At 42.8% G+C, this 72,089-nt stretch overlaps 1 long non-coding RNA gene across 1 annotated transcript; it reads right to left on the reverse strand.

The window, feature by feature from the left end:
- Nucleotides 1–23,369: 23,369 nt before the first annotated feature.
- On the reverse strand, nucleotides 23,370–42,757 carry LOC132421934 (uncharacterized). The gene is made up of 3 exons (XR_009518787.1): nucleotides 42,589–42,757; nucleotides 41,974–42,071; nucleotides 23,370–23,437 (listed from the first exon to the last, which is right to left on the reverse strand). It is a non-coding gene; the product is annotated as an uncharacterized lncRNA (long non-coding RNA).
- Nucleotides 42,758–72,089: the final 29,332 nt, after the last annotated feature.

Raw genomic sequence — 72,089 nt, forward strand, 5'->3', positions numbered from 1 at the left:
GGACTTCTTATGTGCTAGACGCTTTAAAAGATGGTTTTAGTGATGTTTCCCATTTTACAGATGAGGCACCTGAGGCTAGTGATGATGAGGTTAGTGATGAATCTCAGGGCATCTTGGGAGTTTCCAGATTGGGTGGATTCAAAACTTGCATTCTTAATTCCTGTGGCCCTGGGGAGGGCAGAGAAGAAAGAGGCATTCTGAAGGATTCACCCCATCTCCCAACATCTTGAGAAGGATGCTGAACATTTTACCTCTAAATTGGTCACTGTAATTGCTTGGCAGGGAGACATTCGGAGACGCGTCAGTGGGGACGTGCTAATGGCAGGAGGCCTCGGGCTGTCCCCCAAACTGAGAAGTACTGGAGTTCGGGGGAGCTATAGAAGAGGGAACGGTAGCCGTTGAATGCAAACATCAGGAATAAGAATCATCAAGGCAGGTCTACTATTGCTTAAATTACCCAAAGATTTGAAAGATACTTGCTTGAAACATCACTGTCTCAGTTAAGGATTCCGCGCAAATGTTTTCAGATGCTCTACATTTGGGAACAGGACACTATTTTCTAAACAAATCCACAGAGGACATTGTAAATACAAAAATGTGTGTGTTGGGTGTGACAGCGATCGCTCTTTTTCCTGATTCCCTTCTTTTGGCACTTAGGAGGTCACCATGCATCCCAGTTTGCTGAGTCTGGTTTCTGCCTGTTGTCCTGGCTTAATTATGAAGACATCCCCTTTCACTCCTCAGAGAATCCCAGTTTGGAGGATAAATTACATACTCATCCGAGGTTGCAGTGAGAAGGGTAGACCCATGTCCTAGGTAAGACCCAAGTTCACTTGGACACAAGCATGGGTCCCAGGACTGTGGCCATTCCCAAGCAGGGTCAATCCATAACCTCCCCAGGATGGATTTTTGAATGTTGAGAGAGAGAAGTACTTCATGTTTGTGTTGCTATTTTGTAAAATGTATGCTTGGACCCAGAGGTGGCTGCATAGAGTAGGCCTGCCCAGAAAGTGAGTGAGAGTGGGCCAGCATACAGAAGATGACAGAGCTGAGAGGTCCAGAGACAGAGAGAGAATAAGAGAGAGAGAGAAGGAACCAACTAACCTTGGGGACATGAGGATGCCCTCCATCCTCGCAGCCATGCTGAACCCTAAAGCAGCAGTCCCCAACCTTTTTGGCACCAGGGACCAGTTTCATGGAAGACAATTTTTCCATGGACGGGGTGTTGGGGGGAATGGTTCAGGCAGTAATGCGAGCGCTGGGGAGCGGCAGATGAACCTTTGCTGGCTTGCGCGCCACTCACCTCCTGCTGTGCGGCCCGGGGGTTGGGGACCACTGCCCTAAAGCACCTAGTTACATGAGTCAATAAATTTGCTTTTATTTTTAGTTGGTTTAAATTGGATTTCTGCTGTTTGCAACAGAGAACAAAAATCTGAGCAATCTGAAAGGGAACAGACATCTCTCATGCTCCTATCGAAGGAAATTTGTACTGAGTACTTTATATGATCTATGTCATTAATTCTTGGCAAAAAGCATGTCACGTATGACTCAGTAACCCCCTTGCGTAACTGAAAAAAATCCAAAATTCTGACATCAGTGACTTGTTCAAGGTCAAGCATAGCCAGGGAGAGCCTGGCCGGGATGTGCCTCCTTATCATACCATGTGAACCGGTTTGGCAGGTGGGAGGACACACTGCTGCTCCCCGGTGTCCTTTCTGGGGCTCTGAATCCCCACTCCACTGCCCGAAATCCACGCGCCTGCACCATCATTTTCGTTAATGATCTTCTCTATTTCCCTGAAAAATGCCATGCCTGGTGTTTACCCATAAGTTAACCTTGAACATATCAATGAACACCTTTGATCTCAGTTACCATGGGATACCATGGAAGCCTAAAACACCTGACCCTGTGAACACTGAAATGATGGATAGGGAAATGCTTGGTGGGCTGCAAAGTACCATACCTGTTGGTTATGTGTTCATCATTCTCTTAAATCTGAGTCAGTCTTTCCTGAACCGATCCTTATTTTACTTTCCAGCAGGCAAGAAGATCTTGTATACCAGGCAGACCAACCCATCTGGTTTGCCCAGGTCCGAGGGGTTTTCCAGGATGCAGGACTTTCAGTGCTACACCTGGACAAGTCCCAGGAAAACTGGGACAGCTGGTTACCCTGCTGTGCACTGACCTTCTTATACTGCCTTCCTTGGTACATGAGGAATAGGCTCACCTGGAATTTTCCTCCCTCTCCACTTAATTGCTGTCTGGTCTTGGGCAAGTCATTTCATCCATTCATTCATTTATTTACTCATAACTATTTATTGGACGCCTATGTGGTAAAGCACAGCTGCCTCAATTTCTTCATTTGTAGAAGGGAATATTAACAACTACCTTACAGGGTAAGGTAATTCCTTATAGGAATTAAGTGAAGCCACATTTGTTTGGGGCCCATAGTAGCTATTAAGGTGATGACGGTGATGATATCTGGTACCTACAACCCCCGATCTTGAAAAAGCATCCAGCCACCCCAGCAAGCCTTTAATTGGAAAGCAGCCTTCTTTGCATCTCCTTTCAACATTGCCAACATCTCCTCTAAGAGCTCGTATGAGGCAGAAATTCGGCTTCCAGAGCCTGCAATGAGAGAAGGGTGGGGGGAGTCTGACCTCAAAATCTCTGGCTATTACAATTGCATGGCTCACATTGTCACCCTGAGAGGGAAGAAGGAACCTGCCCTTCTCTCAGCCTGCCCTAACTGACTGTGAAAGATCCAGTCCAGACTTCTGTTTGGATCACATCTCTTCATCCACCCATCGAAATGGGACGGGACAGACCTGGAGAGGCAGAGGCCTCCACTAGCCAACAAGCCATCATTTTATATGGACATCACTCAAGCATTTGGATTCTGAACCCAGACACACTCAAAACAGAGGCAAAGGGGCTTCCCTGGTGGCACAGTGGTTGCGAGTCCGCCTGCCGATGCAGGGGACACAGGTTCGTGCCCCGGTCCGGGAAGATGCCACATGCCGCGGAGCGGCTGGGCCCGTGAGCCATGGCCACTGAGCCTGCGCGTCTGGAGCCTGTGCTCCGCAACGGGAGAGGCCACAGCAGTGAGAGGCCCGCGTACCGCAAAAAAAAAAAAATCAGGCAAAGCCTGTGACTGTCTCAGGGAAAATAAGTAGCTGGGGACAACGATACTGATGTTAAAGCTGCCCTCCACGGGTGAACGTCCAGAGCCTAAATGAAATGGGTTGTGTACCTTTTAAGGAAGGGATAAATGATCAGGAATGTGAGTTCTATGGTGTCTGGTTTACGCATTTCTGAAGTCCACCTGGTAAACATCGGGAAAAGAAAGTTGAGGATCACTTTCTCAACCACTGGACCAATATGGCAACGTCAGAGACCCATGCGTTGATTTCTCCACTCCTTCCAAATTCCCAGCAAAATTACCAAAAGGATACAATAATACGGGAAATCTATGCAATAAGAAAAAGAAGAATTCTTGTTCTTAGCTGATGAGCATCCCTTGACTCGTGGAAATTGTATGGTTTGGGAGGATGGATACCTTGATGAGCAGCTCAGCTGAGGTGCAGGGAATGAGGCCTGCCTACGTCGAGTGTTTAAGCAAGGAGGGCTGACTTCTGAACTACCACTCCAGGATATAGAATTTGGAACAAGTGCCAACCCGCTTGAGATGCTATAGGATTCTTAGGCAAAGGCTATTGGGAGGAAGTAATTCAAACTGACTGGGCTACGGGGAGGATGGCAGTGGGCAACCTCCATCCTGCTGCTGCTACAGGCTGGCACTGAAAACTGAAACTGGTCAGGAGCAGGGATGTTGCCTGTGCTCCGTCCGTGCGCTCACTGGGCATCTATAGCATGCAAGGGCACTAGTCAGAGAAGGGGGTCGGCAGGGATGTGAATGCCTCCTACTAACACGGAGCCACGACAGCGAAGTCAGAAAAGACACCCTTACACATGAGCAAGTGCCTTCCTTTCTCCTCCCCAAAGGCTGCCTCTGCTCTGACCCCAGGATATTACTCAGCCTGAGTAGCATTCGTGGGAGGGAAGGAGAGGAAGTTTTCAGCAAAGCAAACATTCAGAAAGAATGTGACCAACATACATTTCCATGCAAAGAAAAGCACTTGTTATAATCTGGCTAACCTAAAAATAAATCGAGATATAAAGCTCAGTTATAAAAATATGAAAGAAATGGCTATGAGCCGTGACACCAACAGAAAATGGAGTCTCTTCTCATAGTTGATATTTTCTCTATGCAATGAAAACTAAAGCGTGGAAAGAGTGCCAGGAGAGCTCAGAAGAACACGTGACAACTCTGCTTAGGGAGCTGAGATGTCATTTGATTCGGGTCTCGATAGATGCACGCCGGTGACTTGCTGGGTAGCCGAGAGAGGAGAGCCTATTCCAGGCAGGTGGGAGGAAAACAGACTTTCAAGCACATCCTGGGTTCAGGATACACAGAAAACACCAGTGTGAGGACTTCTGCTTAGACTGGAATTTGAACACGGTTTTCCTGCTGCTTTCTCCAGAAAGCCCACACAAATGTCAGTAAAAAAGATTTAAAAACAGACATAAACACACAAGGACAGAGATGGGGTGAAGAGACAAGAACAACAAAATTGTGGAAGTCTGACGACTGAAAATCAAGAGATCACTGACCTGGCAGAAGAGAAAGCTGAACCTTCCACTAAAAGTGGAGAATGGTTAAACGTAACCTGAGTCGCACCGCAGCACCTCAGAAGATTTGGTTCTGTCTTGGTTTTTCTCTCTTGTATTAGCAGAGCACACCTTCCAGTTAATTCCTGTAAAGGGATGCATGGTTAGGACAGATGAGGTTGAAAGCTAAAGATGTAGCTTACATTTTGCATAAAAAGCAGTTCAACCTGGACCCCGATCCACCCCATGCTGCCCGAGATGACACTCCTTCACCTTTGCAAAAGACTGAGGTTTTATTCCCTGGTGGTGTTGAACCAGATGATGACTGGATTCTGGGATTCCAGATTCATCTGAGGCTAGAGCTGTCATATTGATCGTGGAGATTAGATGAAAATCCATATGCTAAATGGTGAGTGTGATGCCTCCTCCGCCAGCCACCTTTCCTATCTCAGGGCTAAGAATACTGTCATCCAGCCTTCTACAAACTCCAAGTAAGAAATAGGATTAATGTGCAGGAAACAGGCTACTCTAAGAGAAAAAGACTACAGGAAACTATAGTTGTGGGGAGCTGGTCCCCGATGAATTAACTTGACCAAATCACCCCACAGTGAAGGCCATCAGTCAACTAGTCAACCAGTCCTGTCCATGTACACGGAGCTTCTAATCTTCCTTCTAGTGTAATGCAAATGGACTGCTAAGTATCACTAGATATTTGAGCAATTCAAGAGAGAAACCAAACCAACCAACTAACCAGCCAACCAAACAACCAACCAACCAACAAACCAACCAACCAAAAACCCAACTAGGAGTGAGAAATAGAAAGAAATATTTTGTAAAAAGCAAAAAATATATACAAAAGGCAAAATAAGAGAGAGAGAGCATTTATGAAACAAAAAGAGAAAGGCTACAAAATAGAAGTGTTCAGAGAAAAATAAAGACTTCTTGGAAATTAAAAATATTACAGAAGAAATTAAAAACTCACAAGAAGGTTTAGGAAGATAAAGTAAAGATCATATCTCAGAATAGAGAACAGGAAGAAAAAGAAATGGAAAAAAAGAGAAGAATTAATAAAAATTTACGGACCCTACTGTATAGCACAGGGAAGTATATTCAATATCCTGTGATAAACCTAATGGAAAAGAATATAAAAAAGAATGCATACACATGTATAACTGAATCACTTTGCTGTACAGCAGAAATTAACACATTATAAATCAACTATACTTAAATAAAATAAATTTTAAAAAATTATAGAACCAGTCTGGGAGCCCAATATTAAGAAAAAATAAGAGATTCAGAGTAAAGAAAACTAAATACAGAGGAGAAGAATTTACCATAGAAATGACACAAGAAAGTTTCCTAAAACTGGATTCCAAGTTGATGGGGCCCACTAAGTATGCAGGATAAAAATGAAAAAAAAAGGACAAATCACCTCATTAGAAAATTTAATAGTACTGGGAAAAATTAAAGCCTTGAAATCAGGGGATGGGGTGAGTGAAATGTATAGGTTATATACAGAGAATCAGAAATTAGAATGGCATTGGACTCTCAAGAACAAGACGAAAAATGGAGTCGTGCTCTCAAAACTCTACAGGAATATGGTGTCCACTCTAGAATCCCATACCTATCCAACAATTAAATATGAAGGTGGGGGAAAAAACAGAACTACCCATCCCTTTTCAGGAATTAATTGGGAGGTGTGCTCTGTTAAAACAAGAGAGAGAAACCAAGACAGAGGAAGATGTGGGATACAGAAAACATGGGATCCAGAACAAGAAGAAGAGGGAGTCCCCAAGAGGGTGGTGAAAGCACCTCCTAGAGAAATGTCGCCATGAAAAGATGAAGCCAGTAAAATCCCTGATGAATGTATTGAGAGGAGATTGGCACTTCTGTTAGAGAATTCTAGAATGAATTAATGGCAGGCATTATTAAAAACTGAACACATGAGAAAAAGAGACCATTCCAGAGACGTCAAATAGTTGCAAAAGAAAGAAAATACGGTCATACAAGACTCAGCTCTGAATAGTATATACATGGGCATAATGTGTACACAGAATATTTGCTCTAACTAAACATTATGACACCACCTCGTTGGGAAGATGCGTGGAGAGAAAGCATATGTTGAAGTGGAGGATGTAGAAGAGATCTAAATCCTCATCATCTTCCATAGGACGAAGTCCATGGACAGTGTCTAAAACTGGAACATCAAGAGACAGTACGAGAGATGCATTGCTTAGAACACAGAGATAAGAGCCAGAAGGAAGAGCTGACACCATTGAAAAATCTTTCCCCTGGGGAGCAGAAATCTGGAGTAAAGAGGGGAGAGCCATTCTATGTATTTTATGTTTTTGTACATTAAGCCTCGTGGTGCTATTTGACTGTTGAACTAGGCACAAATTGTAACTTTGATGAAAACAGAAATTAAATTTATTTATTTTAACTTTGTTGAGGTCTAATTGATATATCAAATGCTGCACACATGTCATGTACACGTCTTGATGAATTGGGACATATGCAGTAAGTTTGGTATGGCTAAACTTAAGGTTGAGGTTAGTGGAGGAGTGAGGTTCTAGAAACAAATGAATGGTTTGCTGTTGACTTTGGAAATCTGCTTCAATTCTACTTCTGGGATACCATAATTTCTTTTCTTTTTTTTTAAAGATTTAATTTTATTTATTTTTGGCTGCATTGGGTCTTCCTTGCTGCGCGTGGGCTTTCTCTAGTTGTGGTGAGCAAGGGCTACTCTTTTTTGTGGTATGTGGGCTTCTCCTTGAGGTGGCTTCTCTTGTTGCTGAGCATGGGCTCTAGGTGTGCAGCCTTCTGTAGTTGTGGCACGTGGGCTTCAGTAGTTGTGGTTTGTGGGCTCAGTAGTTGTGGCTCACGGGCTCCAGAGCGTGGGCTCAGTTCTTGTGGTTCATGGGCTTAGCTGGTCTGAGGCATATGGGATCTTCCTGGACCAGGGGTCGAACCCATGTCCCCTGCACTGGCAGGTGGATTCTTATCCATTGTGCCCCCAGGGAAGTCCCTGCACTACCATAATTTCTTCGAGATTCCAGATAACAAAGGTGAAACAGGGTTGAACAGTTGAAATGGATAAAAAGTAGCACACGTAGGTGGCCAACTCAGGGTGCATTCAATAATAGTGAACCCTTCTTCTTTAGTTAATTATAGAAGAAACTCAGGACCACTGTTGGAAAAAAATTCAAATACTACAAAACAAAAATGAATGCCCCCCTGCCCTGGATACACACTGTCTTCCCCAGGTATCACATAGTTAACAATTTGTTATCTTATCACTTTTCTCCTTCTTTTTCTCCTTTCTTCCGCCCTCCCTCCCTCCCTTCCTCCCTTCCTTCCTTCCTTTCTTTTTTCCAATCAGATGCCATTATTTAGAATGCACAGATTCTGTGCTCCCGATTATCCTATTGCACTAAGATGTGGAAATATGACAAAGGTGTGAAAATGAGAAGAGTGAGATGAAGAGCTGTTTATAAAGCTAGTTCTGCCATGAACTATCCCAAACCACACTGACCCATTCTTCCCAGAGCAGGACTGAGGACCAAGGACCAGGCTGGGCTTGTTTCATACACCAAAACTCGGATCCTGTGTCAGTGGCAGAGAGGAAATGGCACAGACGCTCCTCCTCGTTTCTGGGGCTGGCACTCAAAGCGCGAGAACGTTTCCATGGGGACCGGGACACTAGAGATGTTCTCTGGAATTACTCCTTGGGGCTCAGCGACAAACAGAAACATTTGCAGGCAGAGGCCTAAATATAGCTGCATTCAGGTCGATTCATCAAGCCCAGGACTTGGCTGGAATGTGGCTTTGGAACAAATGCACTGACTGTGACCCGATGATGTTTTCAATATTTTACAGTGTTTACATTACCGTCAGAGGAAGTATCTCATGAAAATGTAGAAATGTGAGGGACACTTGGTTTTGTCCTCCTGGATGAGTCACCATCAGAGTACTGCCTGGGGATGGCAGGACTCAACTAAGAGATGCTTTCTTGGTCAGAAAGACCCCTGACTACATAGATATTCTTTAAGAGGACCCAACGGAAAAATTTTCTCTCCCCATTGAGAGACAGACTATTGCCTGTGATTAGAAAAAAATATATAGGCATGCCCCCTACTTCCTCCTCCAGGATTCCTGGGGCTGAAAATTCTTGTCTACATTATTACACAGAATATTCTGCACTGTCCCAGCTCCAAAGTTGCACCTGCAAATTTGCATTCCATCACAACACTGTCAATTCACAGCACAGCCAGGTCCCCTGCTGCCTACAAGGATGTACCTTCCTAAATCTATTCATTCAATAATTCACTGTGCCACTACTGAGTTCCAAGCAGAAGGCAGACAGATGCAGAAGAAAATGACAACAAAGGTTGCAAGGAGCTTCCATGCCAGTGGGGAGACAGATGACAAACAATCAGCCCACCAACAGGCAATTTCAGATGGCAATAAATATCACAGACGAAATAAAACAAGGCAAGACCGGAATGAGAGGATGATGTGGGGGAGACCTCAGCGGGGAGGTCAGAGGAGGCCCTTTGGAAGATTTGACCTTGGAATTGAGATCTGAAGGAGCAGCAGATCAAGGGGAAGAGCTTTTCAGGTAGAGGGAACTACAAGTACAAAGGCTCAGAATCTCAACCATGCTCAGTAATGCTGAGGGCAGGAGCACAGAGTGAGAGATGAGGTCAGAGAGACAGATGGGGATCAGGTCATCTAGGGCCTCACAGGCTGTGCTAAGAAGTTGGATGAGATTCCTCAGAAGGAAGGTAAGCCATTGCCTTCCGTCCCCAGAGACAATGGTCTGTCCAAGTATCCGCATAAGAGATTTTCCCTAAGCACTGTGTTTTAATGTCTACACATTGTGCCTCTTGTAAGAGAATAGAATGCTCTCTTCTTTTTGGCTGCCAGGAAGCTCATCTTAGCTCTTTAGCTTTTTCTGTTCCATTGCTTTTTGAAATTCTAAGGCTTTTTGAAATCCATCTTGGAATGAGGGTCACAGATGGTTAAGCACAAGTCTGATTCTCCTCCACACATGACTGCCATCTTCCTCCTGTGACAATAATTCTAAAAAGCATTTTTCTTCAGGGTTCATAGAGATTGGCTGCACTGTGACGTTCATGGGCCCTGGGCATCTTTGCCTTTGTGGGTCCCCTTCTTTATTAAAAATAATGTTAAAAGTGGCATTTAATGACTGCATCGGTATAAAGACAAATATATTAGTATCCTATATTAAAACATTTTCTTTGACCTACAAGTTCATTTTTTTCCCATCTGATTAAGAAATTCAAACTTTTTTGTGCATTCTACTGTGTCTATTGGATAAGTTGGCCTTCAACAGAGGTGAGGCTAGTTAAGAAAGTGGGGCAGAGACTGAAAATCACTCTCTGGCTTAGAAACTCACCACTCTCCAAGGTAAGAAGCTGTTTTTTGAGTTTGCGAAGAGGGCATTTGCTGTGTTGGGTGCGGTGGAAGTGTGGAGGGAGCACCTGTGTGAGGGTCTAGGGGGCCCAGGCTAGTCTTACCTCCTCCACCAAGCCCTGGAATGGTTGGAAGTTACTGGCCCATGGAAGACTTCAGACAAGTCCAATCTGTCAAATGTGTGTCCTGGGGAGGCTGGGGAGATGGGGAAGGGGTCAGTTAGCACTGGCCAGTGTCTCTAAGGAGCAAATCTCAACTCCTTGCAGGGGGTGTTCTTTAGGGCTCCCCTTCCCACCATCATGAAAGGTTTCTCAAAATACAACTTAATATTTTTTCATGATTTTTTTTTTCCAACCAAAACAGCTATCATGTAAAAACCTCTAATATTTACATATAATGAAAGAATCCTCATATTTGGAAAGGTTGAAAAATCTATTTCAAAGTGTTACATGTTATTATTTAATTACGACCTTTTGAAACATAATAAGGCCATGGGAAGATGCTTTGGGAAGGGGCCACCTTCTCCTTCAACAGATTAAGCTTCCTAAACCGTTAGGGGTGGGTAGAGTTGCCAGATTTAGGAAGTCAAAATACAGGACACCCAGTTAAATTTGAGTTTTCGATAAACGATGAACAATGTTTTAGAGTATGCCTTATGCAATATTTGCAATATCTGGCAACCTTCTTTGGGTCCAAAGGGGATTTGTGAGTGAAGGTCAAAATGATCTGGTCATGGATGTGGAAGGGTTGAGTCTCAGGGTACCTACACAGAACAAGTGTAATGAAAGAAGATGAGAGTTAGATGAGCTAATATTTGTAAAGCCAACTTTTGAATAACATCAACCTATAGTAAAGTCAATGATTTCTAAACTTATCACACCCAGGGGACCGTGTTCAATTTTTCTCTGTTGATAGCCCATGGCTATCTGAATGTCAGCCCTTTAATCGGCACCCAGCTCTACGACTTCATCAACATCTTATCAGAGTTTCTGATTGGCATGAGTCAACTGCTGATGATAAAGCCATTATTGACAGGGTCCCCTTAAATTGGTGTGAATCCAGCCAGAGACAGATTGAGGCAGCCTGTGTGGACTCACTGTGGGTATATAGACAGTCCCCGCTGGGACATTCTCAAACACTGAAGCTAGCTCTAGGACTCTGAGTGACCCCACTGAGGATCCCAGTTTCATACTAGTGATTGGAGTCGTTAATGACATAGAGCACTTAATATACTATAAATTAGATTACCCAACACCATGTGTTGGAATTATTTCCTTCCTACCTTTGAATGACAAAGTAATAAAGCCAAGCTTGCTTTCTTGTGGCTCCACAGAATTGACTAATTCTCTGTCCCCGCTTTGGGATGCCCCGTCAGAGCAGACGTGATGTGCTCAGGTACACAGGCTGGCACTTAGACAAACGTGCGGGCAGAGTCAGAAACGCTCTTAATTAAATAACAATTATAACCAAGAAATAAGAACTAATTAGATAGAGAAAAATCTAGTGTCAGCATAAATAGCTTTAAACTGCAAAATAATCTTACTCCCAATTTAATTGCTTATGTAATTAGAGTTAATTGCAGAGTAGAGGTTTGGTTAACATAATAAAATGTTCTTTTTTTTTTTAAATAGTGATTAGGTAGTTAGCCAGAGCAGTTAAAATAGTTTAGATTTTGGGGGATGGTGAAAGGCCATCTTGTAGTGGTTTGGCATGTGGGATCCGGCAGCAGGCAGACCTCACTAGTTGGGTGATCTGGGGCAAGTCCTTGCATCCCCGAGTCCTGCTCTTCTCAGGAGCAAAAACTGAAGTGAAACTGCTCTCTTCTGCAAAGGATTTTTTCCTGGGAGTTAAATGAGGCCTGATGGGCAAAGGGCCTACTTGGTGCCTGGTGCATCGGAGGGAGTCTGTAAATGGTACCTATGACAAAAGTCCTTTCTACTACAGTTCTGCCCTTACGCTTCACGCTTCCCTGTCTAACTTCCACACCACGGTGGAGACCAGCAATATGGATGGATGGCTGAAACCATGTTGGCATTGGGAATTGTCCTTTGCCATCTCCTTTTCTTTGCACACTTCCTCCTCTGGGTAAATAAGTCGTCTGTTGGTGGCTGTTTTTGTCATTGTTATGTTTGGTGAACTGCCCCATTCATTAGGAATCTAATGTCACATTTCATTGGACTTTCTCAGGAGATGGGGTCCAAACACAGAACCAGGTAGGGACCTCAAGCAGAATTTCCTGCAGAGCTAAAGAGCTGAAAGAGGAAGCTGAGAATTCCCCATCACCTGAGGTCCAAACCGTGGGACACCAGCTGGCAGGTGGGTATGGAAGGCCTTCAGTATCCACTGGGCCAGCCAGCTAACTGTTGGTGGACATCATAATTATTCCCCTCTAATAGCACGGGAGGCACACTCCACATCTTCCTGACCTCTTCTTCACTCCTCCCTTGATTAGTGACTTTGAGATGTCAACTGATGTCTTGAAGTCAAAGACCACCAGGAATACACCTGTAGTTAAACAACTGGGGTTGGTTACTCGTGAAGCAAGGGAGAGTGTATATCATGGGGGTACATGGGGCATCTCAGTAAGCGGATGTTATAAAGGACTTATTAAAGGATTTGCGCTTGTGTTAGGTGGTTTGGGGGAGAGTTTAGGAAACGGGGTTTTACTCTGAATTGGATGCTTCATGGAAGTGAGGGTACTTCTATGATTGGGCATATCCATAAATCTTATCCCTAGGGAAGGCAGACCAGAGCGAGGCTGATGCTGTCGTTGGTAAAGAAGTAGCAGCCGCTCTTGTTAGCAAGGAGAGAGGGATGTTTGGGGTTTTATGGTTTTGACTATGTTCATGTAATTGTCCTTGTTCAGGCATGATTACAGAGGGGTCTTGTTTTTGTTTTGATAGTCATTGTGGTCACAGAGTGGCCTTGTCTGATGGTGATGTTCTGAGAAATTGTTTTCACATTGGACAGGAGAACACCAAGGCCCAGCTATGAGTACATGGCCAGATACCAGATGCCAGAGGCTTTTCTTGCCCAGGGAGAAAAAAACGACCAAGTTCTGGGCTCTATATTTGAAGCTACCTCCCATCTCCAGAGAGAATCCATTCTCATTTACTCTCCACTACGTGGTGAGCTTTAACAGCAAGACCAAGGCCAACATTTTGGGTGGTTAAGTTTCAATTCGGAAGCAACTCTTTAGGAAACCTCTGGTGACCACATATCTAAAACCTTGTTTTTCAATCAGCTTTATCAGTAAGAAAGCAGATAAATGTTTCTCTTCCACCCATGCCTCATTTCTCAATTGGTTCCAAACTCCAGAAGAAAGAGAAAAGTGTTATATATTGATTCCCTCCAAAAACTCAGCTGTGACCACTACAGATCCCTGATGGTAGCGTGTTGCCCAAAAGGCAAGGACCATCTTGGAAACTTCCATTGGCTAGAGGACCAGGGAACTTTGGTAACTGTTGCTCAAAGTGTGTGGGGCCTCTGGACCAGAGCGTCAGCATCTCCTGGGAACTCTTTAGAAAAGCAGATTTTCTGACTCCACCCCAGACCTGCTGAATCAGAAATTCTGGGGTGGGGCTCAGCAGTCTGCATGAAGCAAACCCTCCAAGTGATGCTTATGCATGCTCAAGTTTGAGAACAACTGGTATACAGGAAAGAGCATGGCATTGAGGGCCAGAAAACAGAGTCCCCAGCCCCGCCTCTGCCATTATTAGCTGTGTGACCTTCCTTCAGAGAAGCCTCCATATTTTCACCTGTAAGATGGAGATAATCCCTAAGTCCCAGGCTTCTGATGGAGGTGAGAATGGAAAAGTCCCGTTCAGGAGCTATAGTCATGTAAATATCACCAGCATTTTGCTTTGATCCTGCGTGGCTCAGTCAGTCTCACTCTGCTTATAAGAATGTACCAAAAGTGCTTTTTTTTTTAAGCAACAATCAGAGCAATTGATAGAAAGACAACTTAGCACTCTTGTTCCCCAGTAAGATTCTCAACTCATCCCTCCAACATGTGTCTTTTGAAAATGGGCACAAAAGTTCATTTAGTCCACAAAACAGTGCATTTGGTTTGTCCAGTGAGGGCAGTGCAGCTGGACAGGGTCTGGGGGAAAGCAGAGGCCATCAGGGTGGATGGGGTCAGATTGCCAAGAGCCTTGCCCACTATTCCCAATAGCATGGGCTTTAACCTGATGAAAGTTAGGTAGGCAGGGCAGTCAATACCTGGCTCTGGGCACTGTTCAGTATGCAATAACAGAGCACTATCTGGTGTGGAGGTTTCGTTTCATTTTGTTTTAATTGTGGTAAAATATATGTCAACATAAAAATTACTATCTTCATTTCTAAGTGTATGGTCCACTAACATTGTTGTCCACTCAGTCTCCAGAGAAATTAGAACATTTGTACACTGCTGATGAAAATGTAACTAAAGGTCTATACTCATTAAATAATAACTCTCCATTCCTCCCTCACCCAGCCCCTAGCAACCACTGTTCTACTTTCTGTCTCTATGATTTTGACTATTTTAAAGGGGGATCTACATAAGTAGAATTATAGTGTTTGTCTTTTATTATTGGCTTATTTCACTCAGTATAATGTTCTCAAGGTTCATCCATGTTGAAGGATATGACAGGATTTCATATGCTGAAATATGGAAGGCTGAATATTATTCCATTGAATGTACATCCCACATTTTGTTTATCTATTCATCCATCAATAGACCCTTAGGTTGTTCCCACCTTTTGGCTGTTGTGAATAATGCCGCTGTGAACATGGGTATACAAATATCTCTTTGAGCCTCTTCTTTCAATTCTTTTGGATATATATTCAGAAGTAGAATTGCAGGTTCACAGGGTAATTCTGTTTTTAATTATTTGAGGAGCCACCAAACTGTTTTCATAACACCAGCACCATTTTACATTCCCATTAATGGTGCACAAGTATTCCAATATCTCCACATTCTAGTGTGGAAGTTTCTGAGTGCCCCAAAGGCCTACAGGACAGGGAGAAGAGACCGCAAGGGAACATCAATGAGTAATGTCTCAACTAAGTCAAGTGTCTAAACTTTTCCTCCTAAGGAGCGTTTGAACAGATGAACTGGAATGGGAGCTCTTTGAAGGAAGGATCATATTTTATTTATCTTTGTATGCCCAGGACAGAGCCCAGCTCGTGGCTCTCATTAAATGTTGAATGATTCAATTGAATGAGCAAAACTGTTTCTGCATTAGGTAGTGGAGAAAAGTGTGGTCCATGTTCTCAGCTTACTTTGGAAGGGATATTATTCTGCAGGACAGTCAGCATTCAAGGAGGGCTCCCACCACTAAGTTCTGTGGGGCTCATCCTCGTAACTAGCAGCGGGCCAAGCAAATTGCAGCTGTCCACAGATGTTGGTAGAATGAATGCATCCACATGGTAACATCTTTTAAATGAAGGGCTTCTGGGAATCTCACTGCAAAAACAGATATATCCATCTCTAGGACCTGTGGAACATTGGAAGCTGCCCCCAACCTGCCTTTAACATGTAGCCAGGTGGAGACCCTGCTCCACTCCATGGTTGTGGTAGATGCTTCCTGAGAATATATACCTTCTCCCTCTTCTTCTCTGCCTTGACTTTTTTCCAGATATCTGAAATTTTCTGGTGGGGGCGGCATTTGGTAAGGCAGATGGGACCCATCTTCAACAGACACATCTGTCCCAATCCTGGCATGGCAAACAGGGAAAAATCCAGGGATGCCTACTCCCCTGCCTCCTCCCCACTACCCTTCTGCCCTGGAGATCTCTCCCTAGATTTGAAGAAAGGCTCCAAGAATTCAAAGAAGGTCTGATCTCAATTATTCTGAATTTTCCTATTTGACCCCTCATTTGTAGCTTTCATGAGCTGTGGTGCCTTATGACAAGAAGCCTATCGATTGGGTTGAAGACAGAAAGGAAAGCACTGGAATGGTTGGAAGGGTCCAGCCCTCACACTATTTGTGCATGTGCACATCTACCCCCCTGTTAACTTATCCCCCACCAAATCTGCCTGAGCCCCTGTAATAGAAGATTGTCATGGGTCCCACCATGCTTCATCTAAGGCAGATGCCGTTAATGATTTCTCCTGGGACACAGCTCCATTGCAGGGTTTCCATCTCCACCCACTTCATACCCCCCTCCTTTCCCACAGAAAGGGAACAGGGTTAAGTGCTGGGAAGTATTTCCCTCAGCATGGTCCCTCCAAAGGATAGCCTTAGATGGGCTCAAGGCTTAGACCTTTTGTGGCCCCTCCCCATCCCCCAGTTCTGTCCATCAAGCAGAACAATTTCTTACCTACCTTTCTCTCTCTGATCTGTTATGTCAGAATTCTGTGGTTATTTCTCTTTGGCATATTTCCCATAAAACCCAGTTAGCCAAGAGACGGTGTGTCATTGACTGAATTGTTTCATCTTAGTTATGGAGGCAAATAAATTTATAGTTTGAAGGCCTAACCCCCCAGTGTGGCCGTATTTGTAGTAAGGAAGTGTTAAGGTTAAATAAGGTCATAAGAGTAGAGCCCTGATCTGATAGGATTACTGTCCTTATAAGAAAAGACACCAGAGGACTCATGTGTTCTCTTCTCCCTCTCTCTCTCTCTCTGCCATGTGAGTACACAGCGAGAAGACATCATCCACAATCCAGGAACGGAGGCTTCACCAGGAACTAAATTGGCCAGCACCTTGATCTTGGACTTCCAGCCTCCAGAACTGTGAGAAATAAATTTCTGTTGTTTAAGGCACCCAGTCTGTGATATTTTGTTATCACAGTATACTCTGCTTCACAAAAGAAGGGGAGAGGCCTCCAGGCTAGCAACTTCATAAGGTCCTGTCCTCCCCAGCCCACCCACTGTCCAGGTCATCCTAGCTGCAACCACACTCCCCATTCTTGTCTGCCTTCAAGGAGTCATACCTCCTGTCTGAGACCAGTGCCAGTCCATATAGGAATTTGTATAATTTAGAAAACGGCAGCCCTTCTAGTCAGACACAGCCTCCCCCCACCTCACCTCATGGACATATTTGAAAGAGAAAGATGCTTTGCTGTAGACAGAACTCTGTGCTAGGACACACAGCTTGGAGAATAGCAAATGGCCTGGACTTTAATCCTGTCACTTCTTTGGTCAGTGCCTAAAGTCCCCAACCTTTTTGGCACCAGGGACCGGTTTCATGGAAGACAATTTTTCCACAGACCAGGGGTGGGTCACGGTTTCAGGATGATTCAAGTGCATTACATTTATTGTGCACTTTATTTCTATTATTATTACATTGCAATATATAATGAAATAACTATACACCTCACCATAATGCAGAATCAGTGGGAGCCCTGAGCTTGTTTTCCCTTGCCACTCACTGATAGGGTTTTGATATGAGTCTGCAAGCAATTCAATTGATTTATTATGGTCTCTGTGTAGTCAAACCTTTCTGCTAATGATAATCTGTATTTGCAGCCGCTCCCCAGTGCTTGCATCATGCCTCTGCTCCACCTCAGATCCATCAGGCATTAGATTCTCATAGGGAGCGCGCAACCTAGATCCCTCACATGTGCAGTTCACAGTAGGGTTTGCGCTCCTATGAGATTCTAATGCCACCACTGATCTGACAGGAGACGGAGCTCAGGTGGTAATGCGAGCGATGGGGAGCAGCTGTAAATACAGATGAACCTTCACTCACTCTCCCACAGCTTACATCCTGGTGTTCGGCCTTGTTCCTAACAGGCCATGGACTGGTACCGGTCTGTGACCTGGAGGTTGGGGACCCCCGGCCTAAAGGATACGTTTGTACATGGGAGCCTGAGTCTAATTACACCTATCTTCTTTTTTTTATTTTATTTTATTTTATATTGGAGCATAGCTGATTTACAACGTGGTGCTAGTTTCAGGTGTACAGCAAAGTGATTCATTTATACATATATATGTATCTATTCTTTTTCAAATTCTTTTCCCATTTAGGCTATTAGAGAATATTGAACAGAGTTCCCTGTGCTATACAGTAGGTCCTTGTTGGTTATCTATTTTAAATACAGTAGTGTGTACAGGTCAATCCCAAACTCCCAATCTATCTCTCCCCCCTCCTACCTTCTGTGGGTCATTGTTTCATGAGCTATAAGTGTCTTTCTCCTGTTCTTCCCCATACATTTTTGTAGTATTTAGTCCGTGTACATTTAATGTGATTATTGATATGCTTGGGTTTAAGTCCACCATCTTGCTATTTGTTTTCTATTGTTCCTCTATTCCAACATTCATCCTTTGGGGAGGATTAATTAATATTTTTAAAAGTTTATGTTATTTCCTGTTGTCCATACCACTTTGCAATATTTTTTCATGGGTGCTCCACGAATTATAATATGAATCTTTAACTTCTCACAGCATAATTAAAATTAACATACCATTTCAATAAAATGTAAGAATCTTCAAATGTATAATTGCATTTACTGTCCCCATCCCTGGGGCAGTATGCTGTTGTATATTTTTTCCTCATACATTGTAAACCCTACAGTAACATTAATATTATTTTTTTACTTAAACTGTCAATTGTCTTTTAAAGAAATTAAGAGAAGGAAAACAGCTAGCGTTTTAGACTCACCCATATATTTACCACTTCTGATGTTCTTCGTTCCTTTCTGAGGTTTTAGTTTCCATCTCGTGCCAGTTCCCTTCATTCTGGAAAACTTCCTTTAGTATCTCCTATAGTGAAGTTCTGCTGGAGACAAATTCTTTTAGAGTTTGCTTATTTTAAAATGTCCTTAGTTTACCTTCATTTTGAAGGGTATTTTAACTGGATATAGTATTCTGCGTTAACTTATTTTTCTTTCAGTGTTTTAAAGATGCTATCCAGTTGTCCTCTGTTGCTTCTAATAGAAGTTGTTATCCATTTGTTGTTCTCCTATTTCTAATGTGTCTTTTCCCCTCTGGGTACTTTTTAAAAATTTCTCTCTCTTTTGTTCTTAGCAGTCTGATATTATGTGTGTAGGTGTGCTTTTTTCTGTTTTAATATGTCTTCAGTTTTACTGAGATTTTTGGATTTTTAGGTTCATGTTTTCACCAAGTGTGGGAATTGGTATATTGGGAATCTTCTTGGAGTATTTCTTCTGCCCACCGTCTCTTTCTCCTGTCCTCTGTGGCTCCAATTACACATATGTCAGACCAATTGATATGGCCCTATAAGTCACTGAGTCTTTGTTTAAGTCAGTTAACAACAACAAAAATGTTTTCAGTCATTTTACTCTCATCCTTGTCTGCTAATTGCAAAAGAAAGGACATGTGTCATTTCTACCCATTTTTGTTGAGCCAAGACAAGTGACATGGCCAATGACCAACTCCAGGGGATAGGGAGATATAATCCTATCTTGTGCCCTAAAGATGGAAAATCAGTGTCTCTTTGTATTGACTGGTTTTTCTTCTTGACTACGAGTCACATTTTCCTGCCCCTTTGCATATCCAACAAGTTCTTACTGTTTTCTGGGCAATGTAGTTGATACATCATAGGGAGACTGGATGATGTTTTTCATTTTTAAGGAATGCAGGCTTTGCTTTGGCATGCAGTGAAAGAACTAGCAGATCCCAATGGTTCTATCAAGCTTGACTTTATTCTTCGACTTTGTCTATAGCCCCACGATGTGGCCCTTATATTAGGACCTTACAAGACATGCCCTTTTTGAGCATCCCCACTGAATGTGTGGGGTGATCATGAGACCTTGTGGAATCTTGCCTATCTGTGAGCAGTCTAGTCCTTGGCCAGGGGAACTCTAATGCAGATTTTGGGGTCTTCCCTCTGCCCATCTCCCTCACCTCTGGTACCCTGGCCAGCAAATTCCAGTCACTTCAGTAGCATGAAACTCTGATCTTTACCACCTCAGTTCAGTGAGGTTGTCTTGCTTTTCTGGTCTCACCACGATGCACAGTGGCCCAGAAAGTGATCCCAAGCAAAAAGCCCAGGCAAACATGGGGACTTACCGTGCGTGCATGTTTCCTTTTCTCAAGGAATCCAGTCTTGGGTTTCCTGTTGTTAAGGTCTGAAACAGTCACTTCATGTGTTTTGTACAACTTTATGTTTGTTAGTAGCAGGAAGTATCTGTTACTCTGTCATGGCCACAAATGGAAGTTTCCTCCTTCCTCTTCTTGATGTCATATCCAATAAGTCACTAAATCTGTAAGTTTGTAGTGCTGTTTACTAATATTTCTGGTTTTCCACCTTTAGGGAACAAGGCAGTATTATACCTCCTGATCCCCTTGAGTTGGTCACTGGCCATGTCACTTGTCTTGGTTAAACAAAAGTGAGTATTAATGACATGTGTCCTTTCTGGATGGAAGCTTTTAAAAGTCAGTGTGCATTTCACCATATTGCTATCCCTTCTACATGATTGGTTATATGACAGAAGGTGGAAAGTCTATTAGCCTCTAAATTAATATTTCAGTACCATATGATACAACAATATCACTTCTGGGTATTTATCCAAAGAAAATGAAAACATTAATTTGAAAAGATATATGTTATCTCTATGTTCACTGCAGCACTCTGTACAATATCCAAGATATAGAAGCAACCTAAGTGTCTATAAGTGTCTGTTGATACATGGATAAAGATATATATATATATATATATATATATATATATATATATGACACATATATATGTATGTATATGTGAATGAATAATATTCAGCCGTAAAAAAGAATGAAATCTTGCCATTTGCAATAACATGGATGGATCTGGAGGGTATTATGCTAAGTGAGATAAGTCAGACAGAGAAAAATAAATGCTGTCTGATTTCACTTATATGTGGAATCTAAAAAACAAATGAACAAACAAAACAAAAGATAAACGGACTCACAGATAAAGAGAACAAACTGGTGGTTGCCAGAGGGGAGGAAGGTTTGGGGGATAGATGAAATAGGTGAAGGGGATTAAGGGGTACAAACTTCCAACTATAAAATAAATGTCATGGGGTTGTAACATACATATAGGGACCGTAGTCATTGAGGTTGTAACAACTTTGTATGATGATGGATGGTAACTGGTCTTATTATGGTGATCATTTTATAATGTGTAAAAATATTTAATCACTATGTTGTACATCTGAAACTAATATAGTATTGTATGTTAATTATAACTCAATAAAAAAACAAATGACTATGATGCAGAACAGAATCCCCTAAAAACCTGAGATGGACTGTAGTGTGAGAAGTAATTTTTTTTTAAGCTACTGGGATTTGGAGGATTGCTTGTCACTACAATAAAACCTAGACTATTCTTACTAATAAAACAATTCCATCATCTCTACTTCTCAAATTTCTATCAACACATTTCTTCTTCTACATCCACATTTAACCCTCTTCATCTCCCACCTAGACCTCCTCCAATGTTTCCACCTCCTTCCCATTTTTATAAGGGCCATCAGTGACTGTTCTTAAACAAAATCTTGTTATATTATCCCTGTCTAGTTACAAATCCAGGATGTCTCCCCATTGCCCTAAAAACATTTTGCCCTGGCATTGAAGACTCATCATTATCTGGCCTCAGTACCATTTCAGCCTCAGGTCCAGCAAACTAACCTATCCTCTGCCTCAATCATGTGGAATAATTGTCTCTTCCTTAAACACAGATGCCTTTCACCACACTGTGCTTTGGTGACTGTTGTTCCTATTGTCAGAAATGCTGTTCCCTCTAGTTTTCTTCTTGGCAAATTTATCTCTCAAGATCCAGTTCAGATATCATCTATGCTGTGACATTCTCCCTCTCCCTGACCCCTTCCTCAGCTTATGAAATTAGTCGGTCAATCTGCTCCCTTATTGTCTTCACATTTTATGATATCAGAGGTTTTTACTGGATGCACTGGCTGAACCTAGTCCTCTTCTGTATTACATTTGGCCTGCACACTGATTGTTAAACAATGGAATTACCTGGCAAAATGTCAGTATTAGGAACTGTCACACACACAAAACTACATTTGGGCTGCTTTTTAAAAATCAGAGGCTCTGGATATCCTGGGCTGCTTTACTGCATGGCAACAATCAGATAGAGCCAAGTTCCTGGTTCCCCTTTCAGATGGGGCACATGCAGTCTGATTTGCAGGTCATCCCACTTGGTTCATTTCATACACTTGCACGAGCCTGCCCAGTCCCTCTGGGAGCTGGGTTAGCAACTTCTGAAATATGGTGACCTGTTGACGTGTCTGTCTTCAACTTCACAAGATTGTTAACTCCTGGAAGATGGAATTGTGTTTTATTCATGCCTGTAACCCTTCTGGATCTATTATAGTAAGCGGTACTTAGTAGGCGTGTGCACACACACACATACACACATAAAGTTGACCAGAAGCAAGGGTAATCATTGTCCTCACAGACTACATTTTCCAAAAATGGGCCCCTTACAGTCATCTTGAACATGTCAATGTAACTGTTATTAATCCTATAATGAAAGAATATTCATTTCATGAATAGAGGAATAGAGGTAGAGGAAGCAATGTAAAAACCAAACATTTAGGAAACATTTAGAGGATGTTCCAAGAGTATTGTCTTTTTTTGGGGGGGGGGCACTATTTAGCCAGCACCGAATGTTGCAATGATCCAGGCTCTTAGGTACATCCTAATGGCAGAATGTACCCATATCACTCTTCAGGTCTGTCTCTCTCTCTTTCTCTCTGTTTCTCTTTCATATCCACATAGCTGCCTACTTACCTGTGTGTGTCCATGGACATATATACCTGACCTTCTCAAGTTCCCCAAATCAGCATTTGTCTGACTTTGTGTATCATCTAAGGTTATTCACACAGTGGAGAAGGAAGGTGAAAGACAGTTTATGAGTCAAGTGAGTTTTTCACCTTTTTTTGGCACAAAAAAAGAAAAATCCTAAAAACAACCTTCACATGCCTAAACACAGAGTCTATACTCTGTGGGGAAGTCTTTTGGGATATCAGGCCCTTGGGTGACAGAATCCAATGCACAGACTTGCCTGCCATGCTATTAATGTGGGTACTGCTTGGTTGTTATTAAAGTTCACTTTAAATAGCACCCGAATTTTTTAAATTACTCACTTTTGCCTGTCTGGATTTGAAATCATGGAGAAAAAGGAGACAGCAGCAGTTGTTTTTTTCTTTTTTGGTTGGTTTTTTTTTTTTTTTTTTTTTTTTTTTAATCTCAGAATGTATTTTTATCTTTCTTCTGGAGCCATTTCCTCCCGGGTGTTGTGTGAAGTGTTGCATAATGAAATGATCATAAGATGGCATTTTCCCCTCTTCAGGCTTCAGGGGATACAAGACTTCACAAACGAGACAGATTAAGTGCACCTTTAATGGTCAAAATGATATTTCAAATAAGCGAAGGTTCCTAAAAGAGAACAAATAATAAAGGCTTGCGGGTCTCAGAGGCATATTTTTTTTTCATTTTTTAAAAATTGTGTTAAAAAACATATAAACATAAAATTTACCACCTTAACCATTTTAAAGTATACAGTTCCATGATATTAAGTTCCTTCACATTGTTGTACAACCATCACCACCACCATCCATCTCCAGAACTCTTTCATCTTGCAAAACTGAAACTCTATACCCATTAAACACAACATCCCATTCCCTTCTCTCCCAGCCCCTGGCAAACTACCGCTTTACTTTCTGCCTCTGTGATTTTGACTGCTCTAGGTACCTCTTCTAAGTGGAATCATGTAGTATTTGCCTTTTTGTGACTAGCTTATTTCACTTAGCATAATGTCCTCAAGGTTCATCCATGTTGTAACATGTGTCAGAATGTCCTTTTTTAAGGCTAAATAATATTCATATTCAATGTATTGAATTCAATACGTATATACCACATTTTGCTTATCCATTCATCTGTCGATGGACACTTAGGTTGTTTCCATCTTTTAGCAATTGTGCATAATTCTGTTATGTACAGACATACAAATATCTCTTCGAGTCCCTGCTTTCAATTCTTCTGGGTATATACCCAGAAGTGGAATTGCTGGATCATATGGTAGGTTTATTTTTAACTTTTTGAGGAACCGCATACTGTTTTCCACAGCAGCTGTATGATTTTATATTCCCACCAATAATGCACAAGGGCTCCAATATTATTTTCTCTCTGTCATTTTTTTTTTTGATAGCAGACATCCTAAAGGGTGTGAGGTGGTATCTCATTGTGATTTTGATTTGTGTTTCCCTAATGATTAGTGATGTTGAGCATCTTTTCATGTGCTTATTGGTCATTTGTATGTCTTCTTTGGAAAATGTCTATTCAAGTCTTTTGTCAAAGGCATACTTTTTGTGATGTGGTCCCCACTTTGGGGTAGGAGGGTCAGAGGAGAAGGAGATTAAGGGGTATTGGGCACTGCACTTGTTATGTGCCAGGTCCCATACCCGGCTTCATGATAAGTTCATTAGCAGTGAGAAAAGAGAGGGACACTCCAGAAATGGAGCATCCTCAAGGCAGGTGCAGATAACAATTCAGACGGGATCCCAGTGACAGACACGTGAGCATCTCCTGTAGGCTGGGGGCCTGCCAAGAAGGAGAGAGATGGGGTGGGGGACAGGAGTCCAGCAAAAGGGAAAACTCCCTGCAGGGTGGGTTCTGCAGACAGTTGCAATAATGGGTAAGAGCAAAGTCCTCCTATGTCTGCACTGGACTCCAGTGTCACCGTTTACTACCTGTTTGACCTTGAGCAATCCACCTAACATTTGTAAGCCTCCATTTATTCATCTGTAAAACAGAAATTATAATGCCCACAGCACAGGGTGGTTTAGAGATCTAAATGAGATATGTCATCTAATAGTAGATGCCAGAGAAAGGGTAGCTTTTCTTATTGTTCTCCAGAACTCTGGGTTTCTAAGAACTACAAGTTCAGGTCAGTCAGACTCCAAATAGTGTTATTTCCACTATATCCCACAGAAAATTTATAATATCCATGGAATGTAAGTGAATACAGCTATTCAGTACAGGCTCAAAGTTTCCCATGGGAGTGTGGCTTTCCTACATTTTACTGTTATCACAGTGCAGCCCAAGGAATTGTGAGCCCAGGTGTGTCTGCCTCGAAGGAGATCATCTGAATCAATGGCTTCAATGAAACCAAGCCAAGGGGAAAACCTAACCTTCCCAGAGCAATTGCTATGTGCCAGGTGCTGTGCCAGGCCCCTGTACATGTGATCTCATTATGACTTCCAACCTCCTATAAGGTAAGGAATTTTACTTCCATTTTACAAATGAGAAAACTGAGACTCAGACAGGGAGCAACTTGTAAAAGGTCAACAGAGCATAGATAGTGGGGCCAGGATTTCAATTTTGGTTGGCCTTGACTCTAAAACTCCTGACCCTCCCATTATTCTGTTTTATACATTAGGCAAATAATGCTTTAGGATTTATATTAGACATTTTTAGGGATTTTGGACTATTAGGGCATTTGGTGTCGTGATTAGGCTATGGGGCTTAGATGGCATCCATTTCTCTTTCTATCTTCCTCCGTTCTTCCCTATCTTTCTTTTTAAATATCCCTTTCTCTAATTTAAAATTTCTTTCCTCTTACTAATTAAACTTGAAACCTTTTGCACAGCAAAGGAAAATGTCAACAAAACAAAAAGACAGGGTACAGAATGGGCGAAAATATTTGCAAATGATATGACCGATAAAGGATTACTACATATATTATAATATATATTACTATATATTATACTATATATAAACAGTTCATACAACTTAACATCAAAAAAAAAAACCCGATTAAAAAATACGCAGGAGAACTGAATAGACGTTTTTTCAAAGAGAACAACAGATGGCCAACAGGCACATGAAAACATGCTTTACATTGCTAATCATCAGGGAAATGCAAATCAAAACCACAAGGAGATATTACCTCACACCTGTCAGAATGACTATCATCAAAAAGAACACAAATAACAAATGTTGGCAAGGATGTGGAGAAAAGGGAACCCTCGTACACTGTTGATGGGAATGTAAATTGGTGCAGCCACTGTGGAAAACAGTATGGAGGTTTCTCAAAAAACTAAAAAACAGAACTACTATATGACCCAGCAGTTCCACTCCTGGGTATATATCTGAAGAAAACAAAAACACTAATTCAAAAAGGTACATACACCCCAATGTTCCTAGCAGCACTATTTACAATTGTCAAGATATGGAAGCAACCTAAGTGTCCATCAAAAGATGAATGGATGAAGAAGATGTGGTATACATATACAATGAAATACTACTCAGCCATAAAAAAGAACAAAAATTTGCCATTTACAGTTGCATGGATGGACTTGGAGGGCACTATGCTAAGTACGTCAGACAGAGAAAGACAAATAGTGTACGATATCACTAATGTGTGGAATCTAAAAAATACAACCAACTAGTGAATATAACAAAAAGAAGCAGACTCACAGATATAGAGAACAAAAAATTGGATACCAATGTGCGGGGGAGGGCAATACAGCAGTCAGGGGGAGTGGGAGGCACAAACTACTGTGTGTAAGATCGGCTCAAGGATGTATTGTACAAAATGGAAACATAGCCAATATTTTGTAATAACTGTAAATAGAAAGTAACCTTTAAAAATTGTATAAACATTTAAAATTTAAAAAAAAATTCTTCTATCCTTATAAACTTATTTTCTCTGGATCTCCACGTTCAGTTGGAGGGAGTACCCAGGAGGGATTTTCTATTTTGCATTTGTACACATGGTCCCTGGAGGGCTGCACCTGTGATCAGACTTAGCTTCTCTGCCTGCTGAACTGGCCACATATAACTGGAAGGAGATGGCTCTTCCTCTTCTGAGTATCAAGAGAAGCAAAAAGCTAGAGTGAGAAATGACTGGGAGCTTTCCGATTCCTTTGGGAGTTGACAGAAGACACAGGAGTGAAGAGAAGAGTGGAAAGGGGCAAGTGAGGATCGGGTGTGGGGAAAAGACAGGCATAGTGTGGGGAAAAGAAAGGCATAGTGCTGGGGGGCGAGATCATCAAATTCCTCAACTCTTCCCTGTTCTCTGATTGTGTTCCATTTCCCTAGAGCTGCCAAAGGTCCACTGTGCTTGCTGATGGCCAAAGGTCACACACTCAAACGTCTAAAGAGCCCAGCAAAGTAACCCAAATCAGTGATATGGACCAAACGATCAAATGCATCGATTTACTTTCACTGTACTATGGCTGATTTTACTGGCACTCAAACACGAACCTTGCAGTGATTTCACTGCCTTTTCTGTCCAATAAGCTTTTCATCACACATCTTTCCCACATACTGGATATAATTTTAACCGTTTGTTTTTTGATGGTGTCATCAGTTGTATTCTTTCAATACAACCTTCAATATAGTCTTTCAATACAGATTCACTTTATTTGCATATTAAACTCATAAGAATGTTTTTAACTTACACCAAAAAAAGTGTTCTCTCCAGTTTTTCTTGAAACACATGGCCCTTTTTCCTCAACAGTTTGGTTTTCCTCTTTTGAGAGAGGTGTGGGTATAGAGAAATATTCCTCTTCCAAAAGCAAAGCACCAATGCCCGTGAGAAATAGCCACAGTGACTTGGGTTAGGGGTCAGGGAGAAAATAAGGATTTGATGCTTGCTATGAAGACATGCTTTTGTACAGGTGACATCTGCCTCTCAGCTCCACCTGAAGGCTGCCAGGTGGAAATGCTGGTCCAGTATGGCCAGATCTTCTGATTTTTCCTTTTTTTAATTTTTTTTTCCTTTTTTTAATTTTTAGAAAAAAAAAATATTTTATTTTATTTTTTTGTGCAACAGAATCTTCTTAGTTATCTATTTTATACCTATTAGTATATATATGTCAATCCCAATCTCCCAATTCATCCCACTCCACCACCACCCCCACCCGGCTGCTTTCCCCCCAACCTTGGTGTCCATAGGTTTGTTCTCTACATCTGTGTCTCTATTTCTGCCTTACAAACCAGTTCATCTGTACCATTTTTCTAGATTCCACATATATGCGTTAACATACGATTTTGTTTTTCTCTTTCTGACATACTTCACTCTGTATGACAGTCTCTACTTCACTCTGTATGACAGTCTCTAGGTCCATCCACATCTTTACAAAGGACCGAATTTCATTCTCTTTTAAGGCTGAGTAATATTCCATTGTATATATGTACTACATCTTCTTTATCCATTCGTCTGTTGATGGGCATTTAGGTTGCTTCCATGACCTGGCTATTGTAAATAGTGCTGCAATGAACATTGTGGTGCATGTATCTTTTTGAATTATGAAAATTCAAATTTTGAAAATCTCAGGGTATATGCCCAGTAGTGGGATTGCTCGGTCATATGATAATTCTATTTTTAGTTTTTTAAGGAACCTCCATACTGTTCTCCATAGTGGTTGTATCAGTTTACATTCCCACCAACAGTGCAAGAGGGTTCCTTTTTTCCACACACTCTCCAGTATTTGTTGTTTGTAGATTTTCTGATGATGCCCATTCTAACCAGTGTGAAGTGATACCTCACTGTAGTTTTGATTTGCATTTCTCTAATAATTAGTGATGTTGAGCAGCTTTTCATGGGCCTCTTGGCCATCTGTATGTCTTCTTTGGAGAAATGTCTATTTAGGTCTTCTGCCCATTTTTGGATTGGGTTGTTTGGTTTTTTTTAATATTGAGCTGCATAAGCTGTTTATATATTTTGGAGATTAATCCTTTGTCCGTTGATTCGTTTGCAAATATTTTCTCCCATTCTGAGGGTTGTCTTTTCATCTTGTTTATAGTTTCCTTTGCTGTGCAAAAGCTTTTAAGTTTCATTAGGTCCCCAATTTTTATTTTTGTTTTTACTTCCATTACTCTAGGAGGTTGGTCAAAAAAGATCTTGCTGTGATTTATGTCAAAGAGTGTTCTTCCTATGTTTCCCTCTAAGAGTTTTATAGTGTCCAGTCTTACATTTAGGTCTCTAATCCATTTTGAGTTTATTTTTGTATATGGTGTTAGGGAGTGTTCTAATTTCATTCTTTTACATGTAGATGTCCAGTTTTCCCAGCACCACTTATTGAAGAGACTGTCTTTTCTCCACTGTATATCCTTGCCTCCTTTGTCATAGATTAGTTGACCATAGGTGTGTGGGTTTATCTCTGGGTTTTCTATCCTGTTCCATTGATGTATGTTTCTGTTTTTGTGCCAGTACCATATTGTCCTGATTACTGTAGCTTTGTAGTATAGTCTGAAGTCAAGGAGTCTGATTCCTGCAGCTCCATTATTTTCCCTCAAGATTGCGTTGGTTATTCAGGGTCTTTTGTGTCTCCATACAGATTTTAAGATTTTTTTTGTTCTAGTTCTCTAAAAAATGCCATTGGTAATTTGATAGGGATTGCATTGATCTGTATATTGCTTTGGGTAGCATAGTCATTTTCACAATATTGATTCTTCCAATCCATGAACACGGTATATCTCTCCATCTGTTTGTGTCATCTTTAATTTCTTTCATTAGTGCCTTATAGTTTTCTGAGTAAGGAGGTCTTTTACCTCCTTAGGTAGGTTTATTCCTAGGTATTTTATTCTTCTTGTTGCAATGGTGAATGGGATTGTTTCCTTAATTTCTCTTTCTGATCTTTCATTGTTAGTGTATAGGAATGCAAGAGATTTCTGTGCATTAATTTTGTATACTGAAACTTTACCAAATCTTCTGATTTTTCAAGAGAAACCAGGAATTCTGATTTTTATGTAAAATCTTCTGATTTTTAATTTAATTTAGTTTATTAAAAAAAACACTGTGCCTGCCTATCCAAACACTTCTGAGGGTCACATCTATCTTATAAATTATTAATACATTAATTCTGTAGGCCTTGGGATCACACTACTTCATCTTCAGATTAACTCTGCTTGTACTGCCATAACATACCCCTGATCTTACACAGTCAGCATTTTCTCTTACAGAACCCACCCCCACCTCCAGTATTTCACACTGTCTACTACTGTTTCCTTCATGAAATTCTCGAGTCTTTAATTCCCTTCCATTTCCTCAGAGTTGACGTGAGATCTTTTGTGCTTGTTATAGGCCAGCACTTCCCAAACTTGGCCCTTTAAGAACTATGCTTTGCTTTATGTGTGTACACTTGGGCTATTGTTCATTTAACATTATTCCTTAAGTATGTTCATTTTCTTATTTAAATAAACTTATTTTTATGGAACTTATGCCATTACCAAAAATAGGAAAACAGCATCTCTGGCTGTATTTGTCAGGGTCTTACCCTAATATTAACTGTCCTAACAATCCCCAAGCCTCAGAGCTACACACATAAAAGTTTATTTTTATTTTATTTTTTAAAGGTTTTGTTCATGAAAAATCCAACACAGATTTTCCTGATTAGGCATTTCTCCTCCTTCTTGTGAAACCACCATCCCAACACTTGGGATTGAAGGTCAGCATCAAAGAGAAGGAGAGTTCATGGTGAAAGTATGTCAGCCACATAGCCACCTTGACCCCACGATGACACACTTCACTTCTAGTAGCATCTCACTCTGGTCAGAACTAATTTCAAAGTCCTTCCCAGATTCAGAGGGGCAGGACATATAGTCAACAGCAGGGCAGTCACCTGACAGCAACAAATCTACCATGGGAGAGAAGCACAAATCCCAGTGTCAGTTAGCCAGCTCTGTCACACCCGCCATCAAAAGTAATTGAAAAAGAAAGTACAATAAGATCCTGGGCCCCAGATTCCCCATCCCCTATGCCTGAACTCCATCTTCACACTGTGGAATCAGAGAGATGCTAGAAAAGAATCTCCCTCTTGTCTCTGGTGCCCTAAAGTCTCTCCCTTGCCCTAAGTCTTCCCAGTTCTCTATACAAAGGTAGAGGCTGCATCTGAAATGAGATTTCAGGCCATGACATAAACTATGTCACCTCCTAGCTGGTCTCCTTGGGTTCCACTCAAGCCATCTTTCAATCCATTTTTCAACCTAGTAGTCATTACTTTTTAAAATGTTAATAAGATCAAACTTCACCCCTGCTTAACACCTCCTAAAGGGACCCCATTATGCTTAGAATATTCAGACTCCTACCAGGGTCCATAAGGACCTGCTCAATGTGACCCCACCCAAACCTCAGACCGGTCTCTCACTCACTGGTCCTTTTGCCTGGAACATTCTTCCCCAGACTTTGCTCATAGCAGTCTCCCTTTTGCCCTCAGGCATCAGCTCAAAGGTCTTTTTGTGGAATCTGGCCCTGACTTCATCCAAGTAGCCCCACTCCATGCCCCACTGTGGACACTGCTCTCTACCCTAGTTCTCTGCTTTTTCAAATTCATAGCACTTAACAGAATCCAAGAGCATTGAGTATGTATATTTTTTGTCTCCTTAATTAGAATTTTCACTGTAGATTTTCCTACCTCTAGAACAGTGCCTGTACCAGAGAAGTTAATCGGAGAAGAGCTACTGAACAAGTGAGTGAATGAATGAATGCATAGATGAATGAGCTTCTCCCTTCTGAGTACTGGGTGACGGCAGCCCTCGCTGGGGACGGGATAGGATTGTGAATCTGAGGTGAAGCTCTGATCTCTACACTCTTTCGCTAAAGGGTCAGGTACTGGTTTCTTTCATCCTTAGCAGATTGCGTTGACATGCATGGACATTATCAGTGATGTGAAAACAGCTTGAATCAACTTGAGTGGAGGCTCTTAGTCAAATTCCAAGGAAATAGGCATTTGATTCAAGAATGGGTGAAATACCAAGCTAGATTGGTAAAATGACAAACAAACAAATATTTTAAAAGCAAACAGTATATATCAGTTGTTCTTTTAGAAGAAGTCTGCTAGGTATCTAGACCTGCAGGTCCTGTCTGAGACCACTGTGGTAGACGGGCCCTGATTCTTCACCCCTCTGAGTCCACACCCTCACTACATGACTCTGCCATCTCCCACTCAAGAGGGAGGTCTTTCCTCACCACTGTGACGTTGGGCTTGGCCATGTCATACTTACTTTAGCTGATGGATGGTTAGTAGAAGTGACACAATCAGGGTTTTGAAGTGTATTTGTACCTTGGGGCATGTTTCCTTACATCTCTGGCACTGCCACGGGAAGGACATGCCCAGGATAGCCTCCTGGTCCCAAGAAGATAAAAGACACTTGGAATAGAGTCACCTCAGCCAACGCTGACCTAGATGAGCTGACCTCCAACCCACCCGCAAGCACATGAGACAAAATAAACAATGATTGTTTTAAGTCATTGAGTGTTGGGGTGGATTTGACACAGCAGTAGTTGGTGGATATAGCTGCCTAGCCCATGCCCCTGAAAGGTAGGCCTCTGGTGCACACAGCCCATGATCCCCATTTTGAAACTCTGACCTAGCCCACTTCCTTCTGTGCTTAATTTTTTTTTTAAACATCTTTATTGGAGTATAATTGCTTTACAATGGTGTGCTAGTTTCTGCTTTATAACAAAGTGAATCAGCTATACATATACATATGTTCCCATATCTCTTCCCTCTTGCATCTCCCTCCCTCCCACCCTCCCTATCCCACCCCTCTAGGTGGTCACAAAGCACCTAGCTGATCTCCCTGTGCTATGCGGCTGCTTCCCACTAGATATCTATTTTACATTTGGCAGTATATATAAGTCCTTGCCACTCTCTTGCTTCATCCCAGCTTACCCTTCCCCCTCCCCACGTCCTCAGGTCCATTCTCTACATTTTTGTCTTTATTCCTGTCCTGCCCCTAGATTCTTAATAACCATTTTTTTTAAGATTCCATATATATGTGTTAGCATACAGTATTTGTTTTTCTCTTTCTGACTTACTTCACTCTGTATGACACACTCTAGGTCCATCCACCTCACTACAAATAACTCAATTTCATTTCTTTTTATGGCTGAGTAATATTCCATTGTATATATGTGCCACATCTTCTTTATCCATTCATCCGATGATGGACACTTAGGTTGTTTCCATCTCCAGGCTATTGTAAATAGAGCTGCAATGAACATTGTGGTACATGACTCTTTTTGAATTATGATTTTCTCAGGGTATGTGCCCAGCAGTGGGATTGCTGGGTCATATGGTAGTTCTATTTTTAGATTCTTTAGGAACCTCCATACTGTTCTCCATAGTGGCTGTATCAATTTACATTCCCACCAACAGTGCAAGAGGGTTCTCTTTTCTCCACACCCTCTCCAGCATTTATTGTTTCTAGATTTTTTGATGATGGCTATTCTGACTGGTGTGAGGGGATACCTTATTGTAGTTTTGATTTGCATTTCTCTAATGATTAGTGATGTTGAGCATTCTTTCAAAATACATTAACTCCTTTTTTTTTTTTTTTTTTGGTGATATGCGGGCCTCTCACTGCTGCGGCCTCTCCCGTTGTGGAGCACAGGCTCCGGACACGCAGGCTCAGTGGCCATTGCTCACGGGCCTAGCTGCTCTGTGGCACGTGGGATCTTCCCGGACCGGGACACAAACCCATGTCCCCTGCATCGGCAGGCGGACTCTCAACCACTGCACCACCAGGGAAGCCCACATTAACTCTTTTAATATTCCCAACAACTTTATAAAGTAGGTACTATTGTTATCCCTGTTTGACAGATGAGGAAACTGAGGCACAGAATGTTTAAGTTGCATGCTCAAAGTCATACCCAAGCTATGAAACCAGGCAACGTGACTCCGGAGCTCCCATGCTCACCACAATGCTACATGGACTCTTAATGCTTGCTGCCGGTCTGGCCAATGACATTGTCCCCATGCCTTGAGAAGAGGCAGCTTTCTTTGTAGTTGTCAGTAACCCTTTTGCACAGGGCTTTTATACAGTGAAAGAGTAGAAGAAGTCACATATTTTGAGCTCCTATTATGTGTCAGGTGCTTTTCAGGTGTTATCTAATCTAGGTAGGTGGGGATTATCCTAATTTTCAGATGAGGAAAATGAGATTCATACAGGGCAAGTGGCCTTTTCAAGGTTACACAGTTTATAATTTTCAGAACCACGCTTTGATCCCAAACCTCTACCACCCTTTGATTCCAAACCTCCTCTAGAGGAGGATTCCACTCCTCTACGACTCCAAAGGCTGTGCTGTTTGTGGTTTCTAATTGGGAAAATAAATATCGGTTTGCTGTCTTGTCCTACCAGGGCAAGAATGGACCAAGTCCATGCACCCTGGGGTGCTCTATTGGGGTACAGAAAAGAGAAAAGTGGGTTATAAGTACTAGAGTCTTGATTCTACTACTGTCTCTTCTGGGTAATAGCTGTGTGGCCTTAGGCAAGTACCTTTCCTTCTCTGGGACTTTCATCCTCACCTATAAAATGAAAACACTGTGATTTATTCCTGAGAGAGCTGATTTAAATTGCCACTTGCCTTCCCCAGGTGACTCTCATGAACAAGTGTGCTTTGACATCATGATGCCAGAGTTGCTCTTTTTCAAGAAGGAAGCTTGGAGTTATATGAACTAGAGAAACATGTTCCTCATGGAAGAGTAGACTGTGTTTTGTTTTGAAGAAACTTGTACAGGTGTATTATTTCTAGAACATTCTGAGAAAACCTAACTTTAGTCATGGATGGTGTAGAAACTGGGTTGCAGAGACCTCACTATCACCCCACTCAGAGCCTGGATGGAGCAAACACCCACAAACACCCAGATGAAGCCAAGGGTAGAAAATGTGCTTGAGTCAAGGACACAATGAGGAACTGAATTCTTTCCTCCTGTTGCAAAGAGTAGAGTTTCCCTGGGGAAGTGGGTAGAAACTTTGGATGGCAAGGCAGCGTGTTAGTGAGGATAGGCTATGTTATGCTGCAGCAACAAACAAAACAGAATCTTCATGGCTCAGTACCATAACAGGGTACTTCTTATTCCTGTCCATGTCTGATGTAGGTTAAGCCATTCTCTTCCAAGCAGTGACACAGGAACCCAGACTGCATCCATCTCATGTCCCTGCCATCCCATGGTGCCTCCAAGGCCTCACTCATATCATCTAGCCCACAGATGGGATTAGGAAGATGGAGTTAAGGAAGAAGGAAGCCTACACAGGAGGCACGCACAGAGATTGAAATGTGGGGCCCTCTGCCCTGCACCTACCTTGGGTGGCATAAGAGAATGGGTGGGTTGCATTACTCCTTCCATGTACAGTGATAGGAGCACATAATAAGCTTTCCATAAAATAAGTTATGAAAACCTCAAATATCTTTTAACTCACTTTAAAGCCAAAAGTCACAAAGCTTCACTCCTGGAAATAAATCTGCCACTTTGCCATATACCCTTGTGTGCCCTTGAGTTAGGTCCTATATCTTCTCTAAGCCTCTGTTTCCCCATCTGTCATACGAGGATCACAGTCCCTCCTAACTGGATTTTTGTGAGGCTTATGAAAGAAGATGACTGTGGGAATGCTTAGGATTGCAAAGCACTTAGGACAGTTGACAGAGCACTGTCAGGACACCTAGAATGTACTCTCTCTCCCAGTTCAGCCTGGTCTCAATTTCTATGTCTCCGGAGCAAGCCTTTTCAGATAAAAATCCCACGTCACTTCCCTTCGTTCATTCCAGCCCATTTCTTTAAAATCTTTCTTTCCTTGTCAGGAGATAGAGGCAGGTGGCATGCTGTGTAAACCGTGAAAGAGATTATGAAAATATCTGCAGATCTTGTGCCGTCTCCAAATATTTCAACATAAATATTTGCTGGAGGCTGGTCCAACTTCCCGGCCCAAGAGGAGGACAGAAGGTGAGCTTCAAGCTGGACGTGGGAACAAACCTCCTAGAAATCTGTCCCTTTGTGGGAGACTAAGTGAATGACATGCAGCCTGAAAGTTTTCAATTTAAAACTCCATCCTCCCTTTAGTGCAGCAAAAGGAGGCTATGATTGAGTTAGGGGGTCTCTGGCCAACTAGTCATGGCCATGTCTTGCCTCTACACTTTGGCATGTGCCGTTCTCCGCCAGCACTGCCCTTTCCACCCTATCTACTTGGGGATTCCTTCTTCAACCTCTAAGAAAAACAAGACTAAAAGGCTAGTTAGTCCTTTTAAAAGGTATTCTTTCTAGAATGCCTCCTCTAACTGCCCCGTCCCCAGAACTTTCTACTTGGTCCCCCTCTGTTCATCATCATCATCATCATTGTCACCATCACTAACATTTATTGAGAGCTTACTGCTGCTCAAGCATTGCTTAAAAACTTTATACTCAGTGCTCACAGCCATCTCATGAGGAAACCGAGGCCAATGAAGTGAGGTGACAGCCCAGATCATGAGGCTATATATGCAGAGGTGGCTGAGCAACGCCTGGACAGTGTCTCCAAAGATTGGGCTCTTGGTCATCATTCTATAGCTCCCTTCCAACCCCATCTCCTCCTCAAGAGCTGGGGCTGTGCCTTATTCACCTCTCTGTTCCCACCATGGGCCCTCACAGAGTAGATATCTAGCAAGTTTATCTGGCTGAATGAATTAATGAGTGAATGAATGATTGAATGTGAGCTTCCCTAACACAGCTCTAAGTAAAAGCCTCAGCATATAGAAGTGGCTCCCTGAGTACTTATTGAAAGGATAAACAGCAATATAAAATAACCAGGATCCCCAAATGTGGGTCCCTATTGCTTACTCCACACAGCTCATCCTGGTCCCCACTGCATCTTTCCAGGTCATCTCACCCTCAACACCATCTAGTGGACTACAGAGGAGGAACTAGTTCAGCACCCAGGTACATCTCTAGGGCATCCAAGTTGCCCCCCCAACCCTCCCAGCCAAGGTGCTCCCAATAAGTCTGGGGCCTGGTGTATACAAGGTATCCCAGGAAAACTCCCTGGGTCCCTGTCACCCTGTCATTTCCAGGGACCTGGCTCTGGTCACCATTGCCAGTTCCTTCTGGGTCTCAGTCCACGGCCCTGCTCTATAAGGAGCTGCCAATGGCTGAGAGCCTTCTAAGCACTAGACTCCATGCTGGGTGCTTTCCATGCATTGTCTCTAATCACCATTGCACTCTTTGCAGCCAGGGTGATTCTCCCCATTCTATAATTGGGAAAACCTAGGCTCAGAGAGATGACATGACTCGCCTAACCACACACATATGTAAGGAGAGGAATCAAGACTCCAGCTTATTACATATGATCCTACAACCCCACTCCTGAGCATATATTCAGAGAAAACCATAATTAGAAATGATAAATGCACCCCAATGTTCATAGCAGCACTATTTCCAATAGCAAAGACATGGAAGCAATCTAAATGTCCACTGACAGAAGAATGGATAAAGAGGATATGGTATCTTTATACAATGGAATATTACTCAGCCATAAAAAAAGAATGAAGTAATGCCATTTGCAACAACATGGATGGACCTAGAGACAAATATCATATGATGTCACTTATATGTAGAATCTAAAAAAAAAAAAGATACAAATGAACTTATATACAAAACCAAAATAGACACACAGACGTAGAAAACAAACTTATGGTTACCAAAGGGGAAGGGGGGGAGAGATAAATTAGCAGTTTGGGATTAACATATGCAAACTACTGTATATAAAATAGGTAACAAGCAAGGACCTGCTGTATAACACAGGGAACTATACTCAATATTTTATAATGACCTATAAGGGAAAAGAATCTGAGAAAGAATATATATATATGTAGATAGATAGATAGATATCTGAATCACTTTGCATATACCTGAAACTAACACAGCATTGTAAATCAACTATACTTCGATAAAAAAAATTAAAGAAAAAAAAAGACTCCAGTTTAGGTCTTTCTGATTCCAAAACTCAAGATCTTTCTGATATTCCAGAGTCCCTCCTTCCTACCCTTAGGTTTTAATCTGGGACTTTGGTATCCAGCTAACTCTTGCCGGTCTCCTGGGGTTGCCCAGTCCTCCAGGACCACCAGTCCCTGGTCAGACTCCCACTATGTATAAACACATCTCCTGGTGCTGCACCTCCCGTCTGGCCACCCCTGATGGCAGCTCACAGTCAACCTAGGTTGGGTCAGTACTGCTACACGGTAAGCTGAATGGGCACGGGCTCCTGCATTTCAGCTCTGTGTGCTATGCCTGGATCCCAGGCTGTCCCCCACCCAACCATACATGCATGCTATCCCCAGAGCTGGGCATGGCAGTTGCCCTGGCTCCCCTCTTCTGCCAGCCCCAGCCACACAGACCAGTGACAAACAGTGCAGCCAACGCAACCCCCCATGGAGATCCCCCACCCCCATCATCCCTGAAGCAGCAGCAGAGGAATTCCTGGCCAGGAACATGTGTTCTCCCAGCAATTTGCAAGAAGGCCTTTTGCAATTTACATCTTCAGCTCTGCTGAAGAAAATGGGAATGGATGGGCTCACTGAGCAGAAAATGCCAGAAGGCGTTCCAGAGCCCAGGATCCCAAACCCAGGCCTTCTGCGAGGGGACTGAACAGACACGCAATGCTGGGAGGAAATTCTTACCCCATGTCAGGCTACACAGGCTCAGAAGGTTATTTGTAAACAAAAGAGTGTGTATTTTCAAGGAAGCTACTGAGTTTGAATCAGAATAGAACAAGAGGAGAAGTCATGAAGACATCCAATCAGCTTTGACACTTACTGGCTCTGTGGCTTTCATTCATCATTCAGTAACTATTGTTGAGCACCTACTATGTGCTGGGCACAAGGCAAGGCACCACAGATACAATGGTGAATGACACTGAAAAAAAAATCCTTATTCTTGTGGTGCTTGGAGTCTAGTAATAGGGGAGGTTGATAAGAACCCAATCAGCAAATAAACAAGTGTAGAATTATAGGTTGTAGTAATGGAATAGTACCAGCACAGAAAAGAATGAGGGTATGAGATAAGCTAATAGGAAGGGTACTGTCCTTGGGGAGGGTGGTCAGGTTATGCCTCTCTAAAGAGGTCTGGGAAAAGACCTCAAGTATGTGGAGCCAGCCATGAAAGCAGGAAGGAGAGCCCTGCAGGCAGAGGGCACGGCACAGGCAGAGATCTGGAGTCAGGAAAGGGCTGGGCATGACCAAGAATTGAGGCAAAGGGGTTGCAGGAGATGCCAGGAAGGGGAGTAGGCATTTGTCACGAGATGCAGGTGGCAAGGCAAGCAGGACCAGAACATGTGGGCCAGGAGGGCCATGAAAGACTTCGGATTTTTGTCTTAAGAATGGAATTTGGGATTAACATATACACACTACTATATATAAAATAGATAACCAACAAGGACCTACTGTATAGCACAAGGAGTTCTACTCAATATTCTGTAATAACCTAAATGGAAAAAGAATTTGAAAAAGAATAGATACATGTATACGTATAACTGAATCACTTTGCTGTACACCTGAAACTAACACAACATTGGTTATCAACTATACTTCAAGAAAAAAATAAAATTAAATTAAAAAAGACTATATCTAAGAGTTTTTAGGCAAAGAAATGATGTATTCTATTTTACATTTTTTTTCAAGATCACTTTGGCTGCAGGTAGATTGGAGGAGAAGGAGAGAGAAATCAGGGAGGCCACTTAGAAGGCTGCTGTGGTCACCCAATACAGAGGATATGACAGTTTGGTGGGGGTATAGGGGATCGCAGTAAGGATGCACAGATGTGAGTTTATTCAAGGGAAATTTAGGATGCAGAAAAAATAGGTCTTGGTTATAAATGAGTTCTGAGAGCTAAACAAGGAAGATGTCTAAAAGGACAACTGAGTGAATTGGGTATTATTTTCCAAGAAAGGGAAAGCCAGGAGGAAAAACAAATTGAAGAGAAAGGTGTGAGGTGGGGGAGGGACTGGGAGTTCAGTTTGTAGACATACATTTGGGAAACACCCTGGGCTAGAGGTGAGTAAGCAGTAGGAAATATGAGTCTACAATTCAGGAGAGAGGTCGGGATTGAAAATTTAACTTCAGGAATTATCAGCTTAACATGGCTTAAGCCTCGGAACAACGTGAGATCATCCAGGGCAATTAGGTAGAAAGAGAAAAGAACTCAGGACAAACCCCAAGGAAGTCCAACGTTTAGTGGAGAGGCAGGTTGCTTCGCCTCTCTGACTCTCATAGTTCCCATCTGTAAAATGGGATGGTAATCAAATCTACCTTCCAGGAGGATCACAAGGAATGCTTGTCCCCTTCTCCTTCCCCTAGTTGGGCACATTGGTTTAAGGACTTGGGTTTGAGGGTCTGGCCCCGCCTCTCACTCTTGTATGTTCCAGATCTGTTTTCTCTTTGCATCTTCCTAACACTCTGTGAGCAGACGTACCATGAACACTTCACTCTCCTGTTGTCTTCCTACCTGCCTGCTTGCTCCTCCCCTGCCAGGGTCCAAAGTTTGCTTGGAGTGCCACCGGGCTCTCTCCCGGACCCAGCCACTGGGGACATGCTCTCCCTACTCGTAAATATCACCTAGTACCAGTGACTATGCGGTCTCCAGCTCCAGCTCTGCCCTTTCCAGAGAACTCTGGACCAGCTGTTGAGCATCTCCACAAAAATGTCCAGTGGGAACTAAAATTTAACATGACCTCAAACTGCACTTCCTTCATCCTTCCATCATCTTAGTAAAAGGTCTCACCATATGCTTAAATGCTCAAGCTAAAAATCAAGGTGTTAGCCTCCACATTCGGCCCATCAGTATATCCCATCAACTCTATCTCCAGAAGGAATCTCCAATTCATCCAATTCCCTGCTGTCTACCACCACTCTCCTAGTGTAAGCTTCATCTCCTGCTTGGATAAGAGTCTCCTTCCTGGCCTCCCTGCTTCCATTCTTGCCTTCTTGAAACCATTCTCCATACAAATGTAAGTGGTGTTATTTCACTCTCCTACTTACATTTCTCCAGTGTTTTCCATTATCCTTAAAATAAAACCCAAACTCTTTATTGGTACGTCCCTACATCACATGGCCCCTGCTTCTCTCCAACCTCCTCTGACACCATGCTCCCCAGGTCCCACCCTGCTCCAGCCACGCTGGCCTCCTTCTGCATTTCACACACTCAGGTCATTACTGGGGCACCATCTCAGCCCAAGCTCAACTGCCCTATGCCTGGGGTGGCCTGGTCCCTGGTCTCTGCAGGGCTGGCTCCTGCTTGACACCAGCCTCACTCTGTCCCAGGTCTTGCCTGACCTCTCCTTTCAAGTAGTCTCCCAGGCCCCCTCACATCTGCAGAGCCTTTTATCAACATCTGGGGTTTCCTTGTTTCCTCGTCTACTGGGAGCAGTAGACGAGCTAAAGCCCTTTTGGAGCCCTCAGTCTTGTTCGCTGCTGTGTTCGGAACTGTCCTGGCATATGGCAGAGGGTTATTAGATATCTGTGAATAAATGAATGAATGAGACCCATTCTACAGGCAAGAGTGTGAGAGATAATAATGGTATTAGTAGCAGTAGCTAACATTTGTGAGTTCTTTCTATATATCTTACCATTTAACCTTCATGGCCGCTCTCTAACTATGGGCTTCTAACCTTGGCATTCCTGACAATTTGACTAGGTAATTCTTTGTTGTGAAGGGTTGCCCTGTGCACTGTAAATACTTATCAGCATTCCTGGCCTCTACACACTAGATACCAGTAACAGCAAGCACCCACCAGTTGTGATAACCAAAAATATCTCCAAACATTGTCAAACATCCCCTGGGGACAAAATCATACTGATTGAAACTGTTCTAAGGTATTGTACCTCTAAAGTACTATTATAAAGTCCCCATGTTACAGTGGGAGAAACTATGACACAGACAGAGTAAGTAAATTTCTCAAGATCATACAAGCAACTAACATGTAGATGAGGACCAGGGCCATGGTGTGGGTAGGGCAGGAACTAAAAACAGAGGCTGAGACCCTGGGCCTGGCAACCAGACATTTTGGCCTGAATTCAGGGGTCAGGAAAGGTCAGGCTGCAGGACTAAACATCAAGAATCAAGATCTGTTTCAGATTGAAAACCATGTCCAGAAATGGGGAGGTGGGTGGGTGTTAGGGGTGTTACTGAAGAGATGGGACCACTCCATCACTCACTCACCCACTCACAGAGCATCCACTGGTGACGGGACCTGTCCGCAATGCCAGGGTCTCAGGGTTGGAGCAGGGGCAGCTCGTTTCCAAAAGGCCTGGAGTGAGCTGTGGACAGAAAGCCAAAAGTGAGTGCCAACGATAGAAATATGAAATCATAATTATAACCAACATTTACGGTGGGATTACTACATGCCTAGAATTTTACATACGTCATAACATATAATCTTTCCAATCCTAACATCATCCCCAGTTGACAGATGAGGAAACTGAGGAACAAAGAGGTTAAACTATTTGTCCAAGGTCAAAGATCTAGATGAGTGATGGGCATGAAGTTCAAAGCCAAGATTTTCAGACTCCAGAGTCTATCTTCTCTCCACCTTTTGGATCTTCTGCCTGTCTCAGGAGATGGACACAGAGCAGAATGGAGACCATCACCAAGTTCAACAGGCAGAAGGGTAGTAATTCCTTCTCTTCTCCCCTCCCTTCTGCCTTCTCTTCCTTTTCTCCCCCTCTTCCTCTTATTATTTGTAATAAAATCTACCTCTTGGCAAGGGGGAGACCTGGATTAGAAGACAAAGAAAGAGAAAAGCAAATGACTCAAAAAGGGATTGACAGTTCTCACCAAATCTATGACCTGTGTGATCTGGAGCAAGTCCCTTGGCCTCCCCATGGCTCGTTTTCTTCATCTTCCAGTGGGGAGATTAGTGATCCCTCACTCACAGATAATTCGTGTAAAGGTTTTAAATCGTGATGTGCTGAGCAAAGATGAGCTTCTACTTCTGTGGATTCAACTGTAGCTTATCACGGCTGTGCAAAACTACACTCTCAGACGCTGCTTTTCCTTAGCCGGGCGATGAGATCACAGTATGAAACTTGCCTCATGAGTATTTTGAAGGCAGCATTCAGTGTAGTCACAAGATCCAGAGGAGTGGTAGAATCCCCTTTCAATACATGCCCTGCAAATCCTCTTCTCCCAGCTGACAAGCTACTAGACCCATCTGCCCAACTTGCAACACGTCCCTCTTATGTCACCTCCTCCTGTGCATCCCAGCTGTTCCTGTGTTTGATCTGAACATCCTGCTTTCCCCAGGACCACTACACCCATCTATTCACTGTCTTCCTGGCCCCAGCCCAGCCTCCATGTGCTCCGGATGGCCCTGTCTAATGCACGAGCATGCAGCTATCACTCTCTGCCTAAAATCTTCCAGTAGCTCCCCTGGCAACTGACTCTCTGCCTCATTTGCCCCCTCAATTTCATCTCCCACTCACTCTTCACATGGAAATTCCTAGGAGCTCGTTATTGCCCTGCATGGTGATAGAACTGGTCCCTCCACACCTATCCTGAGAGCTCCTGGAGGCCAGGGGCCTTACATATTTTGTTTCCGGGTCCTCCCCACACTGTACAGTGACTGACACAGGGGAGTGCAAAGAAGATGTGGGTCATGAGTTTTGGAGGTGTGACGCTTAGTCCACAAACCTGTCTGCACAGTAAAATCAATTTATTTTTCAAGTAACCAAACTTACTTTTGATTTGTGTTTTCATTCCACCAGGAAGTAGAAATGAAAACTTGATCAGTAAGGTCCACACCCTCATCTCCGGAGCTGTATCTATGCTGAGGGAAGGAATCATGCTTGGTGCAAAACATCACGGGAAGGGAAGTCTGGTCCTTAGACATCTCCCACTACCCCAGCTGGCATCCGCTGATAGGTCCACATTCCCAACTGATTCTTAGCAGCAGAAACCTTCAGTGCTCTCCGCATCCTGACCACGAACCTCACAAGGCCTGGCCAACTCTCCCAATTACCTTACGCCACTCTAGGGCTATGGAGATCTTGAAGAAGCTGCCTAAGGTCTACCCCGCCTCCATGCTGCTCCCTACACCACACTGGGGTGAGTGGGAGCTCTCTAAAGCTGTTTCAGATCCATTTCCTTAGATAATGTTTTGAAGCCATTTCTATAGTGTTGGGAAACTGAGAACGCAGTGCCCCAGGCCTCCCCCACAAAATGGGACTCAATTTCCCTCTGTCATTGACTCCTTGCCACTTCTGCGGTATATCACCTCTATTCCTCCCGTGGATCACACGTGGTCTGTGAGGTGTGATGGACACAGTGCGGAGCCCCTTCTCAGAGACACACTGACATCGTGGTTCTCTTGCTTCCCCTCGGATCCCTCCTTCCCAAGCTGGAGAATCCTTCTCCTCTCGGAACATGAAAACGTTTGGCCATTCACAAACTATTTATTGTCTATGACAGGGGTCAGCAAACTTTTTCTCTAAAGGGCCAGATAATAAACGTTTTTAGCTCCTTGGGCCACGTGGTCTCTGTCATGGCTGCTCAACTCTGCCATCTCAGCATGAAAACAGCCACAGAAAACATATATTGAATGAGTGTGTCTGTGTACCAACAAAACTTGACTTCCAAAGTCAGGTGGCGGCAGGATGTGACACACAGATGTGGATGAGAATGGCTGACCCCAGTCTATATAAAGGCAGCCCCAGTCATTGAGCATTTGGGCTTTGAGAGATTAAAAGACACGTTCTCAGCTTACCCTTCCCCCTCCCCGTGTCCTCAAGTCCATTCTCTACGTCTGCGTCTTTAGCTGGGACAAAGTGAGAGAGTGGCATGGAAATATATACGCTACCAAACGTAAAATAGATAGCTAGCGGGAAGCAGCTGCATAGCACAGGGAGATCAGCTCCGTGCTTTGTGACCACCTAGAGGGGTGGGATAGGGAGGGTGGGAGGGAGGGAAACGCAAGAGGGAAGAGAGATGGGAACATATGTATATGTATAACTGATTCACTTTGTTATAAAGCAGAAACTAACACACCATTGTAAAGCAATTATACTCCAATAAAGATGTTAAAAAAAATTTCTCATGAGCCAAAAAACCTAAATATGGACATTTTAGTTCTCCCACGCTGAGCTGTAATCGTGCTTCCCTTCAGCAGGTAGCACGAAAGGCCCCAGTGTAGAAGGGCTCCACTGTCCTAGAAGGCGTTGGGACACAAAGTGGGAGGGAACATTTGGGGTTGTCACCATGACTGGGGGGAGGGGCATTGTTAGCTTTTAGTGATCAGAGGCCAGGGCGACTGAACTTCTGACAATGTGTATAAGACAGTCCCTCATAACAAAAACTTGACCCTCCCCTCATGCCAATAGGGCCCCAGTGGGAAATACCGTCCTAGCTGCTGTCTTCACGGGGGAAGGCTCAGAAGATAACAGGCAACAACAGTGGAAACACAGTGGTCACACAGCAAAGCACGATTCCATGGTAGAATAAGCCTTAGGTGGTTTAGCTGTGCCCTCCCACTGCAAGGCCCTTGGGCAGCTCGGCAGTGATCTGAGATTTTCCTCTTCTTGAGTCCCAGTCACCCGTGAGTGCTTCAAGTCCCCAGGGCTTCCAAAGCATTTTCTCAGGATGATGGAGATTATCCCCCCTGACCCTCCAACCGACTCTGCCAAGCACAGCCCTGGCCCGGCTGCCCTTTGCTCTGTGATCCTCTGTCACCCCTCTCAGCTGAGGGCACTTTTTCCCAAGATGGTGTGGGAAGTTCATGTCAAAATCCATTAGCTGTGTAAGCAGCAGTGAGAAAAAAAATCTCCTCTAGTTCCAAGTGATATTTTGCTGGGGATTCATTCCAACTATAGCATGATTTCTTAATACAATTCTACTGTGCTTCCCACCCAATGAAGTTGTCCAATGGGACCAGGGAGGCAGGATGAAACCCAGAGAGCTCACCAGGCCCATCCCCTGCATTTGGGTGGGATGTTTGCCTGATAAGACAGAAATACTCCCATCACCATCATCACACACAGACATCAACATGGCCTGAGACTTTCTTGTGTGTGATGGTCCCACAGGTAAGTCATTGGGATGGGGCTTTCCCCAAGACCGTCTCTGGGTCAGGGTCTGTGCTGAGCCCAGGTACACATCGGGGATAATAGCCCTCATCCTGAATTACTCCCTGGCTGATGGGAGAGGCCAACAGATAAACAGTTACTCCTAGTGTGACAAATGGCATGGAAGCAAGAAAATTCTGTGGTGGCCAGAGGCAGGAGAATTGGCCCAGCCTGGGGAGAGTCTAAAAGCTTTCTAGAAAAGCAACTTTTTATTGTTGTTCAAACCAAAATAATATTGGCTCATGGTGAGAAAATCAAATAGTGGAAAAGGTTTTATAATAAAAAGCCACCAGCAAAAGGAAGTAATGCTTGAGTTGAATTTTGAATATTAAATAAAGTTGGCTGGGAAAAGATTAGTGAAGGGAGGAGAGGGTCTTCTAGGAAGAGGGTACAGTGCGGACAAAGGCATGGAGGCAAGAAAGAGGACGGTGTTTAGAGAGTCAGGTTGATGCGTTGTTGTTGTTGGACCAGATTATGTGAAGAAGAGAATGGTGGTGAGGCTGGAGGGGACAGGGAGAAGATGACACAGTTCTCCCAAGCTGTCTAAAGAGTGCAGACTACATCTCCTGGACGATGGAGAACCATGGGAAGGTTTAAGGCAGTGTTTCTCAATTGGGGATGATTTTGTGCCCTACCCCCCTTCCCAGGGACATTTGACAATATCTGGAGACATTTGGGACTGTCAAAACTGGGAGGTGGGAGGGTGCAGTCCTGCTGGCATCTAACAGAGGCCAGGAATGTTGCTAAACTTCTCACAAGGTAAAGGACAACACCCCACAATGAAGAATTTTCAATTCTAAAATGTTAATAGTGCTGAGGTTGAGAAAGCTGATGTAGGGCAGTGAGTCACCCAATCAGATCAATTGCTCTCAGTGGTAATTCCAAATCCAACCAAAAACACATCAGGTCCCATGGAGGAGGGCGGTCTTGCCAAACCTGTCAGAATTGGCATTCAACTCCATCACTGCCCAGTCCATGGAACAGTGCCAAGAGGGAGTGTCTCATAGACCTTGTTTAAAGCTTAGCTCTGATTGGTCACAATGGTCACCCTGTGCAGGATATTTACCACCTCAAGAGCACAGAATCCCGTGTTTAGGAGAAGGTGAGAACATCTTTCCCATAGAGCACTCCTGGACAGTATCGTTCTGAAGATAGAAACACCTGGACACATTGATTTCCCCTTTTGCTTTAGAAACCAAGAGTCTCAACATCCAACTGGGAATTTGAGTTTAACAACTGAAGGGTCCTGTGACTTGTACATCTGTATATTCATTTTCTCCTTACCCTGGAACTCTCACTCTGGTTCAGAATGGGGTCACCATAATTTATATCTTACCTGCTGGTGATGTTTTAAAATGCACTTTATCAAGGTGTGGTTTACCCAAAATAAAATGCACCCATTTGAAATGTACAGATAGATGAGTTTTGACAAATTCATATACCCGTATAGCCATCACCATAATCAAGACATAGAGCATCTCCATCACACCAGAAAGTCCCCTTGTTCCCTTTGCAGTAAATCTCCCTCCCTCCCCAGACCCAGGCAAGCCTGGTCTGCTTTATGTCACTAGAGATGATTCTGCCTTATAGAGTCATCCAGTGTGTGCTCTGCTGTGTCTGACTTCCTTCAGCTCAATATTCCTGACGTGCATCCACGCCGTTGTGTGTATCCGTAGTTTGTTCCTTTTTATTTCTGAGTGGTATTTCTCTGCACGGATGTACCATGGCTTGTTTATCCAATCACCTGTCGATGGATATCCGGCTTATTTGTATTTTTTGTTGTTGTTATAAGTAAAGCTGCTATGAATATTTATGTGTTGCTTAAAATATTTCGATAGTTTTCCATTACATCTAGAATCAAATCTCAATGCCCTTGTATGCCCTGCAAAGTCCCCTCTGTGATCTAGATTAATTCTGCCCTCCTGTCTGATCTCATTTCCTCCATTCTTCTTACTCCATCCTCCTTACTCACTGCTTTCCATCCACAGTCTTCATCCAGCTCCTCAAATATGTCAAAATTGCCAAAGAGATACCAGTACCCTCACCATAATCCTGCTGTCTCCAAACCAGCTGAGTGCAACTGGCTGACTGTCTGGGATGTGCATTAACCTTCTGGAATCATTAAATCAAACTGATACTTGAATCCTAATCTCTAGTGAAGCATTTTAGTTATTTTATTTTATTTTTAATTTTGAACAGGTATTCGAACATCTTTATTGGAATATAATTGCTTTACAATGGTGTGTTAGTTTCTGCTTTATAACAAAGTGAATCAGCTATACATATACATATGTTCCCATATCTCTTCCCTCTTGCGTCTCCCTCCCTCCCACCCTCCCTATCCCACCCCTCTAGGTGGTCACAGAGTCCCGAGCTGATCTCCCTGTGCTATGCAGCTGCTTCCCACTAGCTATCTATTTTACGTTTGGTAGTGTATATATGTCCATGACACTCTCTCACTTCGTCCCAGCTTACCCTTCCCCCTCCCCGTGTCCTCAAGTCCATTCTCTACGTCTGCGTCTTTATTCCTGTCCTGCCCCTAAGCACTTCAGCTCGACTTTTCCTCTGGGCCTGCCATTCCAGGAGAGCTCAGAGAACCCACCCTGATCCTTTCTGATTGAAATCCCCCAAAGGCCAAGAGGTGGGGTTTTTCTAAGGATTTGCTCAGCCATGTGACAAGTCATTTTTTTAACCCCATAGTGATTGCCCCTAGCATTAACAGTAGGTGGAAAAATTAAGTTTTCAGGTTTTGCTTAGATTACAGACTTAATAAACTTTCCTTGAACAGCAATGGCGCCTCAGTACGGAATTTCACATGTTATCAAATTTAATCTTCAAAATAACCCTGTGATATGGGGATGCCTTCCTTTCTGGAGGGAAAACAGAGTATCTGCAAGATATAGTGTGCTGGACCAGAAATTTTTATATGACAGTCTGCCTTTGTTTTTCATTTTGAAATTTTTATCTTAGCAAATTCCAAATGTCCCTTCTGGTTTCCAATAACGACACTAGATTCTTTGGATCAACCATCTAACTGAAAACAATGGAAATTACCACGTGATGTCTAAAAAACACACCACCTTTGAAGCATTGAAGACTCAAGGCAATGAGGTTGTCCTTTCTTGCAGGCTAATTGTAATGAGATAGTAGGGGAATTTAAAAGTACCAAAGTCACTTATTCTTTGAGAGAACTTATAATTTCCATTTGGGATCCTATAAAGGGGTGTTGAAGGACAAAGGAGTCAGAAACCAAGGACCAAACTGGGAATACTTAGAGGACATTCTCCTCACATGGAAATGAGTCCCGAAAGTGTTCAGATAAGAGAAACCAAATATAAACTCGCACTCCTCCACCAAGGTGAAATTCAGAGACTCTGAGTTTGGCACTTAACAAAGCATGAGGGAAGGAAATGAGAGGAGGAAATAATCCTGAGAAATTGTGTCTGTAGACCAGCTTTCTTACAGATGTGCATTCTGGGAAGGCATAGGCTGGGTGGACTCAGGAACCTTAAGCTGTGAACTTGGCATGAGATGATCCTGACTGGTAGGGCCTCAGGCACTTTTGGAAAAAGCAAAGGGATGTCTCCTGGGTCACTGGGAGCCCCCCAAAAATAATTGTTCAAAAGCAATGAACAGGGCTTCCCTGGTGGCGCGGTGGTTGAGAGTCTGCCTGCCGATGCAGGGGACACGGGTTCGTGCCCCGGTCCGGGAAGATCCCACATGCCGCGGAGCGGCTGGGCCCGTGAGCCATGGCCGCTGAGCCTGCACGTCCGGATCCTGTGCTCCGCAGCGGGAGAGGCCACAACAGTGAGAGGCCTGCGTACCGCAAAAAAAAAAAACAAAAAACAATGAACAACATGCCATCAAAGATAACCAGGCATAGAAAGAAACAAGATCTATGAATGAGAAGCAAGAGACAGTGGAAATGAACCTGCACAGACTTTAAATTTTAAAACAATTATGTTTACCAAGTTTAAAGAAATAAAAGATAAACTTAAAAATAACTGCAGGGGGCAATAAAAAATGATGTAGCAGATGTGAAAGCAAACATAAATATAACTTCTACAAGTTAAAAAAATACAGTAATGAGAAATTAATACTCATGGGGCATTTTGGCAACTAATTGGACGCAGCAGAAGAGAGAATTAGAGCATAAATTATGTGGGATGCATCATGGAAAAGAAGAATGAATAATACATAAGAGAGGGTAATAAATAAGGAAAAATACATTGAGAAGGTCATGCCTGTGTTCAGAGGTACAGAACAAGAGAGAGACAAAAGTTCAGAGGCAATGCATGAAGAAAGAATGGGTAAGAAATTTCTAAAACTGATTTAAAAAATCACCTATGCATAGATATGAGAGGCCTAGAAAATTCTAAGCAAAATATATTTTTAAAAAAATCTATATCTAGACATTGTCGTGAACTTTCCAAAAAGCAGAGGCAAAGAGAAAGATCTTGGGCTTCTCTGGTGGCACAGTGGTTGGGAGTCCGTCTGCCGATGCGGGGGACGCGGGTTCGTGCCCCGGTTCGGGAGGATCCCACATGCTGCGGAGAGGCTGGGCCCGTGAGCCATGGCCGCTGGGCCTGCACGTCCGGAGCCTGTGCTCCGCAACGGGGGAGGCCGCAGCAGTGAGAGGCCCGCGTACCGCAAAAAAAAAAAAGAGAGAAAGATCTTAAAGGCAGCAGAGAAAAAAGACAAATGATTTTTAAAGGAACAATGGATATAGCTGACTTCTCAATAGCCAAATGGAAACCCCAAACCCTGTGGAATCTTACTTTAAATGTGCTAAAAAAAAAAAGCAAACACTGCCCATCTAGAATTGTAGGCTCAGTAAAAATAAAATATTTTTTAAAGAAAGAGAGAGAGAGAGAAAATTGGTCTCCAGCAGAACCTCATTGAAGGAAATACTAAAGGACTCAACTCACTACTTCAGGCACAAACTGACCCCAGATGGAAGGTCTGAGATACAAGAAGGACTAAAAGAACAAGGAAAGTATTAAATGTATGGGCAAATGGAAATTAACAATTATATGAAATAGTTGTAATAATGTCTAAGGGTTTTAACATTTAAAAGCTGGAATTAAAATATCAAACTACAGGACATCCCTGCTGGCGCAGTGGTTAAGAATCCACCTGCCAATGCAGGAGACATGGGTTCGAGCCCTAGTTCAGGAAGATCCCATGCTATGGAGCAGCTAAGCCTGCACGCCACAACTACTGAGCCTGTGCTCCAGAGCCCGTGAGCCACAACAACTGGGCGCCTAGAGTCCATGCTCCGCAACAAGAAAAGCCACCACAATGAGAAGCCCATGCACTGCAATGAGGAGTAGCCCCTGCTCACCACAACTAGAGAAAGCCCGTGAGCAGCAACGAAGACCCAATGCAGCCAAAAATAAAAATAAATAAATAAATAAAATTTTAAAAAATATCAAACTACAATAGCATTTCCCTTAGGAGATGGGTAAATGCAGTTAACACTAAGATTTTTATATATTCTGGGGAAAGAGTAAAGGTTTTGATTAATTTCTACTTTGATAAGTTAATTATATATGATGTAATTTTTCAGGTAAACACCAAAGATTAAAAACAGAGTGTATTACCTCCAGACTTGCAAAGTGATCCAAAAATAAATACAAAAAGGAAGACATAAAGAGAACAGGTGGGAAGTAGAAATCCTAAAGTAAGATGTTATAAAACATCCAAGGAGCTGTATTTGGACTCCAAGAGGAATTACTTGTAAGAGGCATCATTATTTTATGTACTTTTAATAAAGAAAAAATATCATCCATCAAAACTGCTTCAATGTTTTCCTTAATACTTAGAATTTTATTTTGTACTATTGAAAGAGCTTTTTCAGATTTCTTTTTCACTTTGATCACTCTTGTGCATGCAGGAGAAGGAGATCATAAGTTAAATAAATAGGTAAAGCTGTTTCTAAAGCTCCCTCACATTCAGAATCTATTTTTTCTAAAACTTTTTCTTTTTCTTTTTGACTCAGAGTTGAAGATGTCTGTGTTTTTCCACACAACATCAAACTCTGTGCCATTAAGAGCTGAGGTGATGTATCATTTCACAAAAGAGGGCTCTACTGTTGTCTCCGGGATTTTCTTCCAAGCTTCTGACACCCACTCTAAAGATGTGAACACGCTTGCTCAGGCAATGACAACTATATCACAACTGCTACTTGGCCAACAGTGAATGCATACCAACTTCAGAGATGTCAAGGTGGAAAAATGTGCATCTAAAAAACCAATGAAATATATATCATTAATTATAATAAATGTAAACTAACTAAATACTTGAGCCAAAAGGCTAAGGTTGTTAATTTAAACACATCTATCAAAAAACCCCACAAAATCTATGAACATAATATTCACAAGTGATACATACAGTCACTTCTCATTATTCATGGTATGAACAATGAACTAGTGAAGGCTGAACCATTGTTCCTGAAGGAAATATAGTCTCACATAAGTTAGAGACTTAAATCCTAACAGCTCATCCTGGAAGATTCTATTTTCTTTTCCAAAAGAGAAAATAAGTTTCAGAAATGATTTCCCTGAGGCCACCACACAAATAGGTGCCAGGGATGAGATTCAAACCGTGTCCGACTGGCGCCAGAGCCAGAGGTCCTTGTTCCGCACTCTACTGCCTCCCTACCATCTCCATCCTCTGGTCAATGCTGCGTGAGGCTGAAACAAGAAGGCAGAGAGCACTGCCGTGTCCAACCTCATCTGGGAACATGCACATCAAGTGATTCAAAATTTTTACTGCTCTACACACGTCCATTAACGACCATGAAAGTGTCGTGAATATTGATAATTGTCTGAACTGTATTTCCGAAAGCTGTTTGCGCCAGCCCTGGAGTTTGTCATCAGTCAAAGCACAGGGGCAGGGGAAGTAGCAAAAACTAAATCGGGGAGGGGAAAGGAAGCAATGGGGAGCCGTCTCTCATGTCTGAATTAGTCCTTTTACAAGGGTACCAGATTCTCTTGTGGGATATACCCTGGACCTATTAGCAAAGAGGTGATGCCTCTATCTGACATTGACAGCTATGGAGACACAAAGCCTCTGGCTTCTTGTGACTTTGTTTTGTCTCAAGATGAAGCTGGGCTGCAGCAAGGAGAGGAATAAGCAGGCAAAAGCTCTGTTTTGGACGTCTGGATCCAACTGTGTGTGAAGCGAGTCCATACTTGGATTTTGCCATCATGTGAGTCATCAGCTCACCAGCTTAAGTGGGTTAAATAAGCTCCTGTTGACTGCAACTGAGTCTTCATAACAGAATATACTTTATCAGATTTGGTCCCAACAATCAGAGCTTCGAAGGGAATATTTTTATCACCATTGTAAAGATGGGAAAATTGGTCACCCAGCTGGTAATTGGTGGACCCAGGATTCAAATTATGTTTTGACTTCAAATTATGTGTAGAGGTCCAAACTACTTTCCAGGTTTTTTATTTTTTAACTTTTTTCAGGGTTTAGTGGGAGACAAAAAAAAAAAAAAAACCCTTAAATTCAAGAAAAGTGATTGGAACTCCCTTCCCTGGGCATGAGTATGCAATACTGAAGAAAGAGTAAAGTTTGATTTAGCAGCAGGACAGGTGGACATCCTGGACATCCCTTTCAGTACTACACTCCCTTTCTTTTACAGTCTACTGCACTAGAGGGCAGGGCATGTGTTTATGTTGATAATTACTGCCTTTTCAGGGTCAGTTGAAGTGCATAGGACATAGGTCTTCAGTGAGCATTTGTGAAAGGATGGATGGATGGATGGATTTGAGCAAGACATTCTAGAGGAGACAGTATTTGAAGTATAAATTGATATTTGGAAAGGAGTGAGAGTGGGGAAGGGCATGCCAGAGAAGAGAAGAAACAGCTGTGTAAGGGCCTAGAAGTGTTTCTGAAAACAGCAGGGAGACCTTTGCATAGGATGCAGTGGGGGTGGGGGTCTAGATTATGGAAGAACTTTGAATATCACACTCAGAGTTTGGCTCTGATGCTGTAGCAGAGGCTATCAGAGGCCTGTAGGCAGGGCAGGATGGGCACTCTATCTACTGGGAAAGATGAATTAGAAGGGGAAGAGGACAGAGTAAGAGAAACCAGTGAGAAAGTCATTGCAATATTCAGATGACAATTTTCTCTAAGGGAAGAGATATAGAACTTGCTGATCAATTGCGTGATGTGGGGTAGTGAGAGGCAGGTGTCTACCAGGGCTCTGGCTTGGGTAGATGGCGTTGAGGTCATTAACTGAGACAGGGAACTCAGGACTGAGAGCAATTCTTTTGAAGCCAACAACTAACAAATGTTGAGTGCTGATTACATGCTGAGCATTTTTCATACATTATCTCATTTAATTATCATGAGAATGTACTGTCATTTATTATCATTTTATAGGTAATAATAACTTTTTTAATGGAGGAATTTTTAAAAAATATTAATTACTTTTTAATTATACAGGTAATCCATGAATATACGCTTCTTATAAAACATAATTTCATATTAGATAGAAGACTACTTTCATTCCCTGATCTTCAGAGAAAATGGACCTTAAAAGTTTGGTGTACATCCTCCCAGACCTTTTTCTGTGTAGTTGTTACATGTACCCATGTAAAAGACTTTTGTGTGCACTTTCATATAGTATATATGTATTTACCTATTCAAGCAATATTTACTGAATATTTAAAATATACAAGGCATTAACAAACTTTCTGTGAAGGGCCAGATAGTAAATATTTCAGACTTCGCTCACCACATTTGATGTCCAGGACATATCCTTGTTTTTCATACAATGCTTTAAATATGTAAAAACCACTTTTAGGTCGGGGGTGAGACCAGGTTTAGCCTGTGGGTCTTATGTTGTTGGCCCTGTTCTAGGAGATGGTGAAGTACCAGCCAACGAAATAAACAGAAATCCCTTTTGCTCAACACTGTATGAAACATTTTCATCTACTTTCCTGTGGTTCTCTCTCATTCTTTTTCAGGGCTGCATGGCATTTCTCCACATGGATTGTAATTAATTTTCAAGACTAGCTTTCTGACGCCCCCTAATATCAGCTGCTTGAGGCCAGGAACCATAATAAAGTCATCTTGGTGTTTCAGGTGCTTAGCACAGGGCTTGACACAGAGTGATTGTCCTAAGAATATAACTTGGCTTGTTCTACCCCATACAGGAAGGTGCCCTGAGAATTTTCAGTGCCTACAGAAATGCCTCAAAGTGCTTTTGGTTTAGACTAAACCATTGGGTTTATTCTTCACAGGAAACTCGGTGAAATGGGGCTTTATCCGCAGATGAGAGGATGCAGTCTCCGAGAGGCAAAGCCATATTCTCACAAGAAGTAGATGGCAAGCACAGAAATGGGTGACTACAGGTCTGTCCTGGTGAAACACTATCTTTCTGTGTGTGGTCCACATGTATCCTGCATCTCATGCCCCCCAAAATGTCCTACATCTCATGCTATGAAACTACATAAGGCCCTTCAGAAGCATAGGTGGAGCCTCTGGGACTTTCTGAACAAGTGGTCATAACTCCCTTGCTAACTAGCCAGGGGACCATTGAACATTCCTTCCCACATTCTGAGTGACAAACAAACCGACCAAAGAAATTCAGAGAATCAGAGATAAGTCAGCCCTGTGGCCTATCTAGGCCAGGATATGGTCTTCATGCAATTTCCCCAGAAATCAGGGGGCCACTGACATGGTAGTTTATCATTCTTCATTTTATGAACATTTTCATTCATTTGTTTATTAATCCAAACAATACCTCATCTCTTTTCATTTCTACCTTGTATGTGTGTATTTTAAAGTATGTTAGTACAGTGGTACAAGTGTACAATGTGTGAGGTAAAAAACACACTAAAGGAAATGCTCATTTTTTGTTCTGTTTTTTTTGTTTTGTTTTTTTTGTGGTACGCAGGCCTCTCACTGTTGTGGCCTCTCCCGTTGCGCAGCACAGGCTCCGGACGCGCGGCTCACGGGCCCAGCCTCTTCGCGGCATGTGGGATCTTCCCGGACCGGGGCACGAACCCGTGTCCCCTGCATCGGCAGGCGGACTCTCAACCACTGCGCCACCAGGGAAGCCCTGTTTTGGTTTTTTAAACTAATAGTGCTATGTGATCAAAAATACTCAGATAGAACTGGGGGAATACAGGAGACTCCAGGAATCTGGTCACTCTTCCTAGAACCTCCACAGACCTATGTACATTTCTCCACTATAGCATTTATTATGTCTTACAATGACCTGTACAGTATCATGATGAAGAAATCTACGTACTATCTGAGTGACCATGGTTCCCAGCCTCTTGGGTCCCAGTTGTGGGAGTTCCACAACCTAATACATGAAAAGCCCTTAGAAGAGTACCTATAAGACTCCAGAACATACATTATCCCCATCGACCATGCCAGGCTGAGACTGCTGTCTCGCCAGGGCTAGCACAGTGCTCTGTACCTAGTAGACAGGCACATAAAAGCATGCTGGTAAAATCTCAGAGCTAGAGTGGGCTTAGGTTTTCCCCGCCAACAAATACCAAAGGCCTCATCAGCAAGTGGAAGCGAGCCACATTCAAGAGACATTCCCCCATTTAAGCCCAGAGAGGCATATAGTGCAGGAAGCCCATTTCATCCCGGCTCAGGTGTTAATTACAAGCTTCTAGCAACCCAAAGCTTTGAAGCAACACTGAGGTGAAGAAATGATACTATTTTTAGCAATATTTTGGCAGCTATGTTAATAGACAATAATTTCCTTCCCAGCTACCAGCTGATGGCCACTTGCCACCAAACAGATTGGCCTTCAGTTCTGCAAGGATCGGGGACAGCAGAGATGAGGAAGTTGTTCTTTTTTTTGGTGAAAATAGGGTCACTGGCTTTATAATGATCTCAGCCATGGCTTCTGCTCATTAGCCCTGTGGAAGTCAGACCTCCTTTTCCATTTTAACCTGCAAAAAATTCATTCCAGGAGCACTAAATGGTGAGACCGCCTAAGAACCAGCTGGGCCCCATGGCCTTTCAGGTTCTCACTGTCAAACAAAATAACTGGACTGGAAACCCAACCCTTGGAGATGTTAGTACCAAGAAGAGCACAAATAGCTTGGCCAGTTATTCTGTCTCTAATTATTACTTACGGGGCTTGTGTTGTACTCATGTCCTGCTAATCACAGGCTCCCAGATGGACACAGGGAGCCTTTCCACATTCATAAATAGAGATACTCATAATTTAATCACCAGTTCCTGGGTTCAGGGAGCACCAGTTGCCACGACTCATTGGTGCGAGGCCAACATGACACCCCCAGCAGAGGGGCTTTTGTGGTGGGGTGAGCCAGGCCTGGACTTGGACCCCTTCCAGAGTGCCCTCAACCCACCTCTACTCTATGGAGTTAGCAGTTACTCTTCAACGTTTAGATACAGTCATTTTATCAATGAGAAGGAGAAGGGAGCTAGGAGAAGGGAGGGAGGGAGGGAGGGTTCTTCTACTCAGTTTCTACTGAGGCAGAAATAGTTTACCAAGATATAATTTCCAAAGAACAAAAAAGCAGTGCCCACGATGATTTATAACCAATGATAGATTTTAATATTTGCCAGTGGCATTTCTGCAACAAGATGATTTTTCTGACCTATACAAGTAAAATACATTCTCAAAGCATGTATTTCAATCTCTCCTTTCCTGAGCTCACTGCCTCCTGGTGACCTCCTGGCTCAGAAACTCCCACTGGGAGCATCGCTTTCGCGGGCAGCCCTGTCTGGGCACTATGTGATCCCTGACAAATATAAGGGCAGGGAGCTCTGCTCTTCTGTAGCCCTATGGCAATTCCTGTGGTTTTTCCAATCTTGGTTAGCTGTATTTCCAGCTAAATAATTCCCTCTCTATTTGTAAATCATTAGGCTTTGCATTTTGTACTCATTCTCTTATTCAGTTCATTGATGACGGAGAAGCCATTTTATTCTCCACTTTACAGAAAAGGAAACTAAGGTGCACATTTTCTTATCTGCATCGGGACATAGACTTTAGGGGAGTAGGCCACTGGCTGATCTTTTGTGTCTTTCTCTGCATCTGTCACAGGACCTGGCACAGACATTCAATATGTGATTTATGATTTATCCATTTATTGATCACCGGAATGGAACATGCATCCCCCAAAGCAAATCATTAACACCTCCCCAGTGGGGTGAATTAGGTCATGGAGCTCTGAACCCCAGATGAATTTGACTCTGCCGAGGGCCACCCCAGCCTGCAGGACTGGTGCTCTTACGTGGCACTGGTCAGAGAGGTACGTAGATGAAGGTCAGCTGGGGCAGAGCCGTGTCTCTGAGCTGGGCTGCACAGCTCTGTGGGGTCCGGGGCGTAGGGTCTTGCTGGGGTCCAGCCTCCCTCTAGAGTAGGTCTTAGTGCCCTCTACTATAGTTTTCTTTTACTCTCTCTGTTCCCTCCAGAAAACAATGGGTAACTTAGTGAACAGTTATAGAGTAGAAGTCAATGAGAGGAAGGAAAGAAGGAAAGAAGTAGGGAAGGATGGAAGGAAGGAAGGAAGGAAGGGAGGGAGGGAGGGAGGGAGGGAGGGAGGAGACAGGTAGGTGGTTGTATGAGTTATGAGATAGTTCACATATCCAACTCCAACAATTTGTTTTAAAAACGTATAGTCATGGGGCTTCCCTGGTGGCACAGTGGTTGAGAGTCCGCCTGCGGATACAGGGGACACGGGTTCGTGCCCCGGTCCGGGAAGATCCCACATGCCGCGGAGCGGCTGGGCCCGTGAGCCATGGCTGCTGAGCCTGCGCGTCCGGAGCCTGTGCTCTGTAACGGGAGAGGCCACAACAGTGAGAGGACCGCGTACCACAAAAAAAATAAAATAAAATTTTATATATATATATATATATATATATATATAGTCATTATTTGATGGGAATGAAGAACAAGAATCCTGGAGCAAATGAGCATAAGCAACCTTCAGGAAAAGAGAACTAAGGGAGCTAAAACCATGCTGGGGAAGGAAAGGCAGGCTAACAAGGACCAACCTGGGGACCCCACCCCAAAGCCACAATCAGTCCTCAGCTCCAGAATGCGCCCTGTGTTGAGCGATATGCCCCTTTTTCACATTGTTGCTTTATACTCTTCCTATATTTGGGGCTGATTAACTCCAGTAAAAAGCAGTGCCAGCCACTGAAAACTTGAAACAAAGTGTCTTTACAAAAGAATTGTGTTCCTCCTCCCTTTCATTTATTTGAAACAATTTTACCCTCCTTAGTCCCCTATGGTTCCTGCATAAATTACTCTGCAAGACCAGCCTGCCGTGAGCATGCTTGCCTGACTGCCTCTGCTCGCCTCCAAATCTGTCAGTTAAGCTTTAAGCATCTTGAAAACGTATTGTCTGGAATGAAACAACCAATTATGCTTTCAGATTTTGTGGCATAATATCGCAGAAACCAGCAATTACAGAATCAGAGTGGCATCAAATGGGGGTAGAAAGGAGTTAGCATGGATTATTCTTTAAATAACAGTTACATGAACTCATAATAAATAGGTATTAAGTGTTAAATGTATGATAAGTAATTCTTGACAATGCAATTATCCAAACAGAAGAGGGGAAAGTGGCAAAATGGCATCGTCAAACTCTTTTGTGCACTGCATGCTCAGTTAGACTGAGATGTGAAGGGAATTTGTCTCTGTTCCAACCAGTGGTGGAGGCAAGAGTACAGATGTGGGCACTAAGGGGCATTTGGCTGGGTCCTAAGAGATGACAAGTTTTCAAAAGAGCAAAGCCCTTTTCCACTAGGGCAGGATATGGCTGACCAGAAAATTCCATGGCAATGAGCACTGCTTAATCCATAGCCAGGTAATCAAACATATATTTAGGAAGTTCCTGTTATGAAATAACGTGCAGGTAAGTATATAGCCTGGTGCTTGCCAGACAGCAGGTGTATAGGAAATGTTTGTTGAACTTATCTGTCTCTTAGAAGCAGGGCTGCTATGGAAGGTTGTATAGGTTGTGCACTGCACAATTCCAGGGAGGAACATTCATATAGATATGATATGAACAGCTCTCCCTTGGACTTGAGACATGCTGTGGCCTTGCTTAGAAGGCGCAGTAGAATTTCTGTCTGTGAATCTGATACTTCAGCCTGATTCTCAGCAAGGAAAATTGTTTCAACTCAGTGGTTTTCAGCAGTGTAATATAATGATTAAAATGGAGGACTTACCACCAGACCACTTGAAGTCCAAACCAAGTTTCCCTTACAAGCTGTGTATCTTTGGGAAAATTAATAAAATTTTCTGAGCCTCTGTTTTTCTAGTTATAAAATGTTGGTAAAGAGTAGTATCTCCCTCATAGGGTAGTTATAAGGATTAAATTATATAATACATTCATGAGTTTGTAAGTATTCATGAAATTTCTTCCCTTTTCTTCATGGACACTAGTTAGACTACATTTCTCAGGACGCTGGCACTTAAGTGTGGCCATGTGAATGAGTTCAGGCCTATTGGATGTGAATAAAAGTGAAGCATCCCAGCAGAGTCCAGAGGAGCCAGTAGAAAACTCCAAAATCCTGGGGCACGGCAGAGCCACCGCTGGAAGGAGCCTGGGTCCCTGGAACATCGTGTGGAGGAGAGGTTCCTGCCCACCAGGCACACTGAGCGAGAAATAAACTACTATTGTAGCAAGCCACAGAGATGAAGTGTTGGTTGGTTATAGCACCCACCATTACCATAATACATTTAGAGGATGATGTGTACGTTTTAACCGTATTACCTTGGGTGATGTACAATAAGGCCAGACACAGATCAAGAGAAAGAAACCAGAGTGTTACACACAGCTCCCTGGGGGGAATGTAGCACCCCAGCCAGACCCACTCATGGGACGCACAGGGGTCAGTCAGGAGGCAGAAGGATAAAGAGGAACTGTGGACAAACACCCTTACTGTGGTTTCCTTAAGAAGGAAGATGCAAGGGAAGGTCAGTAGGCTTAGGATTGACTGATTTGAGTGATTTCAGTAGGCTCTGGGATATAGGAGCTGGCCCTGGTTGTCTGGGAGCCGGCCCTGGGACAATTAGGGCTGGAGCATATTGTCTGGAGTGTGAGAACCCAGTCAAGGAGGTGGTCAAAAGCGCAGACATAATCAGCTGCTCAAGAAGGGGAACTGATTGGCCTTTAACCAGAACCCCCTTAGGTGGGTCAAGACAGCATTTATAAAAACTATCGTACAGTATGGAGCCTGAGAAGCACTTAGGAGTCAGCTACCATTCAGAGAGGTAGTGACGTGAAGCTTTCTGCGTGCCAATTCTGGACCTACATGCTGAGCATACAGGGAAAATATGTGTACTGCTCTGCCAGTTCAGACAAGTGACCTACCCCATGGAAAGGTGACTGGAGCTACTTAGAGGCAAGCTCTGCAGAGGAAAAGTACTTGGAATTGCTTGGCAATCTATAGTCCTGTGCTACCATGTAGATATGCTGCTGGAGATACCCCATGGCGAACCCTCATGGAGGGACCAGGTGGAGAGGGAGAGGCTCTGAGATGACATGGAGAAAGTGAGAGGCCCAGCCAAGCCCAGTCTTCTAGCCATTTCTATCCAGCTGCCAGATACATCCCTCGCCCTGGAGAAGCAAGTCACCATGTTATGGGTGGCCCATGTGGTGTGTAAATGCATCCTCCTACCACCTGCCATGTGAGGCAGCCTGGAAGCACATTCTCCAGCCTCAGTCGAGCTTTCAGATGACTGCACCTCTGGCCAGCAGCTTTACTGCAACCTCATGAGCCAGAACCATCAGCTAAGCTTCTCCTGGATTCTTGACACTCAATGTCTGTTGTTTAAAAATAGTGTTATTCCTGCCTTTGAGGAGCTCACAGTCAGTTGGAAGAAAGAATGATGAATTGAACATACAAAAGGCATAGAAGAGGAAGCCTCTGCTTCGGGGCTGAGAATGGGAAGAGAGTCATGAAGCAGGTGGCACATGTACTGAATTTGCAGAGTTAGGGTGGGAGCATAGCAAAGAAGAAGCCATGGAGCTTATTTTTGGGTATGGTGTTAGGGAGTGATCTAATCTCATACTTTTACATGTACCTGTCCAGTTTTCCCAGCACCACTTATTGAAGAGGCTGTCCTTTCTCCACTGTACATTCCTGCCTCCTTTATCAAAGATAAGGTGACCATATGTGCGTGGGTTTATCTCTAGGCTTTCTATCCTGTTCCATTCATCTATATTTCTGTATTTGTGCCTGTACCATACTGTCTTGATTACTGTTTAAAAAACTACAAATAGAACTACCATATGACCCAGAAATCCCACTACTGGGCGTATACCCTGAGAAAGCCATAATTCAAAAAGAGTCATGTACCAAAATGTTCATTGCAGCTCTAGTTACAATAGCCAGAAGATGGAAGCAACCCAAGTGTCCATCATCGGATGAATGGAGAAAGAAAATGTGGCACATATATACAATGGAATATTACTCAGCCATAAAAAGAAATGAAATTGAGTTATTTGTAGTGAGGTGGATGGACCTAGAGTCTGTCATACAGAGTGAAGTAAGTCAGAAACAGAAAGACAAATACTGTATGCTAACACATATATATGGATTTAAGAAAAAAAATGTCATGAAGAACCTAAGGGTAAGATGGGAATAAAGACACAAACCTACTAGAGAATGGACTTGAGGACATGGGGAAGGGTAAGGGTAAGCTAGGACGAAGTGAGAGAGTGGCATGGACATATATACACTACCAAACACAAAACAGATAGCTAGTGGGAAGCAGCCGCATAGCACAGGGAGACCAGCTCGGTGCTTTGTGACCACCTAGAGGGGTGGGATAGGGAGGGTGGGAGGGAGGGAGATGCAAGAGGGAGGAGATATGGGGACATATGTATAACTGATTTACTTTGTTATAAAGCAGAAACTAACACACCATTGTAAAGCAATTATACTCCAATAAAGATGTAAAAAAAAAAAAAGAAGCCATGGAAAGGCATTGCAGGCAGAGCGAGCAGCCTGAGAAGGGGCACAGAGGCTTGGAGGGTGTGGCACATTGCAGAGGCAATAAGCAACCCATGTGGTTGGAGCACAGGGCAGTTCGAAAAGAAGTTTGCAGCCGGGTTGAAAAGGACTTTGTGGGTCTTTTGAAAGAGTTTGGACTTTATTCCATGGGCAATGGAGGATCTCAGGCAAATCTTCTGGTACATTTATTAAGCTTATTTATTTGTTTTAATATTATTTCATTTTTAAAGAATGTTTTCTTTGTTACTTATAGTTACTTGTAGTAAAAAGGGCCCAGGTATCACATAATCATAGAAATAAAAAGATGGATGGAGTCCATCTAGGTCAACTGTTTCCTGTTTCCCCATTATATAAATGAGGAAACTGGGGCCCAGAGAAGGAGAATGATTTGCCCAAGGCTTTTCTTCATGATACTCATGGCTGCAGAAATAGTCCTTACTCCACATACACCTTTGCCTATGCTAATGTTACCTATTCTTCAAGGTCTAAATCAAAGTCTCCTTTCTCCAGGAAACCTTCCGTGGTCTCCACTGATCTCTTACCTATCAAATCCTACAGTGTGGACAGTCTCCCTGCCTTGTGTCTTGGTTCCCTACTGTCTCTTCACACAAGAGGCAGAGTCATCCCGTAAGTCAGCACGTTCACTCCTTGCTCTCAAGTTGCCTATCATAGATTGTTGCAGTAATGACACCAAATTTGTTCGCACTCTCCTGTATCTATGCTGTTGGGTAGACTCTTCCCTTGGGTAGCGACCTACCCTTGAGTAAACCGACTCTAGGCTTTGCTGGCTGACTTGCTCTGGCCAATGGTACCATAGACATATGATTCAAGAGGGACTGGGAAAGTGCTTGTGCACTGGGGCTTGCCCTAAGTTGCTGTTCTTAGAAATTTAAGCCTCAGTGTAAGCAAGCCGAGGACACTAGTTGATGAGAGACATGAGATCCAGTTGCCCTTGTTGTCCAGCTGACATCCAGCAAACCCCCGCAAAGCAAAGTTGCCTTGCTGAAACACAGATGCATCATTTAGCCCAGACAAACCAACGGAAGAATCAACCAGCTGAGCTCAGCTTAAATCATCAACCTGCATAATCAATTTTAATGTTTATAGGTTTAATCACTAAGTTTGGGGCTAATGTGTGATACAATGAAAGCTACTCCATAGACATCATCATGCCCAGAACAAAATCCAGGATCTTTACCATGACCAGCAAAGCCCTACATGATCCCTGAGGACTGAAACCACCTACACATCCATATCTTACTGTCTACATTAGTATGATTTTACTTCCCACTTCTTCATCAACTCAATTTTAATAGTCCAGGAAACTCCTGCCTTGGAAGAAGAAAGTTGCCAAATAACTTTACTGTTCATTCCACAAACCTTCTGACAGACCCATCAACTCTTCCGTAGAGAGCATCAGACAATAGTTTACAGCCCAAGACACTGAACCCGTGACCTCAGAACACCCACCTTGCAGTACCCACCAGTCCTAAAGTATTATATCATGATTCTTACTCAGTCCTAGCCAAGCTCGCTCACTGCAAGACTTGACCTAAACCAGACTTTAAAAATCTCATATAAATCCCGACCTTGCCCTTCCTTGTCTGAGGCACTGCTAAGACTCTTGAAATAGTGTCCTTTCTTATTTGCATGAGAATAAACTTGGTTTGGTTGAATCAGCAGGTGGTTTTGGTGATACACTCAGGGAGCCAGCATTCATCATCTCTATTTTCTGCTGCCAGCCCTATCCCTTATTCTTTACTCTTGAGTCATACCAACCTCCTTGCTCTCCCTTGAATGTGGCAAGCATTTATTGTATCAAAGATTTTGTGCTTGCTGTTTCCACTGCCTGGGATCAACCACCCTTGATATTTGCCCTATGCATCCCTTCATTCATGTCTGTGCTCAAATGCTACCTCCCCAGAGAATCCTTCCCTAAGGATCCTCTCAGATCTAAAGCATCAGGGTCCTTCACTCTTTATCATCTTAACCATGGTTTATTTCTGCTTTTCATTTCTTTTTTTAAATTTATTTATTTTATTTGTTTATTTTTGGCTGCACTGGGTCTTCATTGCAGTGTGCAGGCTTCTCATTGCAGTGGCTTCTCTTGTTGCAGAGCACGGGTTCTAGGCACATGGGCTTCAGTAGTTGTGACACGTGGGCTCAGGAGTTGTGGCTCACAGGCTCAGTAGCTGTGGTGCACGGGCTTAGTTGCTCCATGGCATGTGGGATCTTCCAGAACCAGGGCTTAGACCCATGTCCCCTGCATTGACATGTGGATTCTTAACCACTGCACCACCAGGGAAGACCCTATTTCTCCTTTTCTTGATAGCATTTCTCTCTATTGAAATTACTACACACACACACACACACACACACACACACACACACACACATAGTCTGTTTTTTTTTTTCTTTCTCCTTTACTAGAAGGTAAGTTCCAAGAGGTAGAGCACATTGTATGCCTTCTGCACCACTGTAAGAGCGGTGTCTAGAACACTGGTGCTCCAGAAATACTTGTTGAGTGAAACTTGATAAAGTAATATTGAACATTGTTGTTGTTTTGTTAATGTTGTTGCCGTTGTTGTCATCATCCTGCTCTCTGCTGTGTCTTTTCTCTCCAGAACAAAACTCCCACTTCTTTCCTCATTCCTGAATCCTTCTGAGATGTCTCTGGGATCCTCTTTTCAGAGGAAATAAACCCCCATACACCCTCAGTCTCTTCACTGAGTCTCTGTTCCATCTTCCTCTTTGGTGGAGACTTCACTTTCTCCTGAAGCCACCACTTTCCCAGCAACCCTCTAAATGGAGATGGCTCACTCTCCTAGATGTCCATTCCACAGGTGGGGAACCGAACTAAGCATTTCCGCATCTCCCTTCTCTCCACTTCTAGATTACTGCTCTTCAACCTTACATGAAACTCCTGCTCCTCTGCCCTCACACAGCTGTGCTTCATGGCCTTTTACTCATTGCTGGTCTCTCCTACTCACCCTCAATTCTCTCTCTCCTTAACGACTCAGGCTCTTGGTTCCCACTTTCCCTCTCCCCTCCCCTCCCCAATCTCTACTGAGGTCAAAGTGATTCCAGCATCCTCATGGGCACCAACTGATCCAACACCGTGGTTTCACCTCTGATATTCTTTTTGCCCAATGATGTTTACGTTCTCTCCCCTTTACCCACTCACTCCTAAGGTGACTTTTAGGAAGTATTCAGCTCAGGCATCTAACTTTCTGAACACAACCTCTTATCTTTCCAATACACTCAGGTGGTTTCTTCCACCACATCTGATCTTTAGGATTAGGGAGACCTCAAATTGCTCAACCTCTTGGCTTCCTTCTCATCATCCCTCTCTCCTGTCTCCACTTCTATCCCCACCAGCTTGGACCTTAAAACTCATGACTTTCACATCCCTCTTGCCAGTAGCCTCAACTCACTGAACCCAGTGTGCTTCTGTCCGGCTGCCAGACAAGTTCCAACCTTTTCTCAACCCCGCCATCTGATTCTCCCTGCTCACGCCCAGGCTGCTGAGCCCTATGGGAGGAAATTCCATCACATTGCATGTTGGTGCCACTAAAACATGAACATCTTCAGCCTCACCTAGGGCCTCAGAGCTTTCAGCTTCCTGAGTAAGCTGTCTCCCACTCTCTAGGACAACTATTTCAAATTTCTCCACACTTCTCAAATCTCCTACCCCACCACCTCCCACTCACTCGAGGCAGATAACCTCCCCTCCTACTGCACAAAGAAAAATAGAAGGTTTTAGACAGGAACTCCCCAAAAGTTCTGACACCAGACCTGCAAAGTAATTCACCAGGTGCTTACATTACAGTGTGAGAGACAGACAATAAAAGTCAACAAATAAAGAAAGTAAGACTATTTCAGCAGTGATAGAGATAAGAAACAAAAGATGTGTTGTAACAGAATAGTTGTGGATAGGTGTTGGGCATTCAGGTGAAGCCTCTCTTGAGAAGGGAACATTTGAGCTGAGCCTCAAATGTCAAGAGATATCTCATCTGGTGTGTGTGTGTCCCAGACAGGGAGAACAGAAATCACACAAGCTTGGCATATTTGCGCATCAGAAAGGAGGCCAGCTGTCTTTAAAATAGATAAGGTAGAAGGGAGAGAATGATAGAAAATCAGGTCTGAGAGGTTAGGAAGGGGCTAGAAAATGTAGGGATTTGGGGTCTTGGAAAGGAATTTAAACGAGGAGCTTTCAAGTTTCTAATTTCATGTTCTTTTCACAAAATCCTTAGAGTTTAGTATTTATATTCCCATTTCATGCAGTTCCTGGCACAAATCAAGCATTTGGTCAATATTTGCGGAGACAAATAGTGAAGGAATAACTGAATGAAAGGGATAAACCAAGGCCCAAGCCCAGAGCGCTCAGTCTGTAACCTCCACTGTTGGCATGGAAGAGGTTGACACGATAGTCACCCAACTATTGAAAGAACTTTTCAAGCCCACTGAAATTGCAAGTTTCTTAATTCAAAATGATATCCTGACAGCGATAATTCTGAGAGAAATAGAAGTCGTAGCAAAACATAGGATTTGATAGACTTTCAGTTAAATACAGCACAGCGCCCCAGAGCACTCATTTGGTTAATTGTGGGTGGAATTATTTGAGCAAAACATTTTGTGCCTACAAGCAACTGCAGGTGCAGGCAGAGAAGCCTGTAAGAATCTTTAGCCAAATTTGGTCCTTACAGTTCCCCCAGAAGTTGGCACTGGTTCTCTTCCCTTGTGGTTCCTTCAGTCCCTGTTTTGATGGTGGAAACACTGTGACAGCTGTGAAGTCTCTTTGGCAAGTGTATCCACTCAGGCAGATTCCATCTCCCTTCCTCCTCAGCAGAGGCAAGAAAACAGCTGAAGGTGTGTCCCTGAGCTTATTATTTCAGGGACTTCATAGATCAGAGACAAGAACTTCAAGAATCCTCTATCCACCGTATCATTCATTCATTTTATTTCTTTTTATCTCAATCTGTGTTAGGCAGCAAAGAAGATCACAGTCCTCACCCTCACAGAGCTTACAACTAATTGTGTAGGCAATCATTAAGTTATAATTATGATAAAGGCTGTAAATAAAAGGTACAGTGTGCTAAGAATGAGAGACGCTAACTTCAGCACAAAGATCAGAGAAAATTTCCCTGGAGAAATTAATTTTGAAATGAATTTGGAACAATGAACAGAAATTAACTATGGGTACCAGGTTAGGGTGGAAGGAGATGGAAAGCATTACAAACAAAGTGACATACAACACCCTGGTGTGAGGAGGGTGTGATGTGTCAGGGAATTGAAAGACTGGTGTGGCTGGATCTTAAGAACCTAAGGAGAATATAGAAGAGATACAGTTCAAAAGAAGGCATAACGATTAGGATATTTTAGCTTATGTTGAGGAGTTAAAAGCTGTATTTGAGGAGAAATGGAGTATCAGTCAGCTATCACTGCATAACAAATCACCCCACATCTCATTGGCTTAAAACAATGATCAATTATAAATCACATGCTTATGGCTCAGATCTAAGTTGTATTCAGCTGGTAATGGCTGGGCTGTCTTCATCTTATCTGTATTCAGTTGATCATGGCTGAGCTCCTTTGATCTTATCTGTGTTCAGTTCATCATGGCTGTGCTCCCTTAATCTTATCTGTGCTCAGTTGATCTTGGCTATGCTCTCATATGCCTGCAGGTCAACTGGATGCTCTGCTCTAGAATGAGCTTGCCTGGGGCACCTTGCCTAGGGAAGTCTCCTCACCCTAGGACCAGTGTGCTAGCCTAGGCAAGTACACTTTAGGATGATGGCAGAAGCATGAGTGAGCAGGCAGCAGCATCCCAGCTGCACTGTCACTTCCATCTCATTTTATTGGACAAAGAAATGCAGGTGGTTTAGCTCAGATTCAAGGGGTAAGAAAATAGCTTCTTTCCTGGGAAGAATTGAGCAGCCCCATGGCAAAAGCTGTGAATACAGAGAGAGCTGAAGAACTGTGGTCATGAATGTGATAAACTATAAATGCGAAGCTAACAAAAGATTTTAAGCACGTGATTGACTTTGTCATCCAAGGGAATTCTCCCCAGCACCAAAAATCTACTCCTAAGAGGGCCTGAAAATCTACTCCTAAGAGGGCTCTGTAATATATCCAGACACTTATCTATCGTCCTAAGCTCTCTCTCTCACCCCAAACTTATAGAATCTTAACTTCTCCATTTTAAGCTTTCCAAACTATCTCCTCTCCTCCATCGCTACTACCATTCTCCTTGGTTTCTATCCCTATCATCTATTCCCTGAGTTATCTTAAGTGTACTAATAATATCCCTTTAATGTCTCCTCCTCTAACCCACCTTCCACATTGCCCTCAGAGCAGCCTTTGATCTTATCTCTTCCACAAGGTAAAATTCTCCCTCCTTGGCTTGGCTTTTAAGGCCCTGCTTAAGATGGTGCTGTGTTTCCTTTCCAGACCTCTATTCCTCACTCTCTGTCCTGTAAGCATTGTCATTCAGACATAACTGACCCACTATCTTCTCTCAGCTGCTTCACTCTGTCATGCTTCTGCAGCCCTGCACACTTTTACTTCTGCGTTTCTGTTTAGAATTTCTCTTTCCCTTATTGTTCATCTGGAAAACCATTCATCCTTCATGACCCAACTCAATGGTCATCACCTGCTTATTTCTGCCCATCAACTACCACAGGGTATGCAATATTTTGCTTCCAGTCCTGTTTCCTCTTACAGAGTTGGGGGTATCCATCACCCTTGGCCATATGCAAGATAAATTGGATGTAAGAAGAAAGGATGAAAAAAATTATTTTTACAAAATACTTATTTTGACTGGTATGCTTTAAAATGCTTTGTATTTCTTAAACATGTTTTATAATATATCAGTGTAGAAGTACAAAATATAATTTATAAACAGAAATTATTATTGAAGATGCATGCTCAAATTTTTTTTTATGAATTGGTGTACCCAAGGAAAAAGTTTTGGAGACCATACTTCTAGATGATACACTCCTTGATAGATGGGACCTTGATGTCAAAGCCAGATTTGAACTTGCTAAGCTTCAATTGACAGCCAAAAGTACTAAATCCCCCAGGAGATTTTCATTGCAAAGCTGAGCAAAGCTGTCAGCTAAAAAGTAGAAGGCCTTCCACCTCCCCCCAGCCCCTGATGCACATCCAAGTAGCTACTGAGGAAGATTTTATGAAATGTTGCATTTTTCCTGGACTCCTGGTTATAAATCAAAAATTGGTTCTGGGTAGGTAGGAAATATACCTCTGCTGCTTTTATGGATGGATCAAAGGTTTGCATCCCCTTGAATCAACATAGATCATGCCTGGGGAAGAATCCCAGGGAAAGACTGAAACAGGTCATTCTCTTTATGATCTATTCTAGAATAGTTGTTTATATAGGGGAATCCCACAGTCTCTACCTTTCTGGTCTAAACCCAGCACAGCTGAGAGGAAGAGCCTGGATTTAGGCTGTTGGCAAAGCAAATAATCCTCATTCAAGAGACTTTCGCCACTTCTGGGTCAGTAGCTTGACCTTTGTCTGGTTGCCAGAAATAAAAGTGATCACTTAAATGCCCTTGTCACTAGAAAGAGATGACTTTCACTACATTTAAAAGCAAGAGATGACTGCTCCAGGAACATAGATTATTTCTAACGATAACAATAATAGTCAAGCTTTTCCAAATACACACTGTGTCCTGGGCACTCTGGTACATGCTTAGTCCTCATAATAACCTTGATATCTTCAATGTTTTCATCATTCCCATTTTACAGATCAGAAAACTCTGAGCTTGAATGGCTTGTCCAAGGCCACGCAATCAGTCACTGGTGGAGCAAAGATGAGTGCCCACGTCTGTCTTAAACTACAGTGAAAGCTTTTAACTATCTTGCTAAACTAGGTCTAAAAATAAATCAATTAATCCAAAAGAAGGGGCTGGAGAACATTAAGAATTTTTCCCTGTTCTAAAATTTTAAAATTACATGGAAAAATATTCTGAAATATTATGTAATGTATTCTGAAGTCAAAGAACAATGTCTTTGTTTAGCAGCCACTGTTCTGGAAGCTCCATGCCTTAGCACCCCATCTAGTCAGCCAAATACTCAAGGCTGCCCATATAGATCACATGCCACCAAGACAAAAACAAAACTCCCATATCTATGGTTATACCAAAAGACTGTGATGTCCCACCATCAAGGCACGTATGGCTTCTTGCTGTTTTCTCCTTGCCACATGTAGAAATGAATGTCTTAATCTGGGGACATTTTTATAATTGCCGAAGATGACTATTGTAGCTTTTTTCAGAAACACAGGCTCATTTTTAGAAAAGAAAAAATAAAAAAGGTTGCATAATGGCTGAGTGGAAATTCACAGGCAGGCAGGCAGGCAGCACACGTTGGATGCGCAATCCTGCTGTAGAAAAGAGGAATGAATTTCATCTTAAATACTAGTTTTATTTTGTTTCCAGATGGGAGATAATTTTTAAGGAGTTTCATTTTTTAAACAAATTGTTTATCAATAAATATTTCCAGAGATCTCACCATTAAAAAGAACAAAGCTAAAAAGTCTTGATAGAATATCTAACTTAAAAAGGATGACTTGAGCAAAGGTTATTCACTAGTAAGAGGAGAATGAAAAAAAAAACCACTGCGTGTGTATACTTCTCCTTAATTTGCATATTCTGCCTGGATCCTGGCCATCCCCTTCTCCCTAACCATTCAGTTCTTGGCTGGCTCGTCCCCCCGCTCCTCTCTCCTCCTCTGTCTGCCCCATAGGAACTTCCTGAGAGCCATCCTAAACACTGTTTTCTTTTTTCTACCCTGTCTCTCTTTTTTTCATTTATTTTTTTATTGAAGTATAGTTGATTTATAATGTTGTGTTAGTTTCAAATGTACGGCAAAGTGATTCAGTTATACATATGTATGTATATATATATATATATATATATATATATATATATATATATAATATATTCTTTTTCAGATTCTTTTCTCATGTAGCTTATTATAAAATGTTGAGTATAGTTCCCTGTGCTATAGTTTCCAGTGCTATAACCAGTAAGTCCTGGTTGGTTATCTATTTTATATTTAGTACTGTGTATATGTTACTCCCAAATTCCTAATTTATCCCACCCCTGCACCTTTCCGCTTTGGTAACCATAAGTTTGTTTTCTATGTCTGTGAGTCTGTTACTTAGCCATAAAAAGAGAATAAGATAATGCCATTTGCAGCAATGTGGATGGA

The sequence above is a fragment of the Delphinus delphis genome, chromosome 3 (assembly GCF_949987515.2).
Source record: "Delphinus delphis chromosome 3, mDelDel1.2, whole genome shotgun sequence".
Taxonomy (NCBI): domain Eukaryota; kingdom Metazoa; phylum Chordata; class Mammalia; order Artiodactyla; family Delphinidae; genus Delphinus; species Delphinus delphis.